The sequence below is a fragment of the Rattus norvegicus genome, chromosome 1 (genome assembly GCF_021556685.1).
Source record: "Rattus norvegicus strain SHRSP/BbbUtx chromosome 1, alternate assembly SHRSP_T2T, whole genome shotgun sequence".
NCBI lineage: Eukaryota > Metazoa > Chordata > Mammalia > Rodentia > Muridae > Rattus > Rattus norvegicus.
Genome location: NC_141534.1, coordinates 61,053,603 through 61,125,691, shown reverse-complemented (window position 1 = coordinate 61,125,691; position 72,089 = coordinate 61,053,603). Strand labels below are relative to the sequence as shown.

At 45.2% G+C, this 72,089-nt stretch overlaps 2 pseudogenes across 1 annotated transcript in view; both read right to left on the bottom strand.

Annotated features, from left to right (window-relative positions):
- Window positions 1–1,636, bottom strand: part of LOC148007066 (sperm motility kinase Y pseudogene) — a 6,564-nt pseudogene extending 4,928 nt beyond the window's left edge. Inside the window, exon 1 of the transcript XR_015648488.1 lies at window positions 1,040–1,636. The product of XR_015648488.1 is annotated as a sperm motility kinase Y pseudogene (transcript). The remainder of the gene's footprint in view (window positions 1–1,039) is intronic.
- An 11,823-nt stretch (window positions 1,637–13,459) lies between these two features.
- Window positions 13,460–40,470, bottom strand: LOC148007065 (sperm motility kinase Y pseudogene; annotated as a pseudogene).
- Window positions 40,471–72,089: the final 31,619 nt, after the last annotated feature.

Sequence of the window (72,089 nt, the reverse complement as noted above, 5' to 3'; positions counted from 1 at the left end):
AAAATGGAATCAAATAATGAAAAAGATGGAGCAATTCAGGAACTAAAATTACACATGTGGAACCTAAAAGAAACAAACGAAACAAAAAGAAAAAATAAAAACAAAGAAAAGACTAGATTAGAAAAATAGAGTAAAATTAAAGGGGGAAAATATGAAGAATCATAAGTAAAAGCCACCCAAATAACCAACCCCAAAAGAGAAAGCCAAGAGCACACACATACTAAATGCAATGATGAAAATAAAAATCGTCACACTACAATAGGATTGGGCCGCCAAAGCTGATCAATACTGTGAATGGATGTAGTTTGAAGAAAAAGGTCAGATGAAAGAAACGAGAGGAGAAAGAATTAGTATAAGACAAAACAAACAAATATAAAAAGCCAACACTTAAGGGAAACTCCATTGAATTTCAGGACCTAGTGATACACAAAACTCCACAACTCTCCAGAGCAAAATATTGAAAATTAAAATTAACCAACCACAAGGAATAAGGCAGTTAAATATCAGTGAATAGTAAACCTTAAACAAAGGCCGAAGAGTCAAAGTGTCACAAAGGGCAAATTTGTATCAAGACTAAGCCAATGATTGCTTGTACTCAATAAATAGAGAAACAGGAATAATGTAAAAGGATGAAACCGCAGGACATTGAAAATGGAGATAGAGTGAATCATCCGACTGCACAAATGTATATAATCAAAGCAATAATATAGCATGTGAGAACATAAAAACCACCACCAAAAAATGAAACCAGCAATCCATAATAAATAAATAAATAAATAAATAAATAAATAAATAAATAAAATCAAAACCACAATAAGAAAATAGCCAGTGGTCTTGGGAATATATGGCCTAATTCTATCTCTTAAACACAGAAAAAAAAAAACATACATGAGCAGGCAGCCGTCTATGTAGGCCTTTAATCTGATATTATGGGGTTGGCATATGAAATCCCTGTGAGCTACTGGTCAGCCAACACAGGTACTTGGGCAGCTGCAGGCCAGTGAGAAAGCCTGTCTTGAAAATACGGTTGATGACCTACCTGAGGAACAGCAGCTGGGCTGACTTCTGGGCTCTACATTCTCTTGCACTGAGGTACAGGTAATATAGATATAAGAAGGGGCAAAAGGGGATGGCCACGGGCGGCGTACACACACACACACACACACACACACACACACAGACACACACACACACACACAGAGGCACACACAGAAGCACATACAGAAATACACAAAAGTGTACTTATACTCACACAGACAAACTCTTACAAACACCCAGATTCACACAAAACCCAATCACACATGAACAGGTACACACATACTTACACACAACCACACCAATAAAAACGCACATCACAGACACAAACATACACACAGGGACACACACATGCACAAGAAAACGTACACACATACATACACATACACACAAACAAACCTGTGAACTCACACACTCCTACATATACTGACAAACACGGGCGAAAGTGTACACACAGTCACACACAAGCAAATCTGTCAACACACATTATCCTACATACACTAATACATACACATATACACAGTACAGTAAAATCCGATACAACCACACACAGCTCACTAAATACAACCAAGTCGCAGAGAGCTCCACTCCACACCTCCTCTCAAAGCACTCAAAGAAATCCAGGCCTGGCTACAGCTTAACATCTGTTGGCTGGACCTCCTCACAGTCGCTCCTCATGAGGTCACAATAGGACCTGTCATGACATGGTTGGGAAGGGCTTCAAGGCTCTGGCTTCTGTGGGCTATGGGGAGAATTTAGGCTTTTAGAAATCAAAGCCTGTAAGATGTTTACCTCTCCTCAGTTCTCTGTTTTGAATGTTTGCTGTGTCTCCTGCGTTAAAGTCTTCATGTATATGCGCGCTGTGTCAGTTTTTCTTTGAATTCTGAATGATTAGCCTCAAACTGATGGTACAGATGTTAAAAAATGAAAAAAGACAAAGCTGTGTTTCTAAACTGACCCATCAAGATGACACTGTTCTCATAAGTCCTCAGAAAGGCTCTAGGTTATCATCAAACACCTGAGACAAAGCTGCAGGGATAGGCAGAGCACTTGCCTCCCAAGGGTGAGGATTTGAGTTTGGATCCCCAAAACCCCCATCAATGTTGGATGCATCAGCAAAGCCCACAAGCTCAGCATCTGTGCAGTGGGGAGGGGTTGGGGCTTGAAGACAGGTGGTCTGACATGCAGGTGTGAGGACCTGTCAGAGGATGGCCTCTGACAGGACATGGGGTAGTGGTATGCATGGACACCTAGGCACATAAGGGGGTATGCATACACAGGCAGACACTTCCTCTCACACAGAGGTTGGCATGATGTATAGAAAACCAAGTCCATCCAGAGTGTAGGGCTCACTTTAAATATTAAGGTCCAGTGAAGGAACAGGCATGTATAAGGACAAGGAGCTCTGTGCAACCTGGGACCAGAAGGAACAGAGTGGCTATGCTGACACAGTTGAAATAAATTCTCAATCACAGTCTGTGACAGCCAGGTCACAGGACCCAGGCAGCCGTGTTATTTGTGAGCTGCCAGTGCAGCCAGAAGCTAACTATTGAGCACTGACTGGCCCAAGCCCAGAAAGGGCCTCTGTTTCTCAGAGTGCTGGGGGCAGAGCAGTGTGTAGCGCTTTCCTTCTGAAGACTCTTCTGGGGTTTTGAGTCCCCTGTAGAGGACCCTCATGGCTGCAGACACTAAGCCTGGGAGGAAAGATCCTCATCTGTAGAGTTCATTGAAAGGCCTGAGAGCAGAAAAGGAAAGAAACAGCAAAATGTGCCACCTCTGCTCACTCTGGTTCAGCTTCTGCCTTTGCAGCTGAGCTCAGGTGCCCTGGAGTCCTCCCTAGCCTGAGTCAGTGATCTCAAGTTCAAGTCCCTACTTCCTGGTTTGTAGTATCAAACACAGCACAGTTTCAGGCAAGAAAAGCTGTGAACACCATCTAGACATTGCTGTCTACATTTGAGGGGGACTGTTGAGCCCCAAAGGGAGAAAGGGCTACAAGGTCAGGTATTACAATAATGGCCAAGGTTGGAATCCAAGTCCCAATCTCCCTTTGCTCTGGGCAGAGGGTAGGCCTGGCAATTGGTTCTTGCTGTGTACATGGGGATAATCAAAGTGTCTTATGGGATCGCTGGCACAGACCTGCCCAAGCATGGCTTAGGGAGCCTCACACCAACTCAATATTTGATGTGTTCCCAGCTTTGTCTATCGCCCTCAGCTGTGTGCCATTTTCCCTGCCTCGTGCAAGGGACTCTAAATATCTTCCTATAGAAGGCGATCAAGGAGGAGTTGCACAAGGAGAGGTGGCGCTCTGTGGGGAGGTTCACATGGGCTAACATATTAGAGGGCCACAGTCCCAGGACTGATACTGGGTGGACACTCCTCTGACATCCAACACAGAGATCTTTGACAGAGATCAAGAGAAGGCTTCTCTGAATAGCTGTGCAGAGCACCTCCGATTCATGGACTCAGGACTGACACCCATAGGATGCTTTTGAGGAGCCGATTGTGATTCAAGGGCTCATCTGCCTGGGTCCATGTGCCTCTAGAGATGAGCCCAGGACTTGGCTGTGGATGGTTATGGGGTCAGATCAGAGGATGGGAGGGGGCTTGTCCTTGGCTCCTGGGAGTAGTGCAATTTTTCTTTCCGTGCTCCTGCTTTTTTTGATTTTCTTTCCCTTGGCATAAGGAGGGACTGGAAGAAGTCTGTCTATGGGGAGTGAGGCTGTCTGGGAAACTGCTCGCTATACTACATTGTCATGCAGCTGGGGTCTTGGGGTTGTTGGCAGGATAACCTCTGAACCATTCCAGTCTGCTTCTCTCCACTTTATCCATGCATCCCTGTCCCAGGGCTGGGAGACCTGGATACAAAAGTCCCACCTGTAGCTTCCAGTCCAGGGATGGAGTCCCTCAGTGAATGGATTCCAGATGGTTCTGTGTAAAGCAGCATGGAACAGGGTAGTTACTGAACATGTAGGTACATGCAGGAGGATACTGCACTGCACCCACCCACATTTCATATAAAACCAATCCTCATGCTCAGGTACTAATTGGTTCTATTTACACCTTTCACCATTTTTGCTACTCACTGTACTGTGAAGGGTGAATTTTTATTGTTTCACTTCTGCAAAGAGACAGAGTTTAGCATTGGAGACTCCCTATAGCCTGGCTGGAAGGGAGGCCTTAACACCCATGTGTCCTTCTAGGAAAAAGCTCTTTCATAGGATGCCTCCCTGAGTCCCAGGATGTGTGGAGGGCTCTGGGCCCTATCGAGGGTTGACCTCAGTATATTAACAGGAGCAGAGGCTTCTCTCTGATAGAACAGTACCACCCTCCTGCAAGATGTCTATGATGGTTTGTATATGCTAAGCTCAGGGAGTGGCAATATTAGGAGGTGTGGTCTTGTTAAAGTAGGTGTGTCACTGTGGGCATGGGCTTTAAAACCCTTTTCCTATCCACATGCAAGCCAATCTTCCCCAAGCAGCCTTCAGATGAATATGTAGATCTCTCACTTACTCTGGCACCATGACTGCCTGGATGCTGCTATGCTCCCAGCTTGATGATACTGGACTGAGTCTCTGAACCTGCAATCCTGTGTCCATTAATGTTGTCCTTATACGAACTGCATTGGTCATGGTGTGTCTCTTCTCAGCAGTAAACCCCTAACTGAGACAATGTCAATGTTCCCTGCTCCAGCTTCCTGGCTATAGAAGCTTCACACATGACCGGTATTCTCTTGGGATATGGGCCTAATAGGCTCTAGGCTGTCTGCTTGATCTGAGAGTGCTAGGACATCCTGCTCTTAAGGGCATTGTTACTGTTCCCATGCAATACTGTGAAAACATCAGCAGGCTCCTGCTTTCTTACCCCCCTGAACACAATGCTGCCTTTTCCAGGAGTGTATCCAACAGCTCTCAGAACCTCCTCAGGAACTATGTGTTTCCCAAGGATTACCTGCACTTGCTTACACACCCCTATCCTGTGTTCTGAAAACTTTTCAAAGCCCATTCATCTGAGACTGGTGAATTCAGGACAGTAGCCCCAAGTGTCTTGTCCTACGCTGACAGTTCATTCTCATGAGGCATCACCTGCCCTTGACAGAGGATTTTTCCAAGGGGCATTCGATGTGCAGGAGAATTGTATGTGCTACTCCTGTCAGATCAGCACAGGATAGCATCAAGGCCCCATTTGCTCTTGATTTTGGAACTCATGGTCTTGGCACTGTCTTGTTGTTATTTAGGTCCCTGTCAGTCCCTAATTGAATTTTAGCATGGGAACCCAGGGCTGTTGTCTTCAAAGATATTCCTAGTATGGGCCACATCTTCACCTTGCCAGACATAAAGCACAACAAAACACCAGGCAGGCAGAGAACCCTCAAGGGCTGGAACTGTCATGTTCCAACACTCTGGCTTGACCTTGGCCAGCACAGATTCAGAGAACAGCTTCTATGTAGGAAGATCTCCTTCCTCCTCTCAGAGTTTAGGACATCTAGAGGTAGGCTAAGGTGCTGGCACACATGTGAGCAGAGGCAGCACTCTGGGCTTGTTCAGTGTCAAAGCCTGCCTGCCACCCCTGTATCACATGTCAGAGCAGCCCATCTCATGAGAATTCTAGGAGTGCTGATACCCTGGGTGACTATGCCATGTTCTGCTGCCAGTTTCTTTGCTTCCACATGGCCAACTGTGAGAAGGGATCGAGAAAGGGAAGGTGATGAAGCCCTGCTAATATCTACTTGGTGCCAGGAAAGAAAATGGGTTCTGACTGGCGAGATCTTTGAGTTAGATTTTCAAGTATGCCACCTCGGGACAGTTAGTCGGCACTTTCAGGAAGCTGCTCCAGGGTGGGAACAATGAGACTGGATCCCTGAGGCTGGTGCAGTTGACCAGGGATTTTGGGACAGTAAAATTGAGTAGGAACCCTGAGCCAGGTGAAACAGGGCAGGGACCCTGGTTCAGTTACAACAGAGCAGGGATCCTGGGGGAGATGCAATAGGGCAGGAGTCCTGGGGAAGGGATCTTGCAGTAGTGACCCTGTGGCATGTGCAACTGGCAGGGACCCTGGGGCAGGTGCACTGTGATGTGCACCCAAGCTGGAATGTACAGACAGGTGTGTGTTTGCTTCATGCAGCTGCTGTCTGAAGTAGAGAACACTGGCAAACTGCCCCAGAGGGGATTTTGGGAACTCCTTCCAAGAATCCCTTAGCTCCTAACTGAGAAGCTATACATTCCACAGATGGACCTTTATTGAGATGAGCAGATTCTAAGGGAGCTGCCTTGAATGAACAGCCAAAGAAAGCAGAAATGAAGAACAAGCAATTGCAGCAGACATGTTCAGTGTGTTTTCGACCAGAAAAGTAGGACTGGAAGAAACTGATTAAGTCAAATCACTTCTGTGTCTATCCATCCATCCATCCATCCATCCATCCATCCATCCATCCATCCATCCATCCATCCACCCACCCACCCACCCACCCACCCACCCACCCATCCATCCATCCATCCATCCATCCATCCATCCATCCATCCATCCATCCATTTCCCTGAGGGAAGTCAGCTTTTCTTTCTGAGAAGGTCAAAGCAGCGCTCCCTTGTGGTGACAATGAGGATTGCAGGCAGTGAGATAAGTATTTATTTATTTATTTATTTATTTATTTATTTATTTAATGATCTGCGATAGACTGCCACTTGTGGCCAGTCCCCATCTGCATCAGCTGTACCATAAACCCAGTCTCAGTGTGACACAGAAAAGGCCTAATTGGAAACTATGTCCTCTCTCTAAGCGACACTGTATAATAACATACTCTGGACTGCAGGTCAGTCAAGGCCTGTGTTTAGGAGACTTGTGGACAGATGAATGTCTGTGATTCTGGACTTAGACTCTGTGGAGTGCTCAGGTCCCCTGACTGTCCTGAAGCTTCCCACTGTGATTTATTTCCCTCCTACAGAGCCAGACACCTGAGCAACTGCATTTCCTGGTTATCCCCTAATCCTCTTACACTGTGTAGTGTGTTCAATCTCAGGGAGGGCCTGGGAATCTGAGAGACACCACTGAGCCCTCTGGGCCTGGCTGACTCAACCTGAGGCTACTCTGTGTGTCTTCATTTTGCTCACCCTCCAGAGACCACAAAAGTCAGCAGTGAGCTTGCTGAGAGGTCAGGAACCTCCATATTGGCCCAAGAGCAACTGTCCTCTTTTATAGGTTCATCCACAGAGCTTGTAATTTCGATTGGTGCAACAGTCAGGAAGAGTGAAAGATGTCATTTCCCAAGGACAAGTGCTGTGCTAGTGGACACTGAGGAACTTCAGGGATCAAACCCTTCCCCATTCTTCTCCAGCCTCTCTTGTTCTTCGTTGAGATGTTTCCTGCAGATCTAAAACATACAGGCAATCCATGACATGGGTTTGAACATAATCTCGACATTTTATTCATTGCCTGATAACTAAGACTAGGTAAAATTTATTTATTTATTCATTCATTCTTTCATTCAATCAATCATTCGTTATGCATACGTACAGGGTAGCTGTATTTAGAAAGACCAGAGAGGGCATCAGATGTCATTAGAGACATTTGTGAGCCTCCATGTGTTTGCTGGGATTTGAACTCAGGACCTCTGGAAGAGCATTCAGTGCTCTTAGCCACTTATCAATCTTTCCATTTTCCAGGCTAACTTTTTTACTTCCAATAATGTCTTCTTTATTCAGGTTACTTCCTGATCCCAGTCACTCTCCCTCTTCCCTTCCCAGTCCCACCTTACAAATCCTTTCTACCATAATGCTCTCCCTTCTTTTTGGACAAGGGGAGAGTCCCTGGGTACCACACCACCCCGGGACATCTAGTCCCAGGTAGCCCGAGCACATTCTGCCCCACAGATTTACAATCAGGCAGTCCGGGTATGGGGAACAGATCCAATGGCAGGCAACACAGACTGAGACAGTCTTGGATCTACTTGTCAGATGACCCACATGGAGACCAACTGCAGATAGCTAACCCGGCCCTGGGGTTGGTTGCACAGGCTCTAGCATACTCCACGGTCCAAGGTATCTGATGGTAGGGGACTTCTTGTAGTGTTTTAACCCAACCAGTTTCCTTGTCACTCTCCCCCCACTCTTCCACAAGTCTTCCCGAGCACCATCTGAGGATTGGCTGTGGCTTTCAGCTGCTGAGTGAAGCCTCTGGAGACATGTGTGCTACTTTTCTGTCTGCAAGTAAATCAGAAAGAATACCATAAATAGCGTCAGAGGTTGTGTCTGTCACATGAGACAGATCTCACTTTGTGTCAGTCATTGACTGGTTGGTCCCTCAATATCTGCTTTACCTTTATCCCTGCACACTTATTGGCAAGACAGATTTCGAGTTGAAGGTTTTGTGAATGTATTGATGTCTCCTTCCTCTTCTAGAAGTGTTTCTTGTTACAGGAGGTGGCCATTTCGTTTTCATCCTCTGGTAAGCCTGCAAGGGAGGCTTTGTGTTGGGTCCAGTAGTTAAAAGCAAGACCTGGGAAGAGGAACGGCAGAGTTGTGATCTAGGACTTCCTGCAGCAGCCAGCTCTGGGTCCTGGGAGCCTAGGCAGGCTTTGCAGTCATAGAGCTCCATCCACTGCCCAAGTCCCATCCTGACACCTTCTCCATCTCTATTACAGACCATTGTAATTCTGGAATAGTCGCTCTGTCCTGGGCCCCATAGGCCATCCTACCCTGGAAGAACAGAGAGTTCAAGGACGGCCAAATTTCACTTAAGCAAACTTGTTCTCACACTGTGTGGTTGCTCGGTCTTAGCTCTCATGACACACTTTCCTCTACGTTGCCTTAGGCTGTATCCTACAAGCATCCCACCATGCATCAGCTCCATATCCTGACGAACCTACCTTAGGGTCCCTGATAATTCCAGATACTTTAATGTTCTCCCAGGATAGACTGTGGCCTCTGGTGTGGCTCACATTGACCCTAGAAGTTCTTGGGAGCCTCCATGCCATGGCATAGGATGTCTCTGAATCCGCACTGGTCTGAGGGATTCCATCTGGCACAGGATTCTCTCCCTATTGTTGAATTTTGGCTCTTACGTTTTTCAGGAATGGCTCTGCATGTGGTCAACACACACTACCCTGGAAGACCAGAGAGTTCAAGGACGGCCAACTTTCACTTAAGCAAACTTTTTCACAGAGTGTGTGGGTCCCATCAGCAGAGAGTAGCCTCCACATTGCAATGATGTGCAAACTTCTGCCTTTCAGCCATGATGGACTTTAGGATCTACCCTGAGGACCCTCCACAAGCCACAGGTGGGTGATGTGTAAATTGGGCATGTTATTGGGTCAGGTCTTCAGTGCAGTGCCTTAAGCTGACAGCCTTTTGGGAGGGCATATGCTTCTCTATTAAATGAACTGGTTCCACTGTTGGCCTGGAGTCTGCTGTGTCTGCCGCTCATGCTCTCCTCCAAGTCTCTAACTGTCCCTAACTCTCCTTGACTGGCTGGTCAATCAGTCTTCATACCAGTCTAGAGCCATTCTATAAACACAGAGCCCAGACTGTCCTCTGATGACTTTTAACAGGGCTGCTGGTTTAGTGTCCTGGGTTCCCTATGGGGGTGCAAACTCAAGTTTCTTAGGTCCCTATGTGTCTGACAAAAAGCCTTTAGAACTAGGTAGATATGAAGAAATCAGGAAATAAACTCCTGCAGTACTTCATGTCTACCACTGGAGGGCTCTACACTTTTCTGGTCCTGGTGTGCTACTCAGCAAACCCTCTCACTGGAAGGCTCTGTGCCTGAAGCAGAGAACCTCTGCTAAACACAATGTTACCAAGAAACTGGCTGTATCTTCATGGCAGCCTGTAGAAGATTCTCCACGACCCTGAGGACCCAATTGGGAAAACTTAGGTAGGCAGGGTGTGGGAGCCACCAGGGCTGTATGGAGACCTTACCCAGAATTTAATCTCCATCTGTGCATTCCGATTAACATGACCCACACTCCTATGAAGGTCTCTGGGTGGCTACTGATATGAGTTGGGGGAGGGGGAAGACAAGGAAGCTGGGTCAAGACAGAAGCACTGTCCTTACTCACTGCGTCTGGGCTTGTTCCTGCCCTAACTGGGAAGCAGGAACGAAACACCCACTTCTCATGGGACTGTCCGTGATGAGGCCAGCTGTGGATCTGAACTGTCAGCAAGAAAGACAGGAGCTGTATTTGCCACAAACCAGAGCACAGTGTCCCGCATAAGCCCATCTCTCAAATGATGCCATCTCCTCCCCAGAGTGGCTCCAGTCTGGGTTAGGAGTGGGTCATGTATTCCGAGCTCTCTGCTATTCCTGCAAACACAGCAATGGTGCCTTCTCATGCTCATCTATACTGAGCCTAGGGAGCAGCCAGAGGTCATACTCATGGGAATTCAGACTCAGTTCAATCTGCTATCCTGTAGCCCATGAGTCTGTACTCAACTTTAGTGGTCAAGGCCAGTGGTTTTTTTCCTGGACAAGACTTTGAGAATGTTAGTGACACATTGTATGCCCTTGGCTGGCCTTCACACTAATAGCCCTGAGTGACCATTCCAGCCTGTCCTCAGGGATTCAGATCAGCATTGGCCAGATCAGGCTCTTTGCTACCTGTTCCTATAGCTCACCTCCACTGTAGTTCATGTGTCCTGGCTGTTGCAGCTGCTCCAGAAGCTACCAGATGTCTTCCCACAGAATCCTGTAGTCCCTGTGGGCTCATCCACAGACATCTCACACTCTCCCTGCTGGGAGTTAGGCTGGATGCCTGCTGAGTGGGAGCTGCCTTGGCTTGTGGAGCAGAGTCAGAAGCAGCGGAGAAGATGTTGTCTGCTGCTCTTAATGTCCTCAGTGCCCAGGGCTTGCCTGTGGTGTGGTTGTGGTCCAGCTCCAGTTAATCACTGATATAAATTCAGCCCGTAGAAGCTGCGGACCCCATGAGGCACAGGGAGGACCATGACTGAGGGGGAACCATGCAATCCAGGACCCTGTTGGGATCAGGGAATATTCCAGGTCCCCTCTCACGCAGGATGCAAGGCTAGGAGCTCTGTGTGCCCTGACACAGGGGCATGGGACCGTGACTCCCATGAAATGCTCCTTCATACCTATTACTTCATCAGCTTTGAGAAGGTCTTCCTCAGTAAGAACATTCCACACTGCTTGCCTCTGCCATCTGGCTCTCTTTTCCAGGGCTGCATGCCCTCAGGAACATTGACATGTTCTATGAAAATTAATATTCTGTTAAATCATTTTGATAAACAGTTCTCAGCATGATATCTGTGTCCAGAAGTAGTCATCAGCAATTCTCACGGGGACAGGGAATCAAAATCTTCCCCCTGCTCTTCATCTTCCTCTTTCTCCTCCTCTTCCTTCTCTTCCTCCTCCTCCTCTTCTTTCTCCTCCTCTCTTCATCTTCCTCCTCCTCCTCCTCCTCCTCCTTCGCTCCTCGTTCTCCTCCTCCTGCTGCTGCTGTGCCTAATGCTGCTTCTGCTATTGTTGCTACTCCTCTTGCTGCTGTAGTTTCTGCTGGTGTCTTTTCCATTGCCATGTGTCTGAAATCACCTACTGTTTATACTGAGGACATGAAAGAATTTTCAGATGACACTGTGAAATAGACAAGACAATTTATTCCAAGCAAAAAAGACAGTGAGGTATAATTCTTAGCTTACCATTTGGGGCTTTGATTTGCCTTACTATATTATAACTTCTTTTTTCTACTTCTCAGTTGACGTCTTTGAAAGAAACCATTTAGAACTACTACCTATAAAATTCAATAGATCACTAGGTCTTAGGAACAAAAAAAAACCAGTATGCAAAACAATATGCATGCATGCAGGATTCTGACCATCAACTATAACCCACAAACTAGGTTGTTGATACTTATTGAATGACAAACCTTGTTAATTAGTTTTGAGGCTTAATGGAATGGGATGTTACATTTGAAAACATAAGACTCTGTTCTGCAGCACTTGTGATTGATGACCACATGTGAAAAGATCAGTAGCCCCTGGAGGAGTCCATGAGCCCATGAACCTCTTGTCCTCACCCTGTGGGAGCTATTGGCCTAAGGGGGAGCTGGAGTCCATCTGAAGGGATGGGCCAACTAGAAAACTCTGTAGAGTGTGGAACTCATCAATCCTATTGGGTCCCTGCTGGGAAGAGGAGAAATCAAGAAGAGGGAGAAGGCTTGGTGTTGGGGAAACCTCATAAAGAACTTAGAGCAGATACAAGCTAAGAATTGTGGGGAAAATGGAAACCAGAGACAGAGGAAGGACCAGCATAGAGCAAACTGAAAAGGACAAAGCACAAAGGTACCTGGGCTATGCCTGCTGCTTGTTCTCTGGACTCTCCCTGTGGCTCATTTCTGGGGGGAGATTCTGTTCTGCCCCAGGCGAGGTTTCTTTCTCCTTGGCATGCAGCAACACAGCTTTATCAGGGCATTTGCTATATTCCTGGTCCACCCCTTAAAACCTCTGTGCCGGACCCTGCTGGGGATGGGCTTTTCCTCTAATGGGGCTCTGTGGGAGAGTGGGTTGTCTTCTTTGATTTCCTTATTGCTACTCTTCTCACTGAAGATGCTTGTTGTTTGAATGCATGGGACACTCACAGCACATTTGTGATAGTGGTCCTGTGTAGGTGTCATCGGTAGAGGCCTGAGACGACCAGCCACAGTGGATCTTTTGCCTCCTTTTGGATGAGCATTCTGGCCATAGTGAGACACGTGACCATGGGAGGATGACACCCGCAAGGTGCCAAGGACTGGCAGGCTTCCACTCCTCTTTCATTCTAATCTAAAAGCAGCAGCAGGATCAAGGCTAGGAAATGGGGCTGCAACGGGACTCACTTGCTGTGCCTGGGCTGTGCAGCCATCCCCCTGGAGAGCCTGCTTTTGTAGAAAGAAATAAGTTGCCATTTCCTCATTATATTTTCTTTGTTTTAAAGAGTGTTTTACTACAGAGGTTTGGAATCCAATGCTTTTCATGGCATCCAAAATGGCCGGGTCTGGTGTGAGGGGAAGCATTTCTTCATAGGGACCTATCAATCCGTTCCAGTGTTCTTTGAACCAAGGGTGTTTCATCGCCTTTCTTGCTGTTGGTCTAAAGTTGGGATTTACCCTCAGTAATTTACTAAGGAGGTCCTCCAGTTCTTTTGAAACCCCACAGGGAGCAGGATATACCCCTGCCACTACTTGTCTTTGCAGTTCTTGGATGATCACTGAATCAAATGGGAGCTTTCCCACTACCATACAGTACAAGACCACTCCTATAATCCACATATCATTCTTCGGCCCGTCATACCGATGGCCAAGGAGGAGTTCAGGGGAACCAAAAGAGTACGTGCCGCAGTGGTGGTTTAGCATTTTTCCAGGTTGAAATTGGGTGCTAAGCCCAAAGTCGATGACTTTGACCTTTTTGTTTTTATCAATCATTATATTGTCCAGTTTGAGGTCTCAGTGAACAATCCCCTTTCCATGGCAGTAGCTCACTGCTGACAATATCTGTTCAAATATTTGCCGGGCCTCATCCTCCTCTATGTGCCCTGACTCTCTGATGTACTGGTAGAGTTCTTGGCCTTCCACCAGCTCCATTATGAGGTATATTCTCGTTTCCTTTTCAATAACTTGTATGAGAGACACTATGTTGGGGTGGTTGATCTTTCTCATTATGTTTGCTTCCATCATGGCTGGCTGGAACCACTGCTTGTCCTTTCGCAGAACTTTGACAGCCACCGGGGTTCCTGTGAGCCGGTGGTGGGCCAGGAGGACTTTGGCGTTGCCCCTTGCCCAATTGTCCCCAATACTTGGTATTGGGAATGGAAGTTGCCCTCCTCAGAGATACTGGGCTCGGGTGTAGGGGTTGGTAACTCCTCCTCAGTCTCTGTAGGCATTTTATCAGTACTAATGCTACCTAAAAATAACAAAAATGGAATCAAATAATGAAAAAGATGGAGCAATATAGGAGCTAAAATTACACATGTGGTACCTAAAAGAAACAAACAAAAGAAAAAGAAAAAAAACAAACAAAGACAAAGTAAAAACTAGACTAGAAAAATAGAGCAAAATTATGAAAAAGTTAAGGGGAAAATATGGAGTCATAAGTAAAAGCCACCCAAATAACCAACCCCAAATGAGAAAGCCAAGAGCACACACATAGTAAATGCAATGATGAAAATAAAAATCGTCATACTACAATAGGATTCGGCGGCCAAAGATGGTCAATACTATGAATAGATGTTCATTGAAGAAAAAAAAACAGATGAAAGATATGAGAGGAGAAAGAATTAGTATAAGACAAAACAAACAAATATAAAAAGCCAACACTTAAGGGAAAACTCTATTGAATTTCAGGACCTAGTGATCCACAAAAATCCACAAATCTCCAGAGCAAAATACTGAAAATTAAAATTAACCAACCACAAGGAATAAGGCAGTTAAATATCAGTGAATAGTAAACCTTAAACAAAGGCCGAAGAGTCAAAGTGTCACAAAGGGCAAATTTGTATCAAGTCTAAGCCAATGATTGCTTGTACTCAATAAATAGAGAAACAGGAATAATGTAAAAGGATGAAACCGCAGGACATTGAAAATGGAGATAGAGTGAATCATCCGACTGCAGAACCGTAAATAATCAAAGCAGTAATATAGCATGTGATAACATAAAAACCACTAAAAAATGAAACCAGCAATCCATAATAAATAAATAAATAAATAAATAAATAAATAAATAAATAAATAAATAAAACAAAAAACAAAACCCCAATAAGGAAATAGCCAGTGGCGTGGCAATATGTGACCTGATTCTTTCTCTTCAAGTCATCCAAAAATCAATCAATCAATCAAGAAATAGGCAGCCAGCCATCTCCATAGGCCTTTAAACTGATATTTTGGGGTTGGCATACCAAATGCCTGGGAGCGACTGGTCAGCCAGCCCAGATACTTGGGCAGCTGCAGGCCAGTGAGAGAGCCTGTCTTGAAAATAAGGTTGAGAACCTACCTCAGGAACAGCAGCCGGGGTGACTTCTGGCCTCTACACTCTCTTGCACTGAGGTGCAGGTAATATAGATACAAGGGGCAAAAGGGGATGGGCACGTGCACACACAGACACACACACACACACACACACACACAGGCACTCACACAGGCACAGGCACACACACAGGCACACACAGAGAACTACACAGAAGTGAACTTATACTCACACAAACTCTTACAAACACCCAGATTCACACAAAACACGCATACTTACACACAAGCAAAGCTGGAAAAACACATGTCAGACACATACCCACATACACACAGGGATACACATACGCACAAGAAGACATACACACATACAAACACATACACACATACAAACCTGTAAACTCACACACTCCTACATATACTGACAAACACACAGGCAAAAGTGTACACGCACTCACACACAGGCCAATCTGTCAACACACACTCTCTTACACACACTGATACATACACATATACACAGTACAGTAAAATTCGACACAACCACACACAGCTCACTAGATACAACCAAGTCGCAGAGGGCTCCACTCCACACCTCCTCTCAAAGCACTCAAAGAATTCCAGGCCTGGCAACAGCTTAATATGTGTTTGCTGGGCCGCCTCACAATCGCTCCTCATGAGGTCACAATAGGACCTGTCAAGACATGGTTGGGAAGGACTCTGAGACTGTGGCTTCTATGGGCTATGGAAAGACTTTAGGCTGTTAGAAATAAAACCCTGTAAGATGTTTAGCTGTCCATAGTTCTCTGTTTTGAATGTTTACTCTGCATCCTGCTTTAAAGTCCTCATGTCTACACTCAGGGTGTCACGTTATCTTTGAATTCTGAAGGATTAGCCTCAAACTGATGGTATAGTTTTCTTTTTTTAAAGACAAAGCTGTTTCTAAACTGACCCATCAAGAGGACACTGTTCTCATAAGTCCTCAGAAAGGCTCTAGGTTATCATCAAACACCTGAGACAAAGCTGCAGGACTAGGCAGAGACTTGAGTTTGAATCCCCCAAACGCCAAATGGATGCATCAGCAAAGCTCATAAGCTTTCTCTGTGGAGAAGTTAACATGGACCAACAGATTAGAGGGCCAGAGCCCCAACCCATGCTGGGTGGACACTCTCCTCTGACATCCAACACAGAGATCTTTGTACAGAGATCAGGAGAAGGCTTCTCTGAATAGCTGTGCAGAGCACCTCAGGCTCAGGGACTCAGGACTGACACCCATAGAATGCTGTAGAGGAACCCTTTGTGATTCAAGGGCTCATCTGCCTGGGTCCCTGAGCCTCTAGAGATGATCCCAGGACTGGGCTGTGGCTGCTTATGGGCTCAGACAGGGAGGTGCCAGGGGGTTTGCCCTTGGCTCCTGGGAGTAGAGCAGTTTTTCTTTCCCTGTCCCTGCTTTTTGAACTTTTCTTTCCTTGGGAAAATGGAAGGACTGGAAGAAGTCTGGCTATGGAGAGTGAGGCTGGCTGGGAAACTGCTCGCTGTTCTCCATTGTCATCCTGCTGGGGGTTTGGAGTTGTTGGCAGGTTAGCCTCTCCACCATTCCAATCTGCTTCTCTCCATTTAATCCATGCATCTGTGTCTCTTCGCTTCATGACATGGTTGCACAAGTCCTACCTGTAGCTGCCACTCCAGGGCATAAGTCCCTCAGTGAGTGAATTCCAGATGGTTCTGTCTAGAGAGAAATTGTACAGGGTCGTTGCTCAGTATGTAGGAACATGGAAGAGGATACTGCACTGCACCCAAACACAACTCATATAACATCAATCCACATACTCTGGTACTCATCGGTTCTATTTACACCTTTCGCGATTACTGCTATTCACTGTACTGTGAAGTGTGAATTTTTATTATGTTTCACTTCTGCAAAGGAAGAGACAGTGTTTAGCACTGGAGATTCCAAAGGCCAAGCTGCAAGGGAGGCCTTGACACACAGGTGTGCTCCTGGGAAATAGCTCTTTCATAAAACTCCCCGTTGAATCCCATGATGTGTGGATTGCTCTATGCCCAGTCTAGGGTTGACCTCAGTGTGTGTGTGTGTGTGTGTATATATATATGTATATATATATATATATATATATATATATATATATATATATATATATATATATATACACATACATATATATATATATATATATATATTAACTTGAGTATTTTTTATATACATTTCCAGTATTCCCTTTCCCAGTTTCCGTGCAAACGTCCCCATCCCTCCTCCCCATCCTCCCCCCCTTGTCGCCCTCCTCCCAACAATCTAGTTCACTGGGGGTTCAGTCTTAGCAGGACCCAGGGCTTCCCCTTCCAATGGTGCTCTTACTAGGATATTCATTTTCCATGTTCCCTTCCCCAGCTTCCAGACTTTAGATGACTGGATGCCCTGACTGATTTTTACACAGGATAAAAGTCGGCTACATTTGTGTTTGATTATTAACAGTGCCTCTGGAACTAAACTCAGATCATCAGCTATTCCTTTCACCTCTGAACCATCTCAAAAGCACACACTATATATTCTGTTCTGTCCTCAGTGTACCATGTATTGCTATAATCACCAGCATTGTTAAAGCAAGCCAAAGGAGATTTATGAAATCTTCAGATTTTGAAATTTACATTCACACATAGCTTGTGCTACACATCATTAATCCCCATTTCATGAGAGAGAAGGTCTCTTTACTGTCCAAACCACCCTTGTGCACAGGGTGAGTTTTAGGACAGCTTCAGTTTGTGGTAACACTCTGTCTCAAATTAAGCACACAACAGCAACAACCCAACCACACTCACACAGAAACACATGCATGGAACACACACACACACACACACACACACACACACACACACACACACACAGCACTTTCCAGTTGCTACCCTTCCCATTAATCAAGTGAGCATTCAGTGTAACTGTACTTTTATCTCACCTACCTCAGTCCTTCCAGTCTGTAGGCTTCTCTTAAACCCTCAGGAATTGGCAACTGACATCAGGCCGGTTTGTGCTTGCTGGTGGGGAAATTGGGTTGTGTTGCTTTGTTAATCTGTACTCCCTCAGCCAACTTCCCCAGGCCCTGAGAAGTTTCCATTAACCTCCTTCAGAGTCCTTCAGTGTTTTTAAGTCATACTCAACAAAGTAAGAAACCATTTGATTTGATTGCAGCGTTTAGGATTGTGTTGAGTAGGTACCAGCAGAATGTACACTGTTTATGAAGTAGGTCTGTGAGTAAGGGCTAGGTGTAATTTTATCTGCTGAGTGAGTGAGCGTTTGCTCCATATCGTTACCCATTTTGGCTTCTGTGGTATTTTTATTCCTATAGACTAAACGGTTTGAGTTTGTGTTGGCTTCTTCTCTGATTTCAGTATCCAGCACCTCTGGACTTATCCTATAAGTATGACCAGATTAACAGGGCTGTTGATTTTCCATGGAGATGCTTGTTTACATTTGTACTTAATCCACATCTTATGTTCAAGAGGAGGGAGAGCAGCTTGCTGGCTTTGCAGCAACACACATTGACCCAGAGTGAAGGTTCTCTCTGTTACTGATTCGAATTCCTGAATCATCATGACATTTTGCATGAGCTATCCTCCACTGTCTCGGGCATTTGAGTACTCCTTTCCCAGTTGGTGACTCTGTTTGGGAAGACTCAGGAGGTGTGCCCTTGCTGGAGAAAGAATGCCAGTGGGGCTGGGCTTTGAGGTTTTAGTGCTCTGCACCACTCCCTGTGCACTGTCTGCTTTGTACTTGTGATTCCAGATGTGAGTCCTCTGCTTCCTGCTCCTTCCACTGTGCCCTGTCGTCATAGAACTTAACCTATGTTAACAGGTGGTCTGTGAAATAGGATCACTAATCGCCTACATGTTTTATAGTTTGCTGTGCTCATGGCATTTCTGTCACAGAAAAAAAAGGTAACTAATGCAGAAGGGGATGTAATAGAGCGGACTCTTGCTCTGTGATACCTGACCATGCCAGTTTGTGCTTGTTACTTGATTTGGAAAATATGCAAGAATTCAGAACTTTGAACTAGAAGTGGCCCAGTGCTCTAAGAAGAGTTTAATGGGGTATACTGGCAGGAGCTTGGGAGTCAGGAGTGCCAAGACCTATCCAGAATGTGGAAGCCCAGGACAAGGGGATTCAGAAGGCAATAATATTTGTAACTGGCCTGGGATAATTTGAATGATGCTTTTACCAAAATGTGGCTTCCTTCAGCCCACATCCTAAAAACCTACCTGAGGCTAAATTAAAAAGTAATAAACAAATTTCTTCGATGAAAATTTGAAGAGAGCCCAGGATGGCCTCTGTTATACTGAGGTTATAGGACTTCAATGAAAAAGAGCAAATGGGGCAAATAGAAATGCAAAATGTATAGTTTACAGAGAAGAAGACACTGGGAAGATTAATATTATAGCCAATGCCTAGGCCAGAAGAGAGCCTGCAATTACTTAGGACATTAGAACCTTAATAAGAGGCCATGTCCCCTCAGGTGATGACATCACTCAATTAACCTCGTAATCTGTGGTAGAAAGTGACTTACTTAGGGTTTTCCTGCTATTAACAGACACCATGACCAATGCAAATCTTATAAGAAGAACACTGCTTTGGGTTTGGCTTACAAGTTCAGCAGTTTGGTTCATTATCATCAAGGTGGGAGCATGGCAGCATCTAGGCAGACATGGTACAGGAGGAGCTGGGTGTTCTACATCATCATCTGAAGGCCGCTACTAGAAAACTGATTTTCATGCAGCTAGGACAAGGAACATCTACAGTGACACACTTCCTCAATCAAGGCTACACCTATCCAATGAGGGCTCATCTGCAAAGAGTCCCACTCCCTGGGCTGAGCATATTCAAATCAACACAGGAACATTAGGCATTTTCATTTCCTGAAATCACCTGTGAACAGAAGCTGCTGCTACTGAGGGTCATGGCGCCCAGCGCTTTCCAGAAATCAGGCATCTTCTCATGTACTCTCATCAGTCACTGGGAGTAAGGAAGCTCAGCAAAGGACTGCTGTGTGGGCTGAGACAGCTGAGAAAGTCTGCTTGGGAAGGTGTGTCAATCTTCATTTCCACATGGAGATAGCATGGGGGTTACCTGACCTTACCTGAGCAGTTTCCATGTTTGGTACCCCTGGACCATATTTATTGTCAGGTAGGAAAGTGTTATTTGGCACCCAATGTCATGTTGTGCTTATCATGTACCCAAAGTTGATAGATGACTTAAGAATGTAGGCTTGAAAGGTATCCAGTTTCTAATCTGGGAAGGAGAACAGCAGGCCTGAGAGGAACAGGCCTCATGTGCAGAGGGATGTACCATCTGTACATGGTTGGGAGAAGCTCAGAGAAGGTTAGTCAAAGCTGTCTATCCAGTAGAGGTTAGTTAACTGTGGAAACTATCACTAACAATAAAGGTAACTTTGAACTCTGAGGAAGAGAAGGTTTGTTGCCATTGTTTGTGGACCATGCTTCAGAGGTAATGAGACACAGAGGAGCTGTGTCTTGGGTTCATGCCAGGAAGCATGCTAGCTGAGCACTTCACATCTTAAGTTGTGTAGGTCGTCAGGGCCCTTACACAAAGTGATCTAGTGACAGTTTCTTGCTTTGTTTGTAGCAATCACATGAATTTAAATTTCCTACTTGTTCTTGTTCTTAAAAACTCACTGATTACTTTTAGCTGAGACTCCTGGGAGACTTTTCTCTCACATGCTGTAAGTTTTAAAGATTTGGTGATTAACATAAATAACTATTCATAGGTCAACACAGGGCCCACACTGACCTCACCTTGCTATCTGGAACAGTTACTCCTGAGCCAAGGGTCTCAAGGGTCTCTGCCTCAGAAAGAAATGTGGTAAAGTGATTTCATAATCTATTCACATTCCTTGTGTCATCCAGAACATCTGCTAGAATGAGAGGATCCTACTCTGCTCAGGACAATGTAGATACTGCTTCCCCAGGAGGAAAGAAAGGGCCATGTCCTACCTCCGTGGGACAGTCCCTGGTGTTCACTGTAATGTCACCCAACAGTCCCACCTTGAATCTGCTGTTCCACTTGAGCATGGAGACTCCCTTTTATTCTGGGAGATAAACAGGTATCTCCAGCTAGGAACAGTGGTCCAAACATGAGGTTAAGTGAAGGCAGTGAGAATGATGTATACACACTAAGGGTTTCTGATTGAATGATTCTGAACTTAATGTACTTCCTACTAGAGTCATCTGTAAGTGACATGTAAGCTTTGTATTAAAATGTACCTTTAGGTCCAAGATTTCATGGTAGGACAATGCCCTACTTGCTTTTAAAGATATCCTAAAAACTGGATAGAAAAGAGAATATACAGAACAGAAAATGTTCCTAGGTGTACAAGACTGGTTTACATGTGCAAGTCTCTGTGCTCAACGTGAAGAGCACACAATATGCCTTAGAAAATAGATGATAAGCACTCCCTTCTCTCTCTCTCTCTCTCTCTCTCTCTCTCTCTCTCTCTCTCTCTCTCACTCACTCTGTTTCTACCTCTCCCCCTCTCATGGGTGGTTGTGTCCGTGTCTGTGAGTGTGTGTGTGTGCATGTGTGTGTGTTTCTGTGTCTGTGTGTCTGTCTGTCTGTCTCTCTCTCTCTCTCTGTATGTGTGGTGTGTGTGTGTGTGTGTGTGTGTGTGTGTGTGTATGTATGTGTGTGTAAGAAACTGAAGGTGAGCTCAGGGTCTGCATGACCCAGTTGGAACTAGAATCCCATGTTGATTGACTCCCACCTTGACAAGTATCATGTTGTTGGGATGACCAGCATGTGACTATTGGGACAAGATAGAAGTATTTACAAAGCCAACAGTTTTGACCAATTTATGCGAATTAGGGCAGATTTGAGAGTACACTTAAGAGTTTTAAACTTTGTTTGACAAAACAAAAAACAGTGTTCTTGGAATATTTTCTTTGGAGTAGAGCGCATAAGGCCAAATTATAACTGATTGTTGGTGAGCACCTGTGGGTTTTTGTGTTCCTTATGTAGTATCCCTTAGGTTTGGGTCAGACAATGTAAACCTTATCATTTCCACTGTTGTTAACATCTCAAATGATGTCCCACGTCCTAGGTGCCAATCCACAAATGCCCACTCCTACATCTTCTCCCTCCTCCCTCCATTTTGCCACTATGATGCTGCTCCTAAACTCACCCAACTTTTCGAAACCCACCACTCCAGCCTCCTCCTATGTTCGAGCATCACATCTCCACAGGACCAAGGGCCTTCCATACCATTGGTTTCAAATAATGCCATCCTCTGATATATATTGGTTGGTGGTCTATTTTCTGGAAGCTCTGGGTCATCAGCCAGCATATATTGTTCTTCCTCTATAGCAGGACCTCCTCTGTCACAGGACATCCACTGTTTAAGCACCACCACTACCTCAGGAAGTCCACTGTCTGTGTGTCAACTCCACTGTTACAGGACCACAAGTGTCTCAGCACTTCAACTATCACAGCACTTCTACTGTGTAGGAGCTCAAGAGTCTCAGCATCTCAAGTGTCACAGGACCTCCTTTGTCCAAGAACTGGACTGTCCAAGCAATACTGCTATTGCGGGACCTCCACTGTCACAGGATTTCCACTGTAGGAGCACTACAACTGTCTCAGGACACCCACTGTCCTATAACCTCCACTATCCCAGGAATTCCACTGTCGTAGCACCACCCATAGCAACTAAAGTGTTTCAGGACATCAACTGAAGCAAGATCTCCCATGATTCTGCAACTTCACTGCCCCAGGATCTCTACAGTGACAGGAATACCCCTGTATCAGCAATTCCAATTTTGCAGGACCTCCACTGTAGCAGAACCTCAATTGTGCAGCAGCTCCCCTGTATGTAGATTGACCTCCAAGATCTCAGTGCCTCCACTTTCAAAGGACCTTCACTGTCACAGAACAGGCGCTATTTCAGTGCCTCCACTGTCGCAGGACCTACCTCTTCACAGGATCTGCACTGTTGCAGCAACTGTAATTTCAATTTTTCAAAGTCATTGCTGGTTATTAGATTTCAGGCTGAATGAAATGAGATGTTACTTTTGAAAGCATAAGAATTTGTTCTATACCTCTTGTGATAAATGCCGTGTGTGCTAGGACCAGTAAACTATGGAAGACTTCTTCAGCTCATACCACTCTCCACCTCACTTTGTGGAAGCTGGTGTTTTTAGAGTGTGATAAACTTCAGGTGAATGGATGCATTCAGCTGCACCACGCTCTAGAGTGGGCTACACAGCAGTCATATTGAGTCCTTGCTGGGAAGAGAAGAAATCCAGAAGAGGGAGAAGGCTTGGGTTGGGGGAAGAATCATAAAATACTTAGAGGATATTAGAAGGTAAGGATTATGGGGAACTGGAAAACAGAGCCAAAGGAAGAATGAGCACAGAGCAAACTGGGAAGGACAAAGTACAAAGGCACTTGGGTTTTGCCATCTGCGTGTTCTCTGGAGAATCTCCCTGGGCCACAGTTCTGGGAGAAAACTCTTCCCCCACCCCCTTGTAAGGTTTCATTCTTGAAGGAAAGCAGCAACACAACTTCATCAGTGAATTTCCCCATTGGAATTGGTTCATCCTTTAATGCCTCTGGGAAATCCCGAGCTGGGGAATGTCCTGCTCTCTGCTGAGAGACAGCAGGAAAGTAGGTCGTCCTCTGTTTTCTCGTTGCTACAGCTCTTCTAAGTATGGCTGATTGTTGAGTGAAGACACAGGATACTTCTGGTGTGTATGTATGCTTTGTTCACTGTGGGTGTTGTTGGGAGTGTCCTGAAAAGAAGGGCATGCCCAATGGCACTTCTGCTTCCTCTTTGACTAGCCTTATGATCATAGGGAGACACTAGGCCATTGGAAGATGAGGAGAGCAATGTGTCTAAGTTGTGTTCACTTCTATTCCTATTTAGTCCTAGAGGGAAATCAGCAAGGGTGTGAGGAATGCTGCTGTGCACTGACTGTGTGGTGTGAGGAATGCTGCTGTGCACTGACTGTGTGGTGTGAGGAATGCTGCTGTGCACTGACTGTGTGCTGTGAGGAATGCTGCTGTGCATTGACGCTGCCTTTTTTCTTTTCTCCCTACACCTGCATCCTTCTGGTGGCTCAGGTTGGACAACTAGGTGCCCATGACCAACTCCTCATTGTGGATGGATTTAGTCTGGTTGGACTTTCTCAGGAAAGGTATGACTAATTGGTTACTTTAAAGCTGATTGGTTAGTCTTACTGTATTGAAGTGATATTTTGCTTTTTATTTTGAAATTTGAATTCAAAATAAGTGATGTAAAAGCTCTTTGTGTTTACTCATCTTCCCCTATAATCCTAGTTGTTAGAGCACATGAATCTCATTTGTGTTCACTCATAAGAATGTATATTCTTTAGAGTATTTCCTTAAATAATTATATAAATATGTACACATACTTAGAGCTTGTAAAATGTTTAAATATCTTAATGTTAATGTTATAGAATAGAATATATTTACCTGTTTTATAATTAATTATCATAAGTGATGTGGACAGGACATAATCTTCTGAAAGCCTAGTTTATTTCCCACACAGCAAGCGGGTTGAGGAACCTAAGCACAAGTATTCTGAACATAGACTCTACTGTGACAGTGACCGCTGTTTCTTTTCTACCTAAGGCAGCTGAACTCATGACTAGTACCAGTTCCACGGTTACCCTGGAAGTTGCAAATCAAGACATCCTCTCTCACTGCCTGTCCACCTTTCTTACCAACCCATCGTCCTCCATGGTGCAGAGAGGTAAGAGCTAGTGACTCAAGCCAGGTTAGCCAATATATAGTAATCCTGTATTGAGATATGGCTCCTCCTAAAAGTTATCAAAATCTGGGGCTTGAAAGATGGTTCAGTATTTTACAACACCAGTGTTAGCTCACAATTGCCCCTAATTTCAGGGGATTTGAAACCTTCTTCTAAGTTCTTTGGACACCAGTCAAACATTCATGTGCACACATGCTGGGCAAACACTCATACACATAAATTATATTTATAAAGAGAGGCCCTAAAAGTCCCATGTAGTAGCTCCTACCACAGCTCTTGCTCAGCTCTTCAAGGAAGAAGTTAGTTGAGACTGAGTGCATGATGCTGAGAAATACTTCTGGATCATGATCCAGATCAGATCTGATGGTACAGTTTCCTAGATACATTCACAGTCTGTTAAGTGCAGTATTGTGAACTCTCTACTGACCCTGACTGAGCTGTGGAACCTGCACACCCTAGCCCTGACCTTTGTAGCTGGAGTATCAACAACAGTATCAGCATCTGACAGCCTAGAATCCTGTTTACTAAAGCGTAGGACAGGAAACAATCCTGGCTAGACCATGTGTTGGCATCTTAAAGCAGAACACCATTTACTAACTCAAAGAGGGACGTGGGTAACAAATGAGTCCCAGGTGAGCAGACAGGAAGACTAAACTGTGAACAGGTGTGGATAATCACACCAGGTGACAGCACCATGTGATGCTGTCATTCTGATGGATAATAATATGTGTGTTATCAGGTGAGAGAAGAGAAGTTGAGTGCTTTTTAAAAAATACTCTAAAAAAGGTTACTTTGTTATTTACAAATTACAATTCAGGTGTTGAGAAAAAAAATAAGGTCAGTTTCCCCCATAGATACTTATTAAGTAAATGAAATGTTTTTCTAAACACAATATATGTAAAAGCTTTTAAAAATGTTCATATAAAGCTATTTGTGGTGGCATGTACCTTTAATGCCAGCTCTAAGAATGCAGAAAGAGGCAGATTTCTGTTAGTTTCCGGTGCCCCTGTCTGTGTAGTGAATTCCAGGCCAGCCTCAAATATATAGTGAGACCCTAGGCTATGGTTTCTTCTGATTGCTTGGTTGTTTTTGCATTTTTACGCTAGTCAAAGAATGTATATAAAGATCACCCTATTGTACCAAGAGCAGTTATTAAATATAAGAATTTTAGACGCATACTTTGAAGCTCTTCAAGTCTTAGAACCAGTAAGAGGGAGAGAATGAATGAATTGGCTTTGGTTTCAGTTTCAGATCGTTATGGCTCAGGTAAACCCAGAGCACAGAGTGAAGTTTTTATGAGTTTTATTTTTCTTGGATATTTTATGTATTCACATTTCAAACGTTATCCCCTTCCCATGCTCTCCCAACCCCCTGCCTCTGCTTCTATGTGGATGCTCCCGCTCCCACACACCCATTCCCATCTCAGTGCTCTGGAATAAGGATGCTTGCATGTAACCATTGCACTGAATAGGGGGACCCCAATGGAGGAGTTAGAGAAAGGACTGAAGGTGCTGAAGGGGTTTGCAACCCCACAGGAAGAACAACAATATCAACCAACCACAACCCACCAGAACTACCAGGTAGCAAACTATCAACTAATGAGTACACATGGAGGGATCCATGGCTCCAGCCACATGTGTAGCAGACGATGGCATTGTCCATCATCTATAGGTGGAAGAGTAAAGGTTTTGAGCTCTATAATAATTCAGCTCAAAACGGCTCCCCAGAGAGTCCTCAAAAGCCTTGGACAGAGCACAGTGATGCAACGAATCTGCCTGGTAAAGACAGGCTGATGAAAAACAGAGCAGATCACCTTTTCAGCCCCAATGTGACAAGAGGAGGCACTCTCTAAGTCACCTTGTAACCCAGAAGCCAGTGAGGCACATTGTACTTCGATCATTGTTGTTTTCATAGAGGTCTCAAATTAGTCCAAAATTAGGATTTTACTTGAAAACCCCTTGACCTTATAGATCAAAATGCACTGTAAATGTGTCTTCAAAAAAGTGTCAGGTTTCCAAGGTAGTGGAGATCATTTTTACACTTAAAAGGCTGGCTAACAAAGTAGTGAGGATGGAATATCCTGAATAGGGACCCCAACCTCCAAAAGGCTTCAACCTCCAAAAGGCTTCACGTATTTACTCTCATGTCTCTAGCACAGATCTCATCTGGTCCTGGAGAAAGTCCTTATCCTGGTCTGTGGTGTCAGGAGACTTGTAGGGGTGCATGAAGCCGACTTCTGGTACATCTTTGTCTCTGGCTCAGTGCTAAACATCCTGCCCTCAGTGTATGATGGGTATACATGGCTCCTGCATTTAAAGGAACATTGTTATGTTTATTTTACTTGTCATTTAATGTGACACTTGGGTTTTTAACACTATTTCTAATAGATCAGCCTCCTATTCCTGGAGAGAAGTGTGCATATACCACTAGAACAGCAGCTAACATCTGTCTCCACTGGAGACCTCTGCACTGAGGTCTGAGATGAGCTGGAACACTTTCTTACTTGTGAAATATCTGACTTCTTTGATACAGTTCTCAACAAATTACATTAACTATCATTCCTGAATTTTGTTCACTGAAGTTTTATTTTTATTACGCTACTCAAGTAAACTAATACTAAATTATTGAATCTGGGAAAATGAGAATTAGTGTAAATGAGTAAATAAGAAAATGTGAAATGTTTTTTATTGAAAGCATAGGGTCAACATTACATTTTTAGCACAGCATTTAAAATACATGCTTTTTAGAAAACCATTTATTTATTTCCTTTATAATCCAATATTAGCCCTTCCTGTCTTCCCAGTAACCCACCATACAAATCTTCCCTCCATCGCCCTTTCCTGAAATGGCAAAGCTCCTTTTGGGGTTTCAACCCCCTTGAATGCTTTTTAAAAGATTGTAAAACAGATCCCTGAGGAAAAAGTACGCCTTTTATGCAGGTTTAAGCATCTGATTGTTTATTTCTTTACATTTCACAAGAGCAGACCCCTCAACCTAGACCTGGTAAGGAGCTAAATTGCAGGAGTGACAATGCCACAAACAGCATGCATCAGTGTATAGAAAAATCTTTTTATTCCTTCATAGACACAGGAACAGCTGGCTACTTGGCGGGTGAGCCATAAAGCAGTGTCAGGTCTGGTTATTCACCCATTCCCCAGTTTTTGTTACCTCCTCTGTGAGGAAGAAACATGCATGAAATTTTGCTAACATCTCTGGTGAGTCCCTGAAGTAGTAGAGCTTCCTCTTTTCTTTTCTCAGCCTCTTACCACTTCCAAGGAAGAACTTCAGGAAGAGTTTTACCTACTTGAGCTCCATTGAGTAGAGGCTGGCAAGGGTCTCTAGTGTGACAGTAATATGTGGATCCAGAGCTCCTCATTGGAATCTATGACATCCAGACAGGAGCACCTGAACCCTTCCTCCAAGTCAGTTACCCCTGCTTCCACTCTGACTAAGAGTGGTCCTGGCCATTGGGAAACCCCAGCAGAGGTGCTGCCCACCACTGTCACTGTCTCCCAGCCCTTATGAACAGACCTCCCTCCACCACCTCCTCTACCACAGGTCCACTACACCAGATTTTGGCGGCATTTTAGTGGATTTGCCCCTCCCACCACCTTCTGCAAACAAGGCAGGATCCCAGTCTGTTCAGGTGGCTGCTGGCTAGCAAAAGAGAGTGAGGAACAGCAGCGGTGGTCTGAGATATAGAAGGCCTGCCTGGACAAGGAAGCAGAGAGGAAGCACAGGGAGCAGGAGAGGAATGGGTGACAGATGCACTCTCATTCCCTGAACCTGCTTCCTTCTCTTCTTTGACCACACCGACCAAACCAGGAAAACCTTCCACACTGCAGAGGCCCCAAGAAACAGTCATTCTGGTGTTGTAGTCCCCGCAGCAGCCCCCCACTATTGAGCACAGGGATCTGCAGTTCATAACTATCAGTAAAGAGGAGTTGTCCTCTGGGGAGTCTGTCTCCAGACCCATGGAAACAAGATGCCAGGGAGTAGCTGGAGAAGCAACAGCAAATGCACCTTGTGGATATGCTAAGCAAGGAGATCCATGAGCTGCAAAACAAGGGGGACGGTAGTGCAGAGGAGAGTGACTGCCTGTGGAAGAATATGCTGGAGTGGCAGTTCCAGAAGAGACTTCAGACCATATTTCTTGTGTTTCTCCCAGGTTCATTTCAGAATACTGTTCAAGAAGCTCAACATTTGACGTTTACATAGTAGAAATTTATAACAACAATGTTTTTGCCCTTCTGGCCTTAGACAGTTCTACAGTGGTGTCTATGGTTAAGTGCCAGGCAGTGAGAACCCAGGAGTGATATTCAGAGGTACAAAGGATGACCTGCAGGTAAGGTGCTCCTGGGGCCCAGTGTCCTAAATGCAGGTCCACAACCTTACAGCTGCCCACTCCAGCTGTGCCTGGGATGGAGCCAGTGCTACCGACCTAGGAGGCATCTCAGGGAGTGTGCTTAGTATGTGCCCCATTGCTTCAGTGCATGACAAGGTTAATCTGCAAGAGCAGCAAGGATTTTAGCCAGCTCGCGTTCTGTATCTGAGAAAGAACATGTCTTTAAGAACATCAATATGCTCACCTCTAGCACATATCAGCTTTATATGTCAACGATATCATAATAAAGCTGTTTAAAACATAAAAAGTTATAGGGTAGCTCAAGTCTAGGATGTACTGACCCTGAGTATTATATCTAATTACACACACATACCCACATACACACACACACACACAGAGAGAGAGAGAGAGAGAGAGAGAGAGAGAGAGAGAGAGAGAGAGCTAAAAACAGTTGGAAAAATTAACAAATCTTAAAAATATATAAATAACTGTGTAATTATTAAAAGTCTGTATGAGAGTCAATGTTTTTCGCCTCGCATTGAGGAAGGGGCTTAGAGAAATGAATTATCCCCCTCCAACCTCCAAAAACATACGCACACACACAATCAATGACATGTGTAATTGTACCAGGAAATACCCGTATTTTATAGAATGCCATAATGGAAAGTAAGAACCATCTTTTTCGTTAAGGGTTGCCAATATATTCTTTTTTCAAGGTGTGTGCAGCCGTGCCAGTCTTGTTCACCATGGGATGGAAGAGGTCCCTGACCTGTGAGCCTAGAGGTGACCAGGTGCTCCATTCTGAGACTGAGAGAGGCAGGATGCCCACTCAAGGGTCCATAGCAGGGAAGGTTTTCAAGCTATGTACAGTGCTGGAAAAGCCTACACAGGGCATACAGTTAGCAGTGATGTGTTTGCAGGGAGTCCAAGGAACCAGCTTTGTACTGATGCAGGTGGGCAAGCATTTATCATCCACCTTCCACTCTGACAGCAATAAGAGTATTGCTTAAGTTTTATTTCATAGATTTGATCCCTGACCAAAATACCAAAAACTGCACCCTTAACGATGTAGCAAATAGAATAGTGGATACTAGGCCAAGAACCTTTGACTCTTCTAATACCATTGTGTATTTCAGAGCAAGGAAGGAGAGGTATCAATGGACAGCAGTCTGCTTTCCCCACGAGTGCTCTACCACTGAGTTAGTAGCCTTAGCCCTCCTCACCTTTAGAAAAAGGGTGTGACTAAGTTGTCCATGGTGACCTTGAACTCATGCTGTAGACCAGGCTAGCCCTGAACTTCTGATCCCCCTTCCTACTGAGTGTCTTGATTGTCTGGTATTACAGGCCCATTTCTCTACAGCTGACCAGCTTGCTTCCTTCCTCCTTTCTTTTCTTCTCCTTTTTATCTCTCTCTTTCTTTCATTCTTCCTTCCTTCCTTTCTCTCTCTCTCTCTTTCTCTCTCTCTCTCTCTCTCTCTCTCTCTCTCTCTCTCTGCCTTTCTTGATTTTTCTTTCTTTCTTTCGTTCGTTCTTTCATACTTTCCTTCCTTTCTTTCATTCTTTTCTTTCTTTCATTCTTTAACTTTCTTTTCTTCCTTCTTTCATTCCTTTGTTCCTTTCTTTTAAGATTCAATTATTTGAGTGGTCTATCTGCATGTACATCTGTGTGTCCAAAGAGGGCATCAGATCTGATTATAGTTAGTTAGTATCCATAATATGGTGACTGGAATCAAACTCAGGACCTTTGAAAGTGCAGCCAGGCTCTGAACCACTGAGCCTGCTCTCCAGCCCCAGCCCATTTTCTTAAACTTAGCACACTTGGTTCACATGAGAATTGTCTGTCCATGAGCAAGATAAGGTTAATCATAGCAAAGAGTGCTTATCCCTTGCCAGATCAATCTGGGGTCTCCTGTGACTTATGCTGTCCTTTTCCAGGCCTGTCACCAGTGTCTTGGCGTTTGTGGGACTCATCCACAGAGGCATGCAACTCAGAGAACTGCACCCCAACTTGGTGCACAGGAACTCTTCCAGGTGTCACTTGATTGTCACAGGTTTCTGCTCGGTCAGCAAGGAAGGGAAGCCTAGCCCTGTGCCAGGTCAGTTCCCAGGACAGAAGTTCATTCATGGCAAACCCAAGTGATCATTGCAGTGAGCGTTGGTGGTCTAGAGCCCACATCAAGGAGGCCTTCCACACTTTGGAAGTGGAGAGGGAGGGAAGAAAACAAAAGTATGGTACACTCACACTTTGGAAGGACACACATCCATCCTAAGTGAAACACAAGTTCTGTTTTCCAGTTGACAAGTATATAACATGGCTCTTAAGGCTACACCCACATTGTAAAAGCCGGTGATGTCAATCACAGCAGGTAAGATGTCAGCCACCTGAGTCATGCAGAGTTTGACCACATGAGACTCACCCCAGGACTTAAATGCAGTGAGTTCAAGGACTCACATGCTATGCTGCGTGGGCTCCTCCTTATGCCACACCTTGACCCCATTGCACCCTGGGCCTCCACACCATAAGCCAGAGTGCAGATCCCTGGGCACAGTAGGACACACCTAGGCTAGTTTTCACTCCCATGGATGTTCTTGTGGCCTTGTCAGAGCACTGTGACCACATCCCACATCTGAACAGCAAGCTAATCAACAGGATGCTCTAGGAGTCCACCCGTTTGTCTTCTTCAGAGACCCCATAATAGAGGGGGCAGAAATCCAGGCTTTAGGGAGCTACCACAGCCATGATTGTTCATTTGTCCCAGCCACTCCACCTTTGGCCAAGTTACATCTCTGCCAGGCCCTGCCATGTTGTCTTCAACATGTTTGTGTGTCAGTGATACTTGTATGAACTATGCTACACGTTGGCCTAGAGGCTGGGCTTTCCTCTTGCATTTCCAGCAAGACTACAGAGTTCCCGGGGGAGACTCTCATGGCTCTTCATGTTCTGGCAGCACAGTCTGCAGATGTCTCTAAGGTATTGGACATCAGACCCCACTGAGGAGTGAGAGGCTTTCAGTGGCTTATAGACCCAGGGCCTGGGCATGATGGCCTTTATTGTGTGTTTGATAGCATGTATGCTCTGCTCCAAGTGTAGACAGACACTCCCCATGCCTGTAGTCTGTGCTTGGAGTGTGGGTACACACTCTCCATGCAAACAGCTGTCTACGCACACACAGATGCCATTTTCATGATTTACACCTGTTATCTTTGATGTTTCTTTTAAAAGACAATCATATAAAGTTACTGTGATTTTGTGCTGGCTTTCTTTACCCAGCCCACAGATGAATATTGGAAGGAGACTCGAATCTGCGTGGGCTCCTCCTTATGCCCATACCCTGACCCCATTGCACACTTTTAGGCAGAGGCATGGCAGAGCGTGGCCTGTAATTGTCCTGTCCATTCCCTATGGATTGTGACCACAGTCTGCAGTTCTGCACAGCCTGGCATCCAAGGAAATTGGTATAGTTCCCTACAATGTCTCCACAGGCCCAGAGGAAGGACATAAATAGAATCTTTATGAGACCCAAGTGGCTTCTCAGGGTCAGCCAATGCTCTTGGCTCCTTCTTGTCTCTGAAGACACAGGGCACAGGTCCTGACCTGCATGCACCTGTAGCTGCTGCACACACTAAGGATGACTTGTGCTGGCCTCTGATGCTTCTGGGAGTCCTGAAAACCACAATCCCTGGGCCAAGGGGACTAGTGAGGGACAAGTGAGCACAAGGCCCCTGCCTGCTCCCTGGAGACCAGAAGCCCCAGCAGGGTTCTCACTGCTGTGTTCCCCAAGATAATGACAAGCACCTGTTACAGCAGGTCATGCTCTGGTGGGAAAGGCAGACAGGCACATCCAAGGCTGTTCTGTGGCCATGCTGGGCCTGCCTGCTCTTCAGGGGCATACTCTGCCATGCCACTCAGCATATCCCAAGTTGTGTCTGGAGTGCTTTGGTCTCACAGGAATGCTGTGTTCATGGAGACACTGACAAACTAAGGACCAAGACCCTGTCAAGTACCCATCCACACATGACTCCTGCAGGAATCAGCAGTATGGGCAACCACGTAAACATGGAGACATGGATTATTTCTTCCTTGGGAGCACTTGTGAACCACAGGGTCAGGTGACAAGCTCTAGACCAGGAAAGGATCAGGAGGAGCAGAGTGACCTCACCTGAACTTGTGGAATAGGGAACCCAGCAAGGGGAGTGACCACCCTTGGTTCACACAATTTAGGGACATATGTGGTGGGAAGAAGCTAAGTTGAGGCAACCTGGACACATCCCAAGATAGCAGGTGATTGGGGGGGGGCGGTGTAGGCTTGCATGAAATGATGTGTTTGTGTGTGTGTGTGTGTGTGTGTGTGTGTGTGTGTGTGTGTGTGTGTGCCTGTGTATGTCTGTGAATGGGCCTATCCTGACACCAGACCTGACCGATGCCAGGCACCCACAGTTGGCACAGACCCCACTTTACACTAGGGTTTTTGTTCCGAAAGGTTTTCTAATGGAAGGTAATATGAGTCTTGTACAGGGCTAGTTCACCAGATTTTGTACGAAAGATGAAATCTGATCTTTAGAGATTGGAGTCTGAGCTAGCCTTGTGCACCCTCCTCTTCCCACTGTTCCCAGTCTGTTTCGTGTCACAATGTCCAGGGAATAGAACCCTCAGTTCTGCCAGCACCTCTGTGTGAGGCATTGCATCAGCTGACATCCAGAATGGTTGTCCCAACTCCACATGTTCTGGCCGAGGTCAAGATGCACACAAGAAGGCCTAGATGAGGAGGTACTGCCCCACCCAGCCAGACAGACTTCATCTACTCTAACAGATGTTAGGAGGAGGTGCAGATATGACTCACAAAAATGCATCCACTATTGGGCTCAACTACCAAGAACCTGTGAGCAGCAGTGACATTCAAGTCTCCTCTCATCCAAGTAGAGGGACATCAAATACTTCTTTGGACCCTGGGCAGTAAAGAAATCTTGAGGGCTCCATGAGTAGATAACATACCATGAACCATATCAGAGCCCATGGACTGTACCTGCTTGATGACCCTGGACCTCCTTGGCTAAGGTGAGGAGAGGAGACCCCAAACAGCCCTATACCAGTGACTCAGAAACACTGTCAGACAGGATGGACCAGCCTCCACAACCTGAGATGTGCAGTAAGGGTTCTTTTCCATTCCGTACAAAGATGTCTGGTTTGCAGAGTCTCAAATGGATCTGAGACATACTGCAAGGGAGGCTTTGTGTTGGGTGCAGTAGTTAAAACCAGGACATGAGAAGGGTAACTGCAGAGCTGTGATCTCGGAAATTCTGCAGTACCCAGTTTGGATTATTGGAGCCTAGGCAGGCTTTGCAGTCATAGACCTCCCTCTACTGCCCATGTCCCTTCATGACACCTTCTCTAGCAGATAAGACCAGAGTCCAGGCTGCTTCAGGGCTAACAAGACACTTGTTTCTCTCATACACTTACGCTCCTGAGAATCCTAGTAGCTTACAACCAGAAACAGGAAAAATAGAGCCCATCCAAAGCCCTATGATTAAGTCAGAGCTAGTCCCATCTCCTACAAGTGGGCAGGGAAAGGCGACTGATGTGGTGGGCAGAAGTGGTAAGGGCCAACAACTGACTTGCTTGGAAAAGGCTGGAGACTGGTCATGCTGGAATGATCTCAAGCAACCTTCAAGGCTGGCTGGCACAGAAAGGGCTGCTGGATATCTCTTGCCCAGACCACAATGTCCTCCAGGGTTCTGTATTCACCAGGCCAGTATAGGAAGAGGTAGCACCTGAACTTCATGCCATTGAGAGAGCTAACCTCTTGAGGAACCAGCTGGTCCACCAGTGTGCAGTCTCAGGTTTCGCTGGGTGAGAGAGTCGTGAGCTGTCTGTATGATTGAGTAGACACTTGTTGTCCAGGCTGAGGACATACTGGGCACCTCTGCGGTTGTTCTCTGCCTCTTCAACCTACAGGGAGATAGAAAACATGGAGGTAGTCTGCACCCTGACTTTTGGCACTTTCTATGCTCCTACAATCCCAGGACTGAACGTCTACATAGACCATCTAATTCTGGCAGAGTCGATCTGTCATGGGCCAGATAAGCCATCCTGTTGGTTGCTCTGTCTTAGCTTTCATGACACACTGCCCTCTATTTTACCTCAGGCTGTCTCCTCCAAGCATCCCAGCATGCATCAGCTCCATATCCTGCCCAACATACCTTAGGGTCCCTGATAATTCCAGATACTTTAATGTTCTCCCAGGCTGCACTGTGGGCTCTTGTGTGCCTCAATTCATCCTAGAAGTTCTTGGGAGCCTCCATGCCATGGCATAGGATATCTTTGTGTCCACACTGAGCCGAGTGATTCCATCCAGTATAGGATTCTCTCCCTATTGTTGAATTTTGGCACTTATATATTTAGGAATGACTGCATATGGTCAACACACACTACCCTGGAAGACCCGAGAGTTCAAGGACGGCCAACTTTCACTTAAGCAAACTTGTCCACAGACTGCGTGGGTCCCATCAGCTGAGAGTAGCCTCCACATTGCAGTGATGTGCAAACTTCTGCCTTTCAGCCATGATGGACTTTAGGATCTAACCTGAGGACCCTACACAAGGCACAGGTAGGTGATGTGTAAATGAGGCATGTTACTGGGTCAGGTCTTCAGTGCAGTGTCTTAAGCTGTCAGGCTTTTGGGAGGGCATATTCTTCTCTATTAAATGAGCTGGCTCCTCTGAAGGCCTCAACTCTGCTGTGTCTGCCGCTCATGCTCCCTCCTCCAAGAATCTAACTGTCCCTAGCTCTCTGTGACTGGCTGGTCAGTCAGCCTTCATGCCACTCCACAGCCACTCTACAACACAGAGCCCACACTGTCCTCTGCTGAAGTTTCACAGGGCTGCTGCTTTAGTCTCTCTGTTGCGCTATGGGTCCCAAAGTCAAGTTTCTTAGGTCCCTAGGTGTCCCTGAAAAGGCTTTAGAACAAGGTAGAGGTGAAGAAATCAGGAAATAAACTCCTGCAGTACTTCATGACTACCACTGGAGGGCTCTACACCTTTCTGGTCCTAGTGTGCCACTCAGCAAGCCCTCTCACTCACTCTAAGGTTCTGAGCCTGATGGAGAGGACTCCTGCTAAACCCAGTGTTCCCAAGAAACTGGCTGTACCGGCAGGGCTAACTGTAGAGGATTCTCCACGACCCTGAGAACACAATTTGGAAATCTCAGGTAGGCAGGGTGTGTGGGGGAGCAACCAGGGCTGGATGGAGACCTTACCCAGAATTTGATCTCCAGCCCTGCATTCTGATTAGCATGAACTACACTCCTGTGAAGGTCTCTGGGTGGTTCCTGAAATTAGGTGGAGGAAGAGGAGGGGAAGGAGGAGGAGGAGGAGGAGGAGAAGGAGGAAGAAGAAGAGGAGGAGAAGAAGGAGGGGGAGGAGGAGGAGAAGGAGGAAGAGGAAGAGGAGAAGGAGGAGGGGGAGGAGGAGGAGGAAGAGGAAAAAACAAGTAAGCAAGGACAAGACAGGCACATGGCCCGTACTCACTGCAGTGGCCCATCGTATCCTAGGTGTTTTCCTGCCCTAACTGTGAAGCAGGAACCAAACACCACTCCTCATGGGACTGTCTGAGATGAGGCCAGCTGTGGGTCTGAACTGTCAGCAAGGAGTAGCTGTCTGTGCCATACATCGAAGCATAGTGTCACATAAGCCCATCTCACGAATGATGCCATCTCCTCCCCAGTGTGGCTCAAGTAAGGGTTAGGAGTGCCTCATGAATGCCAAGCTCTCCCCTACTCCTGTGGACCCATGAATGGTGCCTTCTCAGGGCCCATTTATCCTGAGCCCAGGGAGCAGCCAGAGGGCATATTCATGCGATTTCATACTCAGATCAATCTGCTATCCTGTACCCCATGAGTCGGGACTGAACCTCAGTGCTCAAGACCACTTGTTTTTTTCTGGACAAGACTTTCAGAATGTGGTCACACACATTGTTAGTGACACATTGCATGCCCATGACTGGCATTCATTATAGCCCTGAGCACCCAGGGATTCAGATCAGCATTGGCCAGATCAGACTCTTAGCTACCTGGTCCTATAGCTCACCTCCACTGTAGTTCCATGTGTCCTGACTGCTGCAGCTGCACCAGAAGCTACCAGATGTCTTCCCACAGAATCGTACTGTAATGTGGGCTCATCCACAGACATCTCACACTCTCCCTGCTGGGAGTTAGGCTGGATGCCTCCTGTGTGAGAGCTGCCTTGCCTTGTGGAGCAGAGAGAGAAGCAGTGGAGGAGATGTTGTCTGTTGCTCTTATTGTCCTCAGTGCCCAGGGCTTCCCTGTGGTTTGGGTTCAGATCCAGCTCCAGTGAATCACTGATTAAATTCAGCCCATAGAAGCTGCAAACACCATGGGGCACAGGGTAGACCAGGAATGAGGGGCAACCAAGAAATCCAGGACCCTGTGTGGACCAGGGAAGCCAATAATCCAGGTCACCTCTCAGGCAGGATGCAAGGCCAGGAGCTCTGTGTGCCCAGACAGAGGTAGATGGGACCCTGACTCCCACAAAATGCTCCTTCAGAACTATTACATCATCAGCTTTGAGAAAGTCGTCCTCATTAAGGACTTTCCGCACAGCTTGCACTGCCATCTAACTCTGTCTTCCAGGGGTGATCCTCTTCAGGAATATTGACATGTCTTCTATGAATGGTTAATATTCTGATAATTTGTTTCATAAACATTGCTCAGCATAGTATCTGTCTCCAAAAGAAGTCATTCAGCAATTATCCCAGGACAGGGAAGCAAAGTCCTCCTCCTCTTCCTCCTCCTCCTATCCCTCCTCCTCCTTCTCCTCCTCCTTCTTCTCCTCCTATTCCACTTCTCCTATTCCTTCTCCTCCAGATTTTTCTCCTCCTCCTCCTGCTCTGCCTCCTCCTCCTGCTCTGCCTACTCCTCCTCCTCCTCCTCTTCCTCCTCTTCCTCCTTCTGCTACTGCTAATGCTGCTGGTGCTATTGCTGTTACTCCTGTTGGTGCTGTAGCTTCTTCTGGTGTCTTTTCATTGGCCATGTGTCTGAAATCACCACCTGTTTACACACAGGATATGACAGAATTTCAAGATGGCACTGTGAAAGAAAAAAAGAATTTATTCTAAGCAAAAAAAAAAATGAGGTAGAATACTTAGATTACCATTTGCAGCTTTGATTGCTTTATTATTTTATTACTTCTTCTCTTCTACTTCTCAGTTAAGATTTTTGAAAGAAATCATTTAGAAATGTTACTAATCAGTAGGCCTTAGGAACAAAAAAAAAATCAGTATGCAAAAAACTATGCATGCATCCAGGATTCTGACCATCAACCATAACCCACAAACTAGGTTGTTGATACTTATTCAATGACAAACCTTGTTATTAATTTTAAGGCTTAATGGAATGGGACGTCACATTTGAAAAGATAAGACTCTGTTCTGCAGCACTTGGAATTGATGACCACATGTGCTAGGACCAGTAGCCCATGGAAGAGTCCAAGATCCCATGAACCTCTAGTCCTCACCCTGTGGGAGCTATTGGCCTAAGGGGGAGCTGGGGTCCATCTGAAGGGATGGGTCAACAAGACAACTCTGTAGAGTGGGGAATTCATCATTCATATTGGGTCCCTGCTGGGAAGAGGAGAAATCAAGAAGAGGCAGGAGGCTTGGTGTTGGGGAAACCTCATAAAGAACTTAGAGAAGATACAAGGTAAGAATTGTTGGGAAAATGGAAACCAGAGACAGAGGAAGGAGGAGCATAGAGCAAACTGGAAAGGACAAAGCACAAAGATACCTGGGCTATGCCTGCTGCTTGTTCTCTGGACTCTCCCTGTGGCTCATTTCTCGGGTGAAATGCTGTTCTGCCCCAGGCGAGGTTTCTTTCTCCTTGGCAAGCAGCAACAAAGATTAATCAGGGCATTTGCTATATTCATGGTCCACACATTAAAACCTCTGTGCCGGACCCTGCTGGAGATGGGCTTATCCTCTAATGGGGCTCTGTGGGAGAGTAGATTATCTTCTTTATTTCCTTGTTGCTACTCTTCTCACTGAAGATGCTTGTTGTTTGAATGCATGGGACACTCATGGCACTTTTGTGATAGTGGTAGTGCCCTGAGAGGACCAGGCACAGTTGACCTTCTTCCTCCTTTTGGATGAGCCTTCTGGCCATACTGATATACTTGACTGTGGGAGAATGACACCTGCAAGGTGCCAAGGACTGGCAGGCTTCCACTCCTCTTTCTTTGTAATCTAAAAGCACCTGCAGGATCAAGGCTAGGAAATGGGGCTGCAATGGGACGCACTTGCTGTGCCTGGGCTGTGCAGCCATACCCCGGGAGGGCCTGCTGTTGTAGGAAGTAATAAGTTGCCATTTCCTCATTATATTTTCTTTTTATTAGGGAGTATTTTATTACAGAGGCTTGAAATCCAATGCATTTCATCGCACCCAAAATTTCAGGGTCTGGCCTGAGGGGAAGCAGTTCTTCACAACGACCTGTGAACCCCTTCCCGTGTTCTTTGAACCAGGCATGTTTCACCACCTCACTGGCTGTTGGTCTATACATTGGATTTACTGTTAGTAATTGAGTAAGGAGGTTCTCCAGTTCTTCTGAAACCCCACAGGGGGTAGGATACACCCCTGCAACAACTTGTATTTGTAATTCTTGGATGATCACTGAATCAAATGGAAGCTTTCCCACTACCATATAATACAAGACCACTCCTATTGTCCACATGTCATTCTTCATCCCGTCATACAGAAGTCCAAGGAAGAGTTCCGGGGAACCAAAAGAGTACGCACCGCAGTGCTGGTTTAGCATATGTCCAGGTTGTGTTTCGGTGCTAAGCTGAAAGTCGATGACTTTGACCTTTTTGTTTTTATTGATCATTATATTGTCCACTTTCAGGTCTCGGTGAACAATCCCCTTTCCATGGCAGTAGCTCACTGCTGACAATATCTGTTCAAATATTTGCTGGGCCTCATCCTGCTCTATGTGCCCTGACTCTCTGATGTACTGGTAGAGTTCTTGGCCTTCCACCAGCTCCATTATGAGGTATATTCTAGTTTTGTTTTCAATGACTTGTAAGAGAGAAACAATGTTGGGGTGGTTGATCTTCCTCATTATGTTTACTTCTGTCATGGCTGGCTGGAACCACTGCTTGTTCTTTCGGAGAACTTTGACCGCCACTGGGGTTCCTGTGAGCTGGTGGTGGGCCAGGAGGACCTTGGCATGGCTTCCTTTTCCAATAGTCTTCAGTACTTTATATTGGGAATGAAAGGTTCCCTCCTGAGAGATACTGGGATCGGGCCTAGGAGGGGGTAACTCCTTCTCAGTCTCTGTAGGCATTTTATCAGTACTAATGCTACCTAAAAATAACAAACAAATGGAATCAAATAATGAAAAAGATGGAGCAATTCAGGAACTAAAATTACACATGTGGAACCTAAAAGAAACAAACGAAACAAAAAGAAAAAAAATAAAAACAAAGAAAAGACTAGACTAGAAAAATAGAATAAAATTATGAAAAGGGGGAAAATATGAAGAATCATAAGTAAAAGCCACCCAAATAACCAACCCCAAAAGAGAAAGCCAAGAGCACACACATACTAAATGCAATGATGAAAATAAAAATCGTCACACTACAATAGGATTGGGCAGCCAAAGCTGATCAATACTGTGAATGGATGTAGTTTGAAGAAAAAGGTCAGATGAAAGAAACGGGAGGAGAAACAATTAGTATAAGACAAAACAAAGAAATGTAAAGAGCCAACACTTAAGGGAAACTCCATTGAATTTCAGGACCTAGTGATCCACAAAACTCCACAACTCTCCAGAGCAAAATACTGAAAATTAAAATTAAACAACCACAAGGAATAAGGCAGTTAAATATCAGTGAACAGTAAACCTTAAACAAAGGCTGAAGAGTCAAAATGTCACAAAGGGCAAATTTGTATCAAGACTAAGCCAATGATTGCTTGTACTCAATAAATAGAGAAACAGGAATAACGTAAAAGGATGAAACCGCAGGACATTGAAAATGGAGATAGAGTGAATCATCCGACTGCACAAATGTATATAATCAAAGCAGTAATATAGCATGTGAGAACATAAAAACCACCACCAAAAAATGAAACCAGCAATCCATAATGAAGAAAGATAGAAAGAAAGAAAAATCAAAACCACAATAAGGAAATAGCCAGTGGTCTTGAGAATATATGGCCTAATTCTATCTCTTAAACACAGAAAAAAAAATCAAACCATAAATGAGCAGGCAGCCGTCTACGCAGGCCTTTAATCTGATATTATGGGGTTGGCATATCAAAATCCTGGGAGCCACTGGTCAGCCAACACAGGTACTTGGGCAGCTCCAGGCCAGTGAGAGAGCCTGTCTTGAAAATGAGGTTGATGACCTACCTTAGGAACAGGAGCCCGGGCTGACTTCTGGCCTCTACACTCGCTTGCACTGAGGTGAAGGTAATATAGATACAAGAAGGGGCAAAAGGGGATGGGAACGTGTGTACACACACACACACACACACACACACACACACACACACACACATAGGCACACACAGAAGCACACACAGAAATACACAAAAGTGTACTTATACTCACACAGACAAACTCTTACAAACACCCAGATTCACACAAAACCCAATCACAATGAACAGGTACACACATACTTACACACAAGCACACCAATAAAAACGCACATCACAGACACACACAAACATACACACAGGGACACACACATGCACAAGAAAACGTACACACATACAAACACATACACACAAACCTGTAAACTCACACACTCCTACATATACTGACAAACACGGGCGAAAGTGTACACACAGTCACACACAAGCAAATCTGTCAACACACATCATCCTACACACATAGACACATACACATATACACAGTACAGTAAAATCCGATACAACCACACACAGCTCACTAGATAAAACCAAGTCGCAGAGGGCTCCACTCCACACCTCCTCTCAAATCACTCAAAGAAATCCAGGCCTGGCTACAGCTTAACATCTGTTGGCTGGACCTCCTCACAGTCGCTCCTCATGAGGTCACAATAGGACCTGTCATGACATGGTTGGGAAGGGCTTCAAGGCTCTGGCTTCTGTGGGCTATGGAGAGACTAGGCTTTTAGAAATCAAAGCCTGTAAGATGTTTACCTCTCCTCAGTTCTCTGTTTTGAATATTTGCTGTGCCCCCTGCTTTAAAGTCCTCATGTCTATGCTCGCTGTGTAACTTTTTCTTTGAATTCTGAATGATTAGCCTAAAACTGATGGTACATATTTTAAAAAATGAAAAAAGACAAAGCTGTGTTCCTAAACTGACCCATCAAGATGACACTGTTCTCATAAATCCTCAGAAAGGCTCTAGTTTATCATCAAACACCTGAGACAAAGCTGCAGGGATAGGCAGAGCACTTGCCTCCCAAGGGTGAGGACTTGAGTTTGAATCCCCAAAACCCCCATCAATGTTGGATGCATCAGCAAAGCCCACAAGCTCAGCATCTGTGCAGTGGGGAGGGGTTGGGGCTTGAAGACAGGTGGTCTGACATGCAGGCGTGAGGACCTGTCCAGAGGATGGCCCCTGACAGGACATGGGGTAGTGGTATGCATGGACACCTAGGCACATAAGGGGGTATGCATATACATGCAGACACTTCCTCTCACACAGAGGTTGGCATGATGTATAGAAAACCAAGTCCATCCTGAGTGTAGGGCTCACTTTAAATATTAAGGTCCAGTGATGGAACAGGCGTGTATGAGGACAAGGAGCTCTGTGCAACTTGGGACCAGAAGGAACAGAGTGGCTGTGCTGACACAGTTGAAATAAATTCTCAATCACAGTCTGTGAGAGCCAGGTCACAGGACCGAGGCAGCTGTGTTATTTGTGAGCAGCCAGTGCAGCCAGAAGCTAACTATTGATCACTGACTGGCCCAAGCCCAGAAAGGGTCTCTGTTTTTCAGAGTGCTGGGGGCAGAGCAGTGTGTAGCGCTTTCCTTCTGAAGACTCTTCTGGGGTTTTGAATCCCCTGGAGAGGACCCTCATGGCTGCAGACACTAAGCCTGGGAGGAAAGATCCTCATCTGTGGAGTTCATTGAAAGACCTGAGAGCAGAAAAGGAAAGAAACAGGAAAATGTGCCACCTCTGCTCACTGTGGTTCAGCTTCTGCCTTTGCAGCTGAGCTCAGGTGCCCTGGAGTCCTCCCTAGCCTGAGTCAGTGATCTCAAGTTCAAGTCCCTACTTCCTGGTTTGTAGTATCAAACACAGCACAGTTTCAGGCAAGAAAAGCTGTGAACACCATCTAGACATTGCTGTCTACATTTGGGGGGACTGTTGAGCCCCAAAGGGAGCAAGGGCTACAAGGTCAGGTATTACAATAATGGCCAAGGTTGGAATCCAAGTCCCAATCTCCCTTTGCTATGGGCAGAGGGTAGGCCTGGCAATTGGTTCTTGCTGTGTACATGGGGAGAATCAAAGGGACTTATGGGATCGCTGGCACAGACCGGCCCAAGCATGGCTTAGGGAGCCTCACACCAACTCAATATTTGATGTGTTCCCAGCTTTGTCTACCACCCTCAGCTGTGTGCCATTTTCCCTGCCTCGTGCAAGGGACTCTAAATATCTTCCTATAGAAGGCGATCAAGGAGGAGTTGCACAAGGAGAGGTGGCGCTCTGTGGGGAGGTTCACATGGGCTAACATATTAGAGGGCCACAGTCCCAGGACTGATACTGGGTGGACACTCTCCTCTGACATCCAACACAGAGATCTTTGACAGAGATCAAGAGAAGGCTTCTCTGAATAGCTGTGCAGAGCACCTCCGATTCATGGACTCAGGACTGACACCCATAGGATGCTTTTGAGGAGCCGATTGTGATTCAAGGGCTCATCTGCCTGGGTCCATGTGCCTCTAGAGATGAGCCCAGGACTTGGCTGTGGATGGTTATGGGGTCAGATCAGAGGATGGGAGGGGGCTTGTCCTTGGCTCCTGGGAGTAGTGCAATTTTTCTTTCCGTGCTCCTGCTTTTTTTGATTTTCTTTCCCTTGGCATAAGGAGGGACTGGAAGAAGTCTGTCTTTGGGGAGTGAGGCTGTCTGGGAAACTGCTCGCTATTCTACATTATCATGCAGCTGTGGGCTTGGGGTTGTTGGCAGGATAACCTCTGCACCATTCTAGTCTGCTTCTCTCCACTTTATCCATGCATCCCTGTGCCAGGGCTGGGAGACCTGGATACAAAAGTCCCACCTGTAGCTTCCAGTCCAGGGATGGAGTCCCTCAGTGAATGGATTCCAGATGGTTCTCTGTAAAGCATCATCGAACAGGGTAGTTACTGAACATGTAGGTACATGGAGGAGGATACTGCACTGCACCCACCCACATTTCATATAAAACCAATCCTCATGCTCAGGTACTAATTGGTTCTATTTACACCTTTCACCATTTTTGCTACTCACTGTACTGTGAAGGGTGAATTTTTATTGTTTCACTTCTGCAAAGAGACAGAGTTTAGCATTGGAGACTCCCTATAGCCTGGCTGGAAGGGAGGCCTTAACACCCATGTGTCCTTCTAGGAAAAAGCTCTTTCATAGGATGCCTCCCTGAGTCCCAGGATGTGTGGAGGGCTCTGGGCCCTATCCAGGGTTTACCTCAATATATTAACTGGAGCAGAGGCTTCTCTCTGATAGAACAGTACCACCCTCCTGCAAGATGTCTATGATGGTTTGTATATGCTTAGCTCAGGGAGTGGCAATATTAGGAGGCGTGGTCTTGTTAAAGTAGGTGTGTCACTGTGGGCATGGGCTTTAAAACCCTTTTCCTATCCACATGCAAGCCAATCTTCCCCAAGCAGCCTTCAGATGAATATGTAGACCTCTCACTTACTCTGGCACCATGACTGCCTGGATGCTGCCATGCTCCCAGCTTGATGATACTGGACTGAGTCTCTGAACCTGCAATCCTGTGTCCATTAATGTTGTCCTCATAAGAGCTGCATTGGTCATGGTGTGTCTGTTCTCAGCAGTAAACCCCTAACTGAGACAATGTCGATGTTCCCTGCTTCAGCTTCCTGGCTATAGAAGCTTCACACATGAGCGGCATTCTCTTGGGATATGGGCCTAATAGGCTCTAGGCTGTCTGATTGATCTGAGAGTGCTAGGACATCCTGCTCCTATGGGCATTGTTACTGTTCCCATGCAATACTGTGAAAACATCAGCAGGCTCCTGCTTTCTTACCCCCCTGAACACAATGCTGCCTTTTCCAGGATTGGATCCAACAGCTCTCAGAACCTCCTCAGGAACTATGTGTTTCCCAAGGATTACCTGCGCTTGCTTACACACCCCTATCCTGTGTTCTGAAAACTTTTCCAAGCCCAATCTTCTGAGACTGGTGAGTTCAGGACAGTAGTCCCAAGTGTCTTGTCCTACGCTGACAGTTCATTCTCATGAGGCATCACCTGCCCTTGACAGAGGATTTTTCCAAGGGGCATTGGATGTGCAGGAGAATTGTGTGTGCTGACTCCTGTCAGATCAGCACAGGATACCATCAAGGCCCCATTTGCTCTTGATTTTGGAACTCATGGTCTTGGCACTGTCTTGTTGTTATTTAGGTCCCTGTCAGTCCCTAATTGAATTTTAGCATGGGAACCCAGGGCAGTTGTCTACAAAGATATTCCTAGTATGGACCACATCTTCACCGTGCCATACGTAAAGCACAACAAAACACCAGGCAGGCAGAGAACCCTCAGGGGCTGGAACTGGCATGTTCAAACACTCTGGCTTGACCTTGGCCAGCAGAGATTCAGAGAACAGCTTCTATGTAGGAAGATCTCCTTCCTCCTCTCAGAGTTTAGGACATCTAGAGGTAGGCTAAGGTGCTGGCACACATGTGAGCAGGGTCAGCACTCTGGGCTTGTTCAGTGTCAAAGCCTCCCTGCCACCCCTGTATCACAGTCACAGCAGCCCATCTCATGAGAATTCTAGGGGTGCTGATATCCTGGATGAATAATCCATGTTCTGCTGCTAGTTTCTTTGCTTCCACATGGACAACTGAGAGAAGGGATTGATTAAATGTAGGTGAGGAAGCCCTGCAAATATCTACTTGGAGTTACCAAAGACAATGGGTTCTGACTGGCAAGATCTTTGAATTAGATTTTGAAAAATGCCACCTCGGGACAGTTAGTAGGTACTCTCAGGAAAGTGCAGCATGGTGGGCACAATGGGACAGGATCCCTGAGGCTGGTGCAGTGGGACAGGGTCGTTGGGGCAGGTAAAACTGAGTAGGAACCCTGAGCCAGGGACAACAGGGCAGGGACCCTGGTTCAGTTACAACAGAGCAGGGATCCTGGGGGAGATGCAATGGGGCAGGAGTCCTGGGGAAGGGATCTTGTAGTAGTGGCCCTGTGGCATGTGCAACTGACAGGGACCCTGGGGCAGGTGCACTGTGACGTGCACCGAAGCTGGAATGTTCAGACAGGTGTGTGTTTGCTTCATGCAGCTGCTGTCTGAAGTAGAGGACACTGGCAACTGCCCCAGAGGGGATTTTGGGAAGTCCTTCCAAGAATCCCTCAGCTCCTAACTGAGAAGCTATACATTCCACAGATGGGCCATTATTTAGAGGAGCAGATTCTAAGGGGGCTCCCTTCAATGAACAGCCAAAGAAAGCAGAAATGTAGAACAAGCAATTGCAGCAGCCATGTCCAAGGTGTTTAGCTCAGAAAAGTAGGACTGGAAGAAACTGATTAAGTCAAATCACTTATCTGTCTATCCATCCATCCATCCATCCATCCATCCATCCATCCATCCATCCATCCATTTCCCTGAGGGAAGTCAGCTTTTCTTTCTGAGAAGGTCAAAGCAGCGCTCCCTCGTGGTGACAATGAGGATTGCAGGCAGTGAGATAAGTGGGTATTTATTTATTTATTTATTTATTTATTTATTTATTTATGTATTTACTTATTGCATGATCTGTGATAGACTGCCACTTGTGTCCAGTCCCCATCTGCATCACCTGTACAACAAACCCAGTCTCAGTGTGACACAGAAGAGGCCTAAGTGGAAAGTATGTCCTCTCTCTAAGGGACACTGTACGATAACATACTCTGGACTGCAGGTCAGACAAGGCCTGTGTTTAGGAGACTTGTGGACAGATGAATGTCTGTGAGTCTGGACTTAGACTCTGTGGAGGGCTCAGGTCACCTGACTTTCCTGAAGCTTCCCACTGTGATTTATTTCCCTCCTACAGAGCCAGACACCTGAGCAACTGCATTTCCTGGTTATCCCCTAATCCTCTTACACTGTGTAGAGTGTTCAATCTCAGGGAGGGCCTGGGAATCTGAGAGACACCACTGAGCCCCCTGGGCCTGGCTGACTCAACCTGAGGCTACTCTGTGTGTCTTCATTTTGCTCACCCTCCAGAGACCTCAAAAGGCAGCAGTGAGCTTGCTGAGAGGTCAGGAACCTCCATATTGGCCCAAGAGCAACTGTCCTTCTTACAGGTTAATCCACAGAGCTTGTAATTCTGATTGGTGAGACAGTCTGGAAGAGTGAAAGATGTCACCTCCCAAAGACAAGTGCTGTGCTAGTGGACACTGAGGAACTTCAGGGATCAAACCCTTCTACATTCTTCTCCACCCTCTCTTGTTCTTCCTTGAGATGTTTCCTGCAGATCTAAAAGATCCAGGCAATCCATGACATGGTTTTGAACATTTTCTCGACATTTTATTCATTGCCTGATAACTAAGACAGGGTAAAATGTATTTATTTATTTATTTATTTATTTATTTATTTATTTATTTATTTATTTATTTATTCATTCATTCTTTCATTCATTCAATCATTCGTTATACATACGTACAGGGTAGCTGTATTTAGAAAGACCAGAGAGGGCATCAGATGTCATTAGAGACATTTGTGAGCCTCCATGTGTTTGCTGGGATTTGAACTCAGGACCTCTGGAAGAGCATTCAGTGCTCTTAGCCACTTACCAATCTTTCCATTTTCCAGGCTAACTTTTTTAGTTCCAATAATTTCTTCTTTATTCAGGTTACATCCTGATCCCAGTCACTCTCCCTCTTCCCTTCCCAGTCCCACCTTAAAATCCTTTCTACCATAATGCTCTCCCTTCTCTTAAGACAAGGGGAGAGTCCCTTGGGTACCACACCACCCAGGGACTTCTAGTCCCAGGTGGACCGAGCACATTCTGCCCCACAGATTTACAATCAGGCAGTCCGGGTATGGGTAACAGATCCAATGCAGGCAACACAGACAGACAGTCCTGGATCTACTTGTCAGATGACCCACATGGAGACCAACTGCAGATAGCTAACCCGGCTCTGGGGTTGGTTGCACAGGCTCTAGCATACTCCATGGTCCAAGGTATCTGATGGTAGGGGACTTCTTGTAGTGTTTTAACCCAACCAGTTTGCTTGGCACTCTCCCCCACTCTTCCACAAGACTTCCCGAGCTCCATCTGAGGATTGGCTGTGGCTTTCAGCTGCTGAGTGAAGCCTCTGGAGACAGGTGTGCTACTTTTCTGTCTGCAAGTAAATCAGAAAGAATATCATAAATAGCGTCAGAGGTTGTGTCTGTCACATGAGACAGATCTCACTTTGTGTCAGTCATTGATTGGTTGGTCCCTCAATATCTGCTTTACCTTTATCCCTGCACACTTATTGGCAAGACAGATTTCGAGTTGAAGGTTTTGTGAATGTATTGATGTCTCCTTCCTCTTCTAGAAGTCTTTCTTGTTACAGGAGGTGGCCATTTCATATTCATGCTCTGGTAAGCCTGCAAGGGAGGCTTTGTGTTGGGTCCAGTAGTTAAAAGCAAGACCTGGGAAGAGGAACTGCAGAGTTGTGATCTAGGACTTCCTGCAGCAGCCAGCTCTGGGTCCTTGGATCCTAGGCAGGCTTTGCAGTCATAGAGCTCCATCCACTGCCCAAGTCCCATCCTGACACCTTAGCCATTTCTATTACAGACCATTGTAATTCTGGCATAGTCGCTCTGTCCTGGGCCCGATAGGCCATCCTACCCTGGAAGAACAGAGAGTTCAAGGACGGCCAAATTGCACTTAAGCAAACTTGTTCTCAGACTGTGTGGTTGCTCTGTCTTAGCTCTCATAACACACTTTCCTCTACGTTGCCTTAGGCTGTATCCTCCAAGCATCCCACCATGCATCAGCTCCATATCCTGACGAACCTACCTTAGGGTCCCTGATAATTCCAGATACTTTAATATTCTCCCAGGATGGACTGTGGGCTCTTGTGTGGCTCACATTGATCCTATAAGTCCTTGGGAGCCTCCATGCCATGGCATAGGATGTCTCTAAATCCTCACCGGCCTGAGGGATTCCATCTGGCACAGGATTCTCTCCCTATTGTTGAATTTTGGCACTTATGTTTTTCAGGAATGACTCTGCATGTGGTCAACACAAACTACCCTGGAAGACCAGAGAGTTCAAGGACGGCCAACTTTCACTTAAGTAAACTTTTTCACAGACTGTGTGGGTCCCATCAGCAGAGAGTAGCCTCCACATTGCAATGATGTGCAAACTTCTGCCTTTCAGCCATGATGGACTTTAGGATCTAACCTGAGGACCCTACACAAGCCACAGGTGGGTGATGGGTAAATTGGGCATGTTATTGGGTCAGGTCTTCAGTGCAGTGCCTTAAGCTGATAGCCTTTTGGGAGGGCATATGCTTCTCTATTAAATGAACTGGTTCCATTGATGGCCTGGACTCTGCTGTGTCTGCCGCTCATGCTCTCCTCCAAGTCTCTAACTGTCCCTAACTCTCCTTGACTGGCTGGTCAATCAGTCTTCATTCTACTCTAGAGCCATTCTATAAACACAGAGCCCAGACTGTCCTCTGCCGACGTTTAACAGGGCTGATGGTTTAGTGTCCTGGGTTCCCTATGGGGGTGCAAACTCAAGTTTCTTAGGTCCCTATGTGTCTGACAAAAAGCCTTTACAACAAGGTAGATGTGAAGAAATCAGGAAATAAACTCCTGCAGTACTTCATGTCTACCACTGGAGGGCTCTACACTTTTCTGGTCCTGGTGTGCTACTCAGCAAACCCTCTCACTGGAAGGCTCTGTGCCTGAAGCAGAGAACCTCTGCTAAACACAATGTTACCAAGAAACTGGCTGTATCTTCATGGCAGCCTGTAGAATATTCTCCACGACCCTGAGGACCCAGTTGGGAAAACTTAGGTAGGCAGGGTGTGGGAGCCACCAGGGCTGTATGGAGACCTTACCCAGAATTTAATCTCCATCTGTGCATTCCGATTAACATGACCGACACTCCTATGAAGGTCTCTGGGTGGCTCCTGATATGAGTTGGGGGAGGGGGGAGGACAAGGAAGCTGGGTCAAGACAGAAGCACTGTCCTTACTCACTGCGTCTGGGCTTGTTCCTGCCCTAACTGTGAAGCAGGAACCAAACACCCACGCCTCATGGGACTGTCCGTGATGAGGCCAGCTGAGGATCTGAACTGTCAGCAAGAAAGACAGGAGCTGTATGTGCCACAAACCAGAGCACAGTGTCCCGCATAAGCCCATCTCTCAAATGATGCCATCTCCTCCCCAGAGTGGCTCCAGTCTGGGTTAGGAGTGGGTCATGTATTCCGAGCTCTCTGCTACTCCTGCAAACAGAGCAATGGTGCCTTCTCATGCTCATCTATACTGAGCCTAGGGATCAGCCAGAGGTCATACTCATGGGAATTCAGACTCAGTTCAATCTGCTATCCTGTAGCCCATGAGTCTGGACTCAACTTTAGTGGTCAAGGCCAGTGGTTTATTTCCTGGACAAGACTTTGAGAATGTTAGTGACACATTGTATGCCCTTGGCTGGCCTTCACTCTAATAGCCCTGAGTGACCATTCCAGCCTGCACCCAGGGATTCAGATCAGCATTGGCCAGATCAGGCTCTTTGCTACCTGTTCCTATAGATCACCTCCACTGTAGTTCATGTGTCCTGGCTGCTGCAGCTGCTCCAGAACCTACCAGATGTCTTCCCACAGAATCCTGTAGTCTCTGTGGGCTCATGCACAGACATCTCACACTCTCCCTGCTGGGAGTTAGGCTGGATGCCTGCTGTGTGGGAGCTGCCTTGGCTTGTGGAGCAGAGTCAGAAGCAGTGGAGGAGATGTTGTCTGCTGCTCTTAATGTCCTCAGTGCCCAGGGCTTGCCTGTGGTGTGGTTGTGGTCCAGCTCCAGTAAATCACTGATATAAGTTCATCCCATAGAAGCTGCGTACCCCATGAGGCACAGGGAGGACCATAACTGAGGGGGAACCATGCAATCCAGGACCCTGTTGGGATCAGGGAATATTCCAGGACCCCTCTCACGCAGGATGCAAGGCTAGGAGCTCTGTGTGCCCTGACACAGGGGCATGGGACCGTGACTCCCATGAAATGCTCCTTCATACCTATTACATCATCAGCTTTGAGAAGGTCTTCCTCAGTAAGAACATTCCACACTGCTTGCCTCTGCCATCTTGCTCTCTTTTCCCGGGCTGCATGCCCTTAGGAACATTGACATGTCTTCTATGAAAATTAATATTCTGTTAAATCATTTTGATAAACAGTTCTCAGCATGATATCTGTGTCCAGAAGTAGTCATCAGCAATTCTCACGGGGACAGGGAATCAAAATATTCCCCCTGCTCTTCGTCCTCCAATTCTCCTCCTCTTCCTTCTCTTCCTCCTCCTCCTCTTCTTTCTCCTCCTCTCTTCATCTTCCTCCTCCTCCTCCTCCTACCCTCCTCCTTCTCCTCCTCCTGCTGCTGCTGTGCCTAATGCTGCTTCTGCTATTGTTGCTACTCATGTTGCTGCTGTAGTTTCTGCTGGTGTCTTTTACATTGCCATGTGTCTGAAATCACCTACTGTTTATACTGAGGACATGAAAGAATTTCCAGATGACACTGTGAAATAGACAAGACAATTTATTCCAAGCATAAAAGACAGTGAGGTAGAATTCTTAGCTTACCATTTGGGGCTTTGATTTGCCTTACTATATTATAATTTCTTTTTTCTACTTCTCAGTTGAGGTCTTTGAAAGAAACCATTGAGAACAACAACCTATAAAATTCAATAGATCACTAGGTCTTAGGAAAAAAAAACCAGTATGCAAAATAATATGCATGCATGCAGGATTCTGACCATCAACTATAACCCACAAACTAGGTTGTTGATACTTATTCAATGACAAACCTTGTTAATTAGTTTTGAGGCTTAATGGAATGGGATGTTACATTTGAAAACATAAGACTCTGTTCTGCAGCACTTGTGATTGATGACCACATGTGAAAAGATCAGTAGCCGCTGGAGGAGTCCATGAGCCCATGAACCTCTTGTCCTCACCCTGTGGCAGCTATTGGCCTAAGGGGGAGCTGGAGTCCATCTGAAGGGATGGGCCAACTAGAAAACCCTGTAGAGTGTGGAACTCATCAATCCTATTGGGTCCCTGCTGGGAAGAGGAGAAATCAAGAAGAGGGAGAAGGCTTGGTGTTGGGGAAACCTCATAAAGAACTTAGAGCAGATACAAGGTAAGAATTGTGGGGAAAGTGGAAACCAGAGACAGAGGAAGGACCAGCATAGAGCAAACTGAAAAGGACAAAGCACAAAGGTACCTGGGCTATGCCTGCTGCTTGTTCTCTGGACTCTCCCTGTGGCTCATTTCTGGGGGGAGATTCTGTTCTGCCCCAGGCGAGGTTTCTTTCTCCTTGGCATGCAGCAACACAGCTTTATCAGGGCATTTGCTATATTCCTGGTCCACCCCTTAAAACCTCTGTGCCGGACCCTGCTGGGGATGGGCTTATCCTCTAATGGGGCTCTGTGGGAGAGTGGGTTGTCTTCTTTGATTTCCTTATTGCTACTCTTCTCAGTGAAGATGCTTGTTGTTTGAATGCATGGGACACTCACGGCACATTTGTGATAGTGGTCCTGTGTAGGTGTCATCGGTAGAGGCCTGAGACGACCAGCCACAGTGGATCTTTTGCCTCCTTTTGGATGAGCATTCTGGCCATAGTGAGATACGTGACCATGGGAGGATGACACCCGCAAGGTGCCAAGGACTGGCAGGCTTCCACTCCTCTTTGGTTCTAATCTAAAAGCAGCAGCAGGATCAAGGCTAGGGAATGGTGCTGCAACGGGACTCACTTGCTGTGCCTGGGCTGTGCAGCCATCCCCCTGGAGAGCCTGCTTTTGTAGAAAGAAATAAGTTGCCATTTCCTCATTATATTTTCTTTGTTTTAAAGAGTGTTTTACTACAGAGGCTTGGAATCCAATGCTTTTCATGGCATCCAAAATGGCCGGGTCTGGTGTGAGGGGAAGCAGTTCTTCATAGGGACCTATCAAACCGTTCCAGTGTTCTTTGAACCAAGGGTGTTTCATCGCCTTTCTTGCTGTTGGTCTAAAGTTGGGATTTACCCTCAGTAATTTACTAAGGAGGTCCTCCAGTTCTTTTGAAACCCCACAGGGAGCAGGATATACCCCTGCCACTACTTGTCTTTGCAGTTCTTGGATGATCACTGAATCAAATGGGAGCTTTCCCACTACCATACAGTACAAGACCACTCCTATAATCCACATATCATTCTTCGGCCCGTCATACCGATGGCCAAGGAGGAGTTAAGGGGAACCAAAAGAGTACGTGCCGCAGTGCTGGTTTAGCATTTTTCCAGGTTGAAATTGGGTGCTAAGCCCAAAGTCGATGACTTTGACCTTTTTGTTTTTATCAATCATTATATTGTCCAGTTTGAGGTCTCGGTGAACAATCCCTTTTCCATGGCAGTAGCTCACTGCTGACAATATCTGTTCAAATATTTGCCGGGCCTCATCCTCCTCTATGTGCCCTGACTCTCTGATGTACTGGTAGAGTTCTTGGCCTTCCACCAGCTCCATTATGAGGTATATTCTCGTTTCCTTTTCAATAACTTGTATGAGAGACACTATGTTGGGGTGGTTGATCTTTCTCATTATGTTTGCTTCCATCATGGCTGGCTGGAACCACTGCTTGTCCTTTTGCAGAACTTTGACAGCCACCGGGGTTCCTGTGAGCCTGTGGTGGGCCAGGAGGACTTTGGCGTTGCCCCTTGCCCAATTGTCCCCAATACTTGTTATTGGGAATGGAAGTTGCCCTCCTCAGAGATACTGGGCTCGGGTGTAGGGGTTGGTAACTCCTCCTCAGTCTCTGTAGGCATTTTATCAGTACTAATGCTACCTAAAAATAACAAAAATGGAATCAAATAATGAAAAAGATGGAGCAATATAGGAGCTAAAATTACACTTGTGGTACCTAAAAGAAACAAACAAAAGAAAAAGAAAAAAAAAACAAAGACAAAGTAAAAACTAGACTTGAAAAATAGAGCAAAAGTATGAAAAAGTTAAGGGGAAAATATGAAGAGTCATAAGTAAAAGCCACCCAAATAACCAACCCCAAAAGAGAAAGCCAAGAGCACACACATACTAAATGCAATGATGAAAATAAAAATCGTCATACTACAATAGGATTGGTCGGCCAAAGATGGTCAATACTATGAATAGATGTTCATTGAAGAAAAAAAAAACAGATGAAAGAAACGAGAGGAGAAGGAATTAGTATAAGACAAAAAAACAAATATAAAAAGCCAACACTTAAGGGAAAACTCCATTGAATTTCAGGACCTAGTGATCCACAAAAATCCACAACTCTCCAGAGCAAAATACTGAAAATTAAAATTAACCAACCACAAGGAATAAGGCAGTTAAATATCAGTGAACAGTAAACCTTAAACAAAGGCCGAAGAGACAAAGTGTCACAAAGGGCAAATTTGTATCAAGTCTAAGCCAATGATTGCTTGTACTCAATAAATAGAGAAAAAGGAATAATGTAAAAGGATGAAACCGCAGGACATTGAAAATGGAGATAGCCAGACCCGGTGAGAGAGAGACCCAACCGCCTGGTCAGGTGGGCACTCCTGAGGCTGCAGAGCGGAAGAGACCACCAACACTGCTCACCCCTGCCCACATCCCTGGCCCAAGAGGAAACTGTATAAGGCCTCTGGGCTCCCGTGGGGGAGGGCCCAGGAGCAGCAGGACACCTGCCAGAGACACCGCCGGACCCTGAAGGAAACAGACCGGATAAACAGTTCTCTGCACCCAAATCCCGTGGGAGGGAGAGCTAAACCTTCAGAGAGGCAGACAAGCCTGGGAAACCAGAAGAGACTGCTCCCTGCACACACATCTCAGACGCCAGAGGAAAAAGCCACAGACCATCTGGAACCCTGGTGCACTGAAGGCCCCGGAAGGGGCGGCACAGGTCTTCCTGGTTGCTGCCGCTGCAGAGAGCCCCTGGGCAGCACCCCACGAGCGAACCTGAGCCTCGGGACCACAGGTAAGACCAAATTTTCTGCTGCAAGAAAGCTGCCTGGTGAACTCAAGACACAGGCCCACAGGAACAGCTGAAGACCTGTAGAGAGGAGAAACTACACGCCCGAAAGCAGAACACTCTGTCCCCATAACTGACTGAAAGAGAGGAAAACAGGTCTACAGCACTCCTGACACACAGGCTTATAGGACAGTCTAGCCACTGTCAGAAATAGCAGAACAAAGTAACACTAGAGATAATCTGATGGCGAGAGGCAAGCGCAGGAATCCAAGCAACAGAAACCAAGACTACATGCCATCATCGGAGCCCAATTCTCCCACCAAAACAAACATGGAATATCCAAACACACCAGAAAAGCAAGATCTATTTTCAAAATCATATTTGATCATGATGCTGGAGGACTTCAAGAAAGACATGAAGAACTCCCTTAGAGAACAAGTAGAAGCCTACAGAGAGGAATTGCAAAAATGCCTGAAAGAATCGCAAAAATCCCTGAAAGAATTCCAGGAAAACATAAATAAACAAGTAGAAGCCCATAGAGAGGAGATACAAAAATCCCTGAAAGAATTCCAGGAAAACACAATCAAACAGTTGAAGGAATTAAAAATGGAAATAGAAGCAATCAAGAAAGAACACATGGAAACAACCCTGGATATAGAAAACCAAAAGAAGAGACAAGGAGCTGTAGATACAAGCTTCACCAACAGAATACAAGAGATGGAAGAGAGAATCTCAGGAGCAGAAGATTCCATAGAAATCATTGACTCAACTGTCAAAGATAATGTAAAGCGGAAAAAGCTACTGGTCCAAAACATACAGGAAATCCAGGACTCAATGAGAAGATCAAACCTAAGGATAATAGGTATAGAAGAGAGTGAAGACTACCAGCTCAAAGGACCAGTAAATATCTTCAACAAAATCATAGAAGAAAACTTCCCTAACCTAAAAAAAGAGATACCCATAGACATACAAGAAGCCTACAGAACTCCAAACAGATTGGACCAGAAAAGAAACACCTCCCGTCACATAATTGTCAAAACACCAAACGCACAAAATAAAGAGAGAATATTAAAAGCAGTAAGGGAAAAGGTCAAGTAACATATAAAGGGAGACCTATCAGAATCACACCAGACTTCTCGCCAGAAGCTATGAAGGCCAGAAGATCCTGGACTGATGTTATACAGACCCTAAGAGAACACAAATGCCAGCCCAGGTTACTGTATCCAGCAAAACTCTCAATTAACATTGATGGAGAAAACAAGATATTCCATGACAAAACCAAATTTACACAATATCATTCTACAAATCCAGCACTACAAAGGATAATAAATGGTAAAGCCCAACATAAGGAGGCAAGCTATACCCTAGAAGAAGCAAGAAACTAATCGTCTTGGCAACAAAACAAAGAGAATGAAAGCACACAAACATAACCTCACATCCAAATATGAATATAACGGGAAGCAATAATCACTATTCCTTAATATCTCTCAATATCAATGGCCTCAACTCCCCAATAAAAAGACATAGATTAACAAACTGGATACGCAACGAGGACCCTGCATTCTGCTGCCTACAGGAAACACACCTCAGAGACAAAGACAGACACTACCTCAGAGTGAAAGGCTGGAAAACAACGTTCCAAGCAAATGGTCAGAAGAAGCAAGCTGGAGTAGCCATTCTAATACCAAATAAAATCAATTTCCAACTAAAAGTCATCAAAAAAGATAAGGAAGGACACTTCATATTCATCAAAGGAAAAATCCACCAAGATGAACTCTCAATCCTAAATATCTATGCCCCAAATACAAGGGCACCTACATACGTAAAAGAAACCTTACTAAAGCTCAAAACACACATTGCACCTCACACAATAATAGTGGGAGATTTCAACACACCACTCTCATCAATGGACAGATCATGGAAACAGAAATTAAACAGTGATGTCGACAGACTAAGAGAAGTCATGAGCCAAATGGACTTAACGGATATTTATAGAACATTCTATCCTAAAGCAAAAGGATATACCTTCTTCTCAGCTCCTCATGGTACTTTCTCCAAAATTGACCATATAATTGGTCAAAAAACGGGCCTCAACAGGTACAGAAAGATAGAAATAATCCCATGCGTGCTATCAGACCACCACGGCCTAAAACTGGTCTTCAATAACAATAAGGGAAGAATGCCCACATATACGTGGAAATTGAACAATGCTCTACTCAATGATAACCTGGTCAAGGAAGAAATAAAGAAAGAAATTAAAAACTTTTTAGAATTTAATGAAAATGAAGATACAACATACTCAAACTTATGGGACACAATGAAAGCTGTGCTAAGAGGAAAACTCATAGCGCTGAGTGCCTGCAGAAAGAAACAGGAAAGAGCATATGTCAGCAGCTTGACAGCACACCTAAAAGCTCTAGAACAAAAAGAAGCAAATACACCCAGGAGGAGTAGAAGGCAGGAAATAATCAAACTCAGAGCTGAAATCAACCAAGTAGAAACAAAAAGGACCATAGAAAGAATCAACAGAACCAAAAGTTGGTTCTTTGAGAAAATCAACAAGATAGATAAACCCTTAGCCAGACTAACGAGAGGACACAGAGAGTGTGTCCAAACTAACAAAATCAGAAGTGAAAAGGGAGACATAACTACAGATTCGGAGGAAATTCAAAAAATCATCAGATCTTACTGTAAAAACCTATATTCAACAAAATTTGAAAATCTTCAGGAAATGGACAATTTCCTAGACAGATACCAGATATCGAGTTTAAATCAGGAACAGATAAACCAGTTAAACAACCCCATAACTCCTAAGGAAATAGAAGCAGTCATTAAAGGTCTCCCAACCAAAAAGAGCCCAGGTCCAGACGGGTTTAGTGCAGAATTCTGCAAACCTTCATAGAAGACCTCATACCAATATTATCCAAACTATTCCACAAAATTGAAACAGATGGAGCCCTACCGAATTCCTTCTACGAAGCCACAATTACTCTTATACCTAAACCACACAAAGACACAACAAAGAAAGAGAACTTCAGACCAATTTCCCTTATGAATATCGACGCAAAAATACTCAATAAAATTCTGGCAAACCGAATTCAAGAGCACATCAAAACAATCATCCACCATGATCACGTAGGCTTCATCCCAGGCATGCAGGGATGGTTTAATATACGGAAAACCATCAACGTGATCCATCATATAAACAAACTGAAAGAACAGAACCACATGATCATTTCATTAGATGCTGAGAAAGCATTTGACAAAATTCAACACCCCTTCATGATAAAAGTCCTGGAAAGAATAGGAATTCAAGGCCCATACCTAAACATAGTAAAAGCCATATACAGCAAACCAGTTGCTAACATTAAACTAAATGGAGAGAAACTTGAAGCAATCCCACTAAAATCAGGTACTAGACAAGGCTGCCCACTCTCTCCCTACTTATTCAATATAGTTCTTGAAGTTCTAGGCAAAGCAATCAGACAACAAAAGGAGATCAAAGGGATACAGATCGGAAAAGAAGAGGTCAAAATATCACTATTTGCAGATGACATGATAGTATATCTAAGTGATCCCAAAAGTTCCACCAGAGAACTACTAAAGCTGATAAACAACTTCAGCAAAGTGGCTGGGTTTAAAATTAACTCAAATAAATCAGTAGCCTTCCTCTATACAAAAGAGAAACAAGCCGAGAAAGAAATTAGGGAAACGACACCCTTCATAATAGACCCAAATAATATGAAGTACCTCGGTGTGACTTTAACCAAGCAAGTAAAAGATCTGTACAATAAGAACTTCAAGACACTGAGGAAAGAAATTGAAGAAGACCTCAGAAGATGGAAAGATCTCCCATGCTCATGGATTGGCAGGATTAATATAGTAAAAATTGCCATTTTACCAAAAGCAATCTACAGATTCAATGCAATCCCCATCAAAATACCAATCCAATTCTTCAAAGAGTTAGACAGAACAATTTGCAAATTCATCTGGAATAACAAAAAACCCAGGATAGCTAAAGCTATCCTCAACAATAAAAGAACTTCAGGGGGAATCACTATCCCTGAACTCAAGCAGTATTACAGAGCAATAGTGATAAAAACTGCATGGTATTGGTACAGAGACAGACAGAAAGAATGGAATAGAATTGAAGACCCAGAAATGAACCCACACACCTATGGTCACTTGATCTTTGACAAAGGAGCCAAAACCATCCAATGGAAAAAAGATAGCATTTTCAGCAAATGGTGCTGTTTCAACTGGAGGGCAACATGTAGAAGAATGTAGATCGATCCATGCTTATCACCCTGTACAAAGCTTAAGTCCAAGTGGATCAAGGACCTCCACATCAAACCAGACACACTCAAACTAATAGAAGAAAAACTAGGGAAGCATCTGGAACACATGGGCACTGGAAAAAATTTCCTGAACAAAACACCAATGGCTCATGCTCTAAGATCAAGAATCGATAAATGGGATCTCATAAAACTGCAAAGCTTCTGTAAGGCAAAGGACACTGTGGTTAGGACAAAACGGCAACCAACAGATTGGGAAAAGATCTTTACCAATCCTACAACAGATAGAGGCCTTATATCCAAAATATACAAAGAACTCAAGAAATTAGACCGCAGGGAAACAAATAACCCTATTAAAAAATGGGGTTCAGAGCTAAACAAAGAATTCACAGCTGAGGAATGCCGAATGGCTGAGAAACACCTAAAGAAATGTTCAACATCTTTAGTCATAAGGAAAATGCAAATCAAAACAACCCTGAGATTTCACCTCACACCAGTGCGATTGGCTAAGATCAAAAACTCAGGTGACAGCAGATGCTGGCGAGGATGTGGAGAAAGAGGAACACTCCTCCATTGTTGGTGGGATTGCAGACTGGTAAAACCATTCTGGAAATCAGTCTGGAGGTTCCTCAGAAAATTGGACATTGAACTGCCTGAGGATCCAGCTATACCTCTCTTGGGCATATACCCAAAAGATGCCTCAACATATAAAAGAGACACGTGCTCCACTATGTTCATCGCAGCCTTATTTATAATAGCCAGAAAATGGAAAGAACCCAGATGCCTTTCAACAGAGGAATGGATACAGAAAATGTGGTACATCTACACAATGGAATATTACTCAGCTATCAAAAACAACGAGTTTATGAAATTCGTAGGCAAATGGTTGGAACTGGAAAATATCATCCTGAGTGAGCTAACCCAATCACAGAAAGACATACATGGTATGCACTCATTGATAAGTGGCTATTAGCCCAAATGCTTGAATTACCCTAGATCCCTAGAACAAACGAAACTCAAGACGGATGATCAAAATGTGAATGCTTCACTCCTTCTTTAAATGAGGAAAAAGAATACCCTTGGCAGGGAAGGGAGAGGCAAAGATTAAAACAGAGACTGAAGGAACACCCATTCAGAGCCTGCCCCACATGTGGCCCATACATATACAACCTCCCAATTAGACAAGATGGATGAAGCAAAGAAGTGCAGACCGACAGGAGCCGGATGTAGATCGCTCCTGAGAGACACAGCCAGAATACAGCAAATATAGAGGCGAATGCCAGCAGCAAACCACTGAACTGAGAATAGGTCCCCTATTGAAGGAATCAGAGAAAGAACTGGAAGAGCTTGAAGGGGCTCGAGACCCCAAAAGTACAACAATGCCAAGCAACCAGAGCTTCCAGGGACTAAGCCACTACCTAAAGACTATACATGGACTGACCCTGGACTCTGACCCCATAGGTAGCAATGAATATCCTAGTACGAGCACCAGTGGAAGGGGAAGCCCTGGGTCCTGCTAAGACTGAACCCCCAGTGAACTAGTCTATGGGGGGAGGGCGGCAATGGGGGGAGGGTTGGGAGGGGAACACCCATAAGGAAGGGGAGGGGGGAGGGGGATGTTTGCCCAGAAACCGGGAAAGGGAATAACACTCGAAATGTATATAAGAAATACTCAAGTTAATAAAAAAAAAAAAAGAAAAAAAAGAAAATGGAGATAGAGTTAATCATCCGAATGCAGAACCGTAAATAATCAAAGCAGTAATATAGCATGTGAGAACATAAAACCACTAAAAAATGAAACCAGCAATCCATAATAAATAAATAAATAAATAAATAAATAAATAAATAAAACAAAAAACAAAACCCCAATAAGGAAATAGCCAGTGGCGTGGCAATATGTGACCTAATTCTTTCTCTTGAAGTCATCCAAAAATCAATCAATCAAGAAATAGGCAGCCAGCCATCTCCATAGGCCTTTAAACTGATATTATGGGGTTGGCATACCAAATGCCTGGGAGCGACTGGTCAGCCAGCCCAGATACTTGGGCAGCTGCAGGCCAGTGAGAGAGCCTGTCTTGAAAATAAGGTTGAGAACCTACCTCAGGAACAGCAGCCGGGGTGACTTCTGGCCTCTACACTCTCTTGCACTGAGGTGCAGGTAATATAGATACAAGGGGCAAAAGGGGATGGGCACGTGCACACACAGACACACACACACACACACACACACACACACACACAGGCACTCACACAGGCACAGGCACACACACAGGCACACACAGAGAACTACACAGAAGTGAACTTATACTCACACAAACTCTTACAAACACCCAGATTCACACAAAACACGCATACTTACACACAAGCAAAGCTGGAAAAACACACGTCAGACACATACCCACATACACACAGGGATACACATACGCACAAGAAGACATACACACATACAAACACATACACACATACAAACCTGTAAACTCACACACTCCTACATATACTGACAAACACACAGGCAAAAGTGTACACGCACTCACACACAGGCCAATCTGTCAACACACACTCTCTTACACACACTGATACATACACATATACACAGTACAGTAAAATTCGACACAACCACACACAGCTCACTAGATACAACCAAGTCGCAGAGGGCTCCACTCCACACCTCCTCTCAAAGCACTCAAAGAATTCCAGGCCTGGCAACAGCTTAATATGTGTTTGCTGGGCCGCCTCACAATCGCTCCTCATGAGGTCACAATAGGACCTGTCAAGACATGGTTGGGAAGGACTCTGAGACTGTGGCTTCTATGGGCTATGGAAAGACTTTAGGCTGTTAGAAATAAAACCCTGTAAGATGTTTAGCTGTCCATAGTTCTCTGTTTTGAATGTTTACTCTGCATCCTGCTTTAAAGTCCTCATGTCTACACTCAGGGTGTCACGTTATCTTTGAATTCTGAAGGATTAGCCTCAAACTGATGGTATAGTTTTCTTTTTTTAAAGACAAAGCTGTTTCTAAACTGACCCATCAAGAGGACACTGTTCTCATAAGTCCTCAGAAAGGCTCTAGGTTATCATCAAACACCTGAGACAAAGCTGCAGGACTAGGCAGAGACTTGAGTTTGAATCCCCCAAACGCCAAATGGATGCATCAGCAAAGCTCATAAGCTTTCTCTGTGGAGAAGTTAACATGGACCAACAGATTAGAGGGCCAGAGCCCCAACCCATGCTGGGTGGACACTCTCCTCTGACATCCAACACAGAGATCTTTGTACAGAGATCAGGAGAAGGCTTCTCTGAATAGCTGTGCAGAGCACCTCAGGCTCAGGGACTCAGGACTGACACCCATAGAATGCTGTAGAGGAACCCTTTGTGATTCAAGGGCTCATCTGCCTGGGTCCCTGAGCCTCTAGAGATGATCCCAGGACTGGGCTGTGGCTGCTTATGGGCTCAGACAGGGAGGTGCCAGGGGGTTTGCCCTTGGCTCCTGGGAGTAGAGCAGTTTTTCTTTCCCTGTCCCTGCTTTTTGAACTTTTCTTTCCTTGGGAAAATGGAAGGACTGGAAGAAGTCTGGCTATGGAGAGTGAGGCTGGCTGGGAAACTGCTCGCTGTTCTCCATTGTCATCCTGCTGGGGGTTTGGAGTTGTTGGCAGGTTAGCCTCTCCACCATTCCAATCTGCTTCTCTCCATTTAATCCATGCATCTGTGTCTCTTCGCTTAGTGACATGGTTGCACAAGTCCTACCTGTAGCTGCCACTCCAGGGCATAAGTCCCTCAGTGAGTGAATTCCAGATGGTTCTGTCTAGAGAGAAATTGTACAGGGTCGTTGCTCAGTATGTAGGAACATGGAAGAGGATACTGCACGGGATCCACACACATTTCATATAACATCAATCCACATACTCTGGTACACATCGGTTCTATTTACACCTTTCGCGATTACTGCTATTCACTGTACTGTGAAGTGTGAATTTTTATTATGTTTCACTTCTGCAAAGGAAGAGACAGTGTTTAGCACTGGAGATCCAAAGGCCTAGCTGGAAGGGAGGCGTTGACACACAGGTGTGCTCCTGGGAAATAGCTCTTTCATAAAACACCCCGTTGAATCCCATGATGTATGGATTGCTCTATGCCCTATCTAGGGTTGACCTCAGTGTATATATATATTAACTTGAGTAATTTTTATATACATTTCCAGTATTCCCTTTCCCAGTTTCCGTGCAAACATCCCCTTCCCTCCTCCCCATCCTCCCCCCCTTGTCGCCCTCCTCCCAACAATCTAGTTCACTGGGGGTTCAGTCTTAGCAGGACCCAGGGCTTCCCCTTCCAATGGTGCTCTTACTAGGATATTCATTTTCCATGTTCCCTTCCCCAGCTTCCAGACTTTAGATGACTGGATGCCCTGACTGATTTTTACACAGGATAAAAGTCGGCTACATTTGTGTTTGATTATTAACAGTGCCTCTGGAACTAAACTCAGATCATCAGCTATTCCTTTCACCTCTGAACCATCTCAAAAGCTCACACTATATATTCTGTTCTGTCCTCAGTGTACCATGTATTGCTATAATCACCAGCATTGTTAAAGCAAGCCAAAGGAGATTTATAAAATCTTCAGATTTTGAAATTTACATTCACACAAAGCTTGTGCTACACATCATTAATCCCCCTTTCATGAGAGAGAAGGTCTCTTTACTGTCCAAACCACCCTTGTGTACAGGGTGAGTTTTAGGACAGCTTCAGTTTGTGGTAACACTCTGTCTCAAATTAAGCACACAACAGCAACAACCCAACCACAGTCACACAGAAACACATGCATGGAACACACACACACACACACACACACACACACACACCCCACACACACACACACACACACACACACACACACACCGAGCACTTTCCAGTTGCTACCCTTCCCATTCCTCAAGTGAGCATTCAGTGTAACTGTACTTTAATCTCACCTACCTCAGTCCTTCCAGTCTGTAGGCTTCTCTTAAACCCTCAGGAAGTGGCAACTGACATCAGGCCGGTTTCTGCTTGCTGGTGGGGAAATTGGGTTGTGTTGCTTTGTTAATCTGTACTCCCTCAGCCATCTTCCCCAGGCCCTGAGAAGATTCCATTAACCTCCTTCAGAGTACTTCAGTGTTTTTAAGTCATACTCAACAAAGTAAGAAACCATTTGGTTTGATTGCAGCATTTAGGATTGTGTTGAGTAGGTACCAGCAGAATGTACACTGTTTATGAAGTAGGTCTGTGAGTAAGGGCTAGGTGTAATTTTATCTGCTGAGTGAGTGAGTGTTTGCTCCATATCGTTACCCATTTTGGCTTCTTTGGTATTTTTATTCCTATAGACTAAACGGTTTGAGTTTGTGTTGGCTTCTTCTGTGATTTCAGTATCCAGCACCTCTGGACTTATCCTATAAGTATTACCAGATTAACAGGGCTGTTGATTTTCCATGGAGATGCTTGTTTACATTTTTACTTAATCCACATCTTATGTTCAAGAGGAGGGAGAGCAGCTTGCTGGCTTTGCAGCAACACACATTGACCCAGAGTGAAGGTTCTCTCTGTTACTGATTCGAATTCCTGAATCACCATGACATTTTGCATGAGCTATCCTCCACTGTCTCTGGCATTTGAGTACTCCTTTCCCAGTTCGTGACTCTGTTTGGGAAGACTCAGGAGGTGTGCCCTTGCTGGAGAAAGAATGCCAGTGGGGCTGGGCTTTGAGGTTTTAGTGCTCTGCACCACTCCCTGTGCACTCTCTGCTTTGTACTTGTGATTCCAGATGTGAGTCCTCTGCTTCCTGCTCCTTCCACCGTGCCCTGTAGTCATGGAACTTAACCTATGGTAACAGGTGGTCTGTGAAATAGGATCACTAATCGCCTACATGTTTTATAGTTTGCTGTGCTCATGGCATTTCTGTCACAGAAATACAAAGGTAACTAATGCAGAAGGGGATGTAATAGAGCTGTGTGATACCTGACCATGCCAGTTTGTGCTTGTTACTTGTTTTGGAAAATATGCAAGAATTCAGAACTTTGAACTAGAAGTGGCCCAGTGCTCTAAGAAGAGTTTAATGGGGTATACTGGCAGGAGCTTGGGAGTCAGGAGTGCCAAGACCTATCCAGAATGTGGAAGCCCAGGACAAGGGGATTCAGAAGGCAATAATATTTGTAACTGGCCTGGGATAATTTGTATGATGCTTTTACAAAAATGTGGCTTCCTTCAGCCCACATCGTAAAAACCTACCTGAGGCTAAATTAAAAAGTAATAAACAAATTTCTTCGATGAAAATTTGAAGAGAGCCCAGGATGGCCTCTGTTATACTGAGGTTATAGGAGTTCAATGAAAAAGAGCAAATGGGGCAAATAGAAATGCAAAATGTATAGTTTACAGAGAAAAAGACACTGGGAAGATTAATATTATAGCCAATGCCTAGGCCAGAAGAGAGCCTGCAATTACTTAGGAGATTAGAACCTTAATAAGAGGCCATGTCTCCTCAGGTGATGACATCACTCAATTAACCTCGTAATCTGTGGTAGAAAGTGACTTACTTAGGGTTTTCCTGCTATTAACAGACACCATGACCAATGCAAATCTTATAAGAAGAACACTGCTTTGGGTTTGGCTTACAAGTTCAGCAGTTTGGTTCATTATCATCAAGGTGGGAGCATGGCAGCATCTAGGCGGACATGGTACAGGAGGAGCTGGGTGTTCTACATCATCATCTGAAGGCCGCTACTAGAAAACTGATTTTCATGCAGCTAGGACAAGAAACATAAGGTTCACATCAACAGTGACACACTTCCTCAATCAAGGCTACACCTATCCAATGAGGGCTCATCTGCAAATAGTCCCACTCCCTGGGCTGAGCATATTCAAATCAATACAGGAACATTAGGCATTTTCAGTTCCTGAAATCACCTGTGATCAGAAGCTGCTGCTACTGTGGGTCATGGGGCCCAGGGCTTTCCAGAAATCAGGCATCTTCTCCTGTACTCTCATCAGTCACTGGGAGTAAGGAAGCTCAGCAAAGGACTGCTGTGTGGGCTGAGAAAACTGAGAAAGTCTGCTTGGGAAGGTGTGTCAATCTTCATCTCCACATGGAGATAGCATGGGGGTTACCTGACCTTACCTGACCAGTTTCCATGTTTGGTACCCCTGGATCATATTCATTGTCAGGTAGGAAAGTGTTATTTGGCACCCAATGTCATGTTGTGCTTATCATGTACCCAAAGTTGATAGATGACTTAAGAATGTAGGCTTGAAAGGTATCCAGTTTCTAATCTGGGAAGGAGAACAGCAGGCCTGAGAGGAACAGGCCTCATGTGCAGAGGGATGTACCATCTGTACATGGTTGGGAGAAGCTCACAGAAGGTTAGTCAAACTTGTCTATCCAGTAGAGGTTAGTTAACTGTGAAACTATCACTAACAGTAAAGGTAACTTTGAACTCTGAGGAAGAGAAGGTTTGTTGCCATTGTTTGTGGACCATGCTTCAGAGGTGATGAGACACAGAGAAGCTGTGTCTTGGGTTCATGCCACGAAGCGTGCTAGCTGAGCACTTCACATCTTAAGTTGTGTATGTCGTCAGGGCCCTTACACAAAAGTGATCTAATGACAGTGTCTTGCTTTATTTGTAGCAATCACATGAATTTAAATTTCCTACTTGTTCTTGTTCTTAAAAACTCACTGATTAGTTTTAGCTGAGACTCCTGGGAGTCTTCTCTCTCACATGCTGTAAGTTTTAAAGATTTGGTGATTAACATAAATAACTATTCATAGGTCAACACAGGGCCCACACTGACCTCACCTTGCTCTCTGGAACTGTTACTCCTGAGCCAAGGGTCTCAAGGGTCTCTGCCTGAAAAAGAAATGTGGTAAAGTGATTTCATAATCTATTCACATTCCTTGTGTCATCCAGAACATCTGCTAGAATGAGAGGATCCTTCTCTGCTCAGGACAATGTAGATAATGATTCCCCAGGAGGAAAGAAAGGACCACTACCTGCCTCTGTGGGGCAGTCCCTGGTGTTCACTGTAATGTCACCCAACAGTCCCACCTTGAATCTGCTGTTCCACTTGAGCATGGAGCCTCCCTTTTATTCTGGGAGATAAACAGGAACCTCTAGCTAGGAACAGTGGTCCAAACATGAGGTTAAGTGAAGGCAGTTAGAATGGGGTATATACATTAAGGGTTTCTGATTGAATGATTCTGAACTTAATGTACTTCCTACTAGAGTCATCTGTAAGTGATATGTAAGCTTTGTATTAAAATGTACATTTAGGTCCAAGATTTCATTGTAGGTTAATGCCTTACACTCTCTTTAAGATAATTTAAGAACTGCATAAAGAAGAGAAAATACTGATCAGAAAATGTTCCTAGGTGTACAGGACTGGTTTACATGTGCAAGTCTCTGTGCTCAACTCCAAGAGCACACAATATGCATTAAGAAAGTAGATGATAAGAACTCTCTTTCTCTCTCTCTCTCTCTCTCTCTCTCTCTCTCTCTCTCTCTCTCTACCTCACTTTCGATCTATCACTCTCTCATGGGTGTGTGTGTCTGTGTGTGTGTGTGTGTGTGCATGTGTTTGTGAATCTGTGTCTGTGTGTCTGTCTGTCTGTCTGTCTGTCTCTCTCTCTCTGTGTGTGTGTGTGTGTGTGTGTGTGTGTGTGTGTGTGTGTGAAGGTGAGCTGAGGGTCTGCATGCCGAGTTGGAAAAAGGATCCCATGTTGATTGACTCCCACCTTGACAAGTATCTTGTTGTTGGGATGACCAGCATGTGACTATTGGGACAAGATAGAAGTATTTACAAAGCCAACAGTTTTGACCAATTTATGCGAATTAGGGCAGATTTGAGAGTACACTTAAGAGTTTTAAACTTTGTTTGAAAAAACTAAACAGTGTTCTTGGAAGAGTTTCTTTGGAGTAGACCGCCAAAGGCCAAATTTTATCTGATTGCTGGTGAGCACCTGTGGGTTTTTGTGTTCCTTATGTAGTATCCCTTAGGTTTGGGTCAGACAATGTAAACCTTATCATTTCCACTGTTTTTAACATCTCAAATGATGTCCAACGTTCTAGGTGCCAATCCACAAATGCCCACTCCTACATCTTCTCCCTCATCCCTCCATTTTGCCACTATGATGCTGCTCCTAAACTCACCCAACTTTTCGAAACCCACCACTCCAGCCTCCTCCTATGTTCGAGCATCACATCTCCACAGGACCAAGGGCCTTCCATCCCATTGGTTTCAAATAATGCCATCCTCTGATATATATATTGGTTGGTGGTCTATTTTCTGGAAGCTCTGGGTCATCCGCCAGCATATATTGTTCTTCCTCTATTGCAGGACCTACTCTGTCACAGGACATCCACTGTTTAAGCACCACCACTACCTCAGGAAGTCCACTGTCTGTGTGTCAACTCCACTGTTACAGGACCACAAGTGTCTCAGCACTTCAACTATCACAGCACTTCTACTGTTCAGGAGCTCAAGAGTCTCAGCATCTCAAGCGTCACAGGACCTCCTTTGTCCAAGAACTGGACTGTCCAAGCAACACTACTATTGCAGGACTTCCACTGTAGGAGCACTACAACTGTCTCAGGACACCCACTGTCCTATAACCTCCACTATCCCAGGAATTCCACTGTCGTAGCACCACCCGTAGCAACTAAAGTGTTTCAGGACATCAACTGAGGCAAGATCTCCCATGATTCTGCAACTTCACTGCCACAGGATCTCTACAGTGACAGGAATACCCCTGTATCAGCAATTCCAATTTTGCAGGACCTCCACTGTAGCAGAACCTTCAATTGTGCAGCAGCTCCCCTGTAAGTAGATTGACCGCCACGATATCAGTGCCTCCACTTTCAAAGGACCTTCACTGTCACAGAACCGGCGCTATTCCATGCCTCCACTCTCGCAGGACCTACCTCTTCACAGGATCTGCACTGTTGCAGCAACTGTAATTTCAATTTTTCAAAGTCATTGCTGGTTATTAGATTTGAGGCTGAATGAAATGTGATGCTACTTTTGACAGCATAAGATTTTGTTCTATAGCTCTTGTGATAAATGCCATGTGTGCTAGGACCAGTAACCTATGGAGGACTTCATGAGCTCATACCACTCTCCACCTCACTTTGTGGAAGCTGGTGTTTTTAGAGTGTGATAAACTTCAGGTGAATGGATTCATTCAGCTGCACCACGCTCTAGAGTGGTCTACACAGCAGTCATATTGAGTCCTTGCTGGGAAGAGAAGAAATCCAGAAGAGGGAGATGGTTGGGTTGGGGGAAGAATCATTAAATACTTAGAGGATATAAGAAGTTAAGAATTATGGGGAACTGGAAAACAGAGCCAGAGGAAGAATGAGCACAGAGCAAACTGGAAAGGACAAAGTACAAAGGCACGTGGGTTTTGCCATCTGCCTGTTCTCTGGACAATCTCCCTTGGCCTCATTTCTGGGAGAAAACTCTTCCTCCACCCCCTTGTAATGTTTCATTCTTGAAGGAAAGCAGCAACACAACTTCATCAGTGAATTTCCCCATTGGAATTGGTTCATCCTTTAATGCCTCTGGGAAATCCCCAGCTGGGGAATGTCCTGCTCTCTGCTGAGAGACAGCAGGAAAGTAGGTTGTCCTCTGTTTTCTCGTTGCTACAGCTCTTCTAAGTGTGGCTGATTGTTGAGTGAAGACACAGGACACTTCTGGTGTGTATGTATGCTTTGTTCACTGTGGGTGTTGTCGGGAATGTCCTGAAAAGAAGACGGGCATGCCCAATGGCTCTTTGCTTCCTCTTTGACTAGCCTTATGATCATAGGGATACACTAGGCCATTGGAAGATGAGGAGAACAATGTGTCTATGTTGTGTTCACTTCTATTCCTATTTAGTCCTAGAGGGAAATCAGCAAGGGTAGAGAATGGGACCGTAACTGGACAAAGCTGCTGAGCCTGTGTTGTGAAGCAATTCCTGTGTATAACTTGCTGTTACATTAAGCAATAGGATGCCATGTTCTGGTTATACCTTTTTGATGCAATGAATCTATAAAATTTTACCTCAAACCTCAATATATTACGTTTCTTCCTCTTTTGGAGTATCTGGCATGGGAGGGATCACTTCTTCATAAGGATTTGTGAAACTCTTCCAGTTTTCATTGACCAGGGGTACATCATCACCTCTGAGACTGTCAGCCCATAGTTTGGATTGACTTTTATTAAGAGGCTAAGCTGCCTCTTCTGACACCCCACAGTGAGCAGGGTACACACCTGCTACAACCTGTCTTCTGAACTGTTGTATGACAACAGAGTCAAATACAACAGTGAAATATAAGCCTACTCCTAAGATCCATACGTTGTTGTTTTTTTTTTTTTTTTTTTTGCACCATCATAAAGTTGTCCTAGGAAGAGATCAGGTGCACCAATAGGGTAAGCACCATGCTGCCAGTTCAGCATTTGCCCAGTTTTGTCTTGAGTTGAAGGCCAAAGTCGATGCTTTTGACTTTTCCGTTCTTCTCTAACAGAATATAATCTGGTTTCAGGTCACTGTGAACTTATACAGTGCCCATAGCCATAGATAAAGCCTGCTAACATTTGCCTAAATATTTCCTTGGCTCCTTCCTCCTCTCGGTGGAAAGAATTTCAGATGTATTTGTAAAGCTGTAAAATTTCAACCAGTTTCACGATAAGTTATTAGAATTGTCTCAGACTCAATTGGAGAAGCAAGATGATGTTGGGGTGGATGAAAAACTTCATTATATTTGCCATGGTCATGTTTGGCTGGCACCATTGCTTCTTCTTTGCATGCACTTTGATAACCCCTGTAGCAGAACTTCCACTGTCCCAGCACCTGAACTATCCCAAGACCTCCACAGTCAAAGGACCAATTTTGTGGTAGGGCATCTGTGGTCAGGCAACTCCTCTGTCTCAGACCTTCCAAATTGCAAGACCTTTACGGGCACTGTAAGTCACTGTCCATAAACTTCCACTGTTGGAATACCTCAACTATAACAAGGACCTCTACTATTGTACAACCCCCTTGTCATAGCACGTCTATTGTTACAAAGTAGTCCACTGTCAAAGGACCTCCATGGTCTCAGCCTCTCCACTGTTACAGGATCTCTACTGTCTTAGGACCGCTGCTGTTGGAGTACCTCCTGTCTCTCAGCAACTTCAGTTTGTTGGAGCTCTCCTATCAGAGGACATTTACATTTTCTGTACTTCCAGTGTCACAGCTGTTATAAGAATCTCCGTTTTCACAGGACCTCCAGTGCGTCAGTAACTC